We start from the raw sequence: 72,089 nt of genomic DNA, 5'->3' as shown, positions 1-72,089 counted from the left end.
GCTACATTCATGCGGATGATGCTTTCCATTTTCGGGGACAAGAACTTCACCAGCCTCCTGTGCTATCTTGACGATCTCATGGTCTTTGGTCCGACAGAAGAGATTGCGCTTGAGTGATTGGAGATGGTTTTCTCCCGCTTGAAGAACCATAATCTGAGGCTTGCTCCGAAGAAGTGTCACTTTCTTCGGAGATCGGTGAAGTTCTTTGGCCATGTTGTCTCAGAGTCAGGGGTACGGACAGACCCTGAAAAGGTGGAAGCGATAAACAGTGTACAGGTACCAGACCTAATGGACAGTGATGGCCTCACTCCCTCGCAGAAGAAAATTAGATATTTCTTGGGAATGGTGTTGTATTATCAGCACTTCATTGAGGACTGCTCCATCAAGGCCAAGCCCCTTTTCAAGCTCCTTTCAGGCCAGAAAACCCGTGGTAAGGCCAGACGGAGGTCGAAACCCACATCGGATGCATCAAGTCATGTGAAGTTGACACCGGCGGACTGGACCACTGAATGTCAAACTGCCTTCGAGACTCTGAAGCACGATCTGTCAAACAGTGTAACGTTGGCCCACCCTGACTTTGAGAAACCTTTCATCCTTGCAGTCGATGCATCGTTTGACGGCATTGGAGCCGTCCTCTCCCAGCTTCAGCCTGATGACAAGGTTGCGAGACCAGTGGCATTTGCTAGTAAAACGCTGTCACGAGCCCAATTGAACTACCCTGCACATCGGCTCGAATTTCTTGCTTTAAAGTGGGCCGTATGTGACAAGTTTTCCCACTGGCTAAAAGGCAGACATTTTACTGCATGGTCTGACAACAACCCCTTGACATATATCCTGACGAAGCCCAAACTGGATGCCTGCGAGCAGAGGTGGGTGTCGAAGCTGGCAGCATATGACTTTGACTTGAAGTACGTCCCAGGGCCCAAGAACATAGTGGCTGATGCACTGAGTCGAGAACCCTTCGTTCAGTCTTGCGTGAGCCATCGACTGGTGAAAGAACCCTACCAATACCTACTCAATGGAGTCCAAGGGGTCGTGAATGAGACTGTACAGGATGCTTTCCGTTTCACCACCAACTGTCAGGCTGTCCACATGGCTGGTGATCATGATGGAGAAGTTCCCCAGGGAGAAGCTCCTGATCAGTCTTCTGGAAGTGCAATTGATGCGCAGGAGGTGTCTGCAGTTTTAGACGTCCATCAGACTGGCGGGACCTCTCGACTCCCTGGAGCAACCCCATTGTCACTACAGCTACCTGAAGAAGACCCTTCCATTGTCATTCCCCATAGTCAGTTACGTGACCTGCAGCACCAAGATTCAACAGTCAGCCGAGTCATGTTCTGTGTGCAGCGACATATGAGACCTACCAAACATGAAAGAGCAGCTGAGACGAGCTGTGTTCTTTTGTTGCTGAGGCACTGGAAGAAGCTGAAAGTTCGTGACGGGACTCTTTACAGAGTAAGGAAAGATCGCCACATGAACAGAAGAGTCTTTCAGTTCGTCATACCTGGGTCTCTGAAACACCAAATCCTACATGGTGTGCATGACGCGGCTGGTCATCAGGGCTGTTCTCGGACACTCTCCTTGGCTAGTGAACGGTTCTTTTGGACAGGGATGGAGAAAGACATTACGAAACATGTAAGGCAGTGCCGGAGGTGCATCTTGGGTAAGACCCCCGAGCCAGACGCCCGGGCACCCCTGGAGTACATCCGCACTTCGGCTCCAATGGAACTGGTATGCATTGATTTTTGGACAGCAGAGTCCGGCGACAAGAAAACCACCGATGTCCTCGTCGTCACCGACCACTTCTCAAAGTTGGCTCTCGCCTTCCCCTGCAGGAACCAATCAGCAAAGGAAGTTTCCCGCTGCCTGTGGGACAGGTTCTTCTGTATTTATGGGTTCCCCAAAAGGATCCATTCGGATCAGGGTGCCAACTTTGAGAGTAGACTCATCAAGGATCTTCTTGAGATGGCAGGGGTGCATAAGTCCCACACAACACCGTATCATCCCATGGGTAATGGCATCGCAGAAAGATTCAACCGGACCCTAGGAGGGATGATCAGAACACTTCCCCCAAAGTCTAGGTCCAAATGGCCACAAATGTTGAATATGTTGACTTTCTGCTATAACTGCACAGTACATGAGACGACGGGCTTTGCGCCATTCTATTTGATGTTTGGACGTGTCCCTCGCTTGCCCATTGACATCATGTTCCATCATGTCTTTGAGAACGGCAATGTTGTCAGTCACAATGAGTTTGTGAGCACCTTGAAGAGAGACCTTTCTGAAGCCGTGCAAATTGCTCAACAGCATGCAGCCAAGGAACAGACCCGCCACGCCCAGATCTACAACCGCAAAGTCAAGGGGTCGCCATTGGCTGTTGGTGACAAGGTGCTACTAGCCAATCGAGGCGAGAAGGGCAAGCGGAAGGTTGCGGATCGTTGGGAGTCAACCCCTTATGACGTGGTGTCTGTGAAGCCGTTGATCAATGTGTACAGGATCCGGGATGATGCCACAGGCAGAGAGAAGGTCGTACACAGGAACTTACTGCTCCCGGTTGACTTCTTGACATTCTCGGGGCAGGTAGAACCTGGTTCGTGTTCAGAGGGATCAGAGATGGACGCACATTGTGGGAGTGACAAAAGCTCAGTTCCTGATGATCAGGAGGACACTCAGCTGCGCACTGAGAACTGGGTCATGCAGTCTCCAGCTCAGACAGAGGAACATGAGCACTTCTCTTCAGAGCATGATTCAGCCGATGCATGTCGAGGGGATGTCAGTGAGAGAAGTCAGTCAGCCGGCCATGATATCCACACACAGACTGAACTTTCGACAGACCCGGTGTTTGACATAGCACACTCGACCCCTGACTCACCCCCAGATGAGAATGAACTTGAGGAGGTAATTTGCACACAACCACAAGACACACAGGGCCCCGTCAATTTCACGAGATGTGGTAGGACAGTTAAACCCCCTGACAGGCTGATATGTGAAATGTCCTATCAGAGAGTCGGGATGCCAACATTAATGTGGGTTTAATATGACCATTTGATTCTTTTTTTTTTGGCTTGTGCTGTGTGCCAATTGTCGCCATTATCTTTATGGCTTCTCAGTAACGGGTGTAGTTATGTGCTGTTTTGTGAAATGTAAATGGCATTTCTACTAGTCTGTGATAGGATGGGTTTTGAACCACCCTATTCCTTCACACTTCTGAAAGAAGAATTCCTATGATTGACTTCCTTGTACATCCTTGCCCGATAACCTTGTCTATTTTGCCTGTTGGTCTTTCTGTTGTCTTCCGTGTGTATGTTGCCTCACTTCTGCATAATTTAAGGGGGGTGTATGTAACGGAGTTGTGCACTTAGATTATTAAATTATGAAGGAAGTGAAGCAACGGCGCACAGTGTGGCACTATGTCCCGCCCATAGTTTCCAGAACAATGTCGAGGAGATTCAGGGTGAGTCGCAATTTTCTGTTGGTCTCGATTAATGCGCATTTTCATGACAATATCTTATTTTGTTTCCCCTTTTGTACTGTCTAGTGTTATCTAATTAGTTCCCTTATTCATTTCGAGTCCAGATTACTTTTTGTGTCATTATTTACTTCACGTTTTGTCGAGTGGAACTTTGGAGCACATGTGCTTTTCTATTGCGCAGTTAATCACAAGACGAAACCCATGCGACTTCACCCATCCCTTCTGCCATACTGTGTTGCAGGTAATAATTGTTTCATTTCGTTTTTATTGAACAATATTTAGTTTCTTGTGTCGTGTTTCATTTGTCCGTGAGTGTCCGTGGCGGGTTGAACTGTGCGCCAGCCATTACAAGCGCACCGCGTGTTCTGCCGAGTCTCCGCCCATGATGCGTTCAGGGACATCTTGTAAATAACATTGAACTTGTGTTGTATTCTCTTTTTCTGTAAATAACCACTATACGATCACACGTTGTTAATTCTGTTTTGTTATCTACAATGTTTTGCATTTGAGAACAATCTCGAGGAGATTCAGGTTAATCACAAGACGAAACCCATGCGACTTCACCCATCCCTTCTGCCATACTGTGTTGCAGAAATAAAAGAAATAAAAAGACACATCCACGCGTCTCGTCTTCATTAATATGGCAGCATCGTGGAGATGAAGACAGTCACTGTTGTGACATATATATATATATATATATATATATATATATATATATATATATATATATATATATATATATATATATATATAGAGAGAGAGAGAGAGAGAGAGAGAGAGAGAGAGAGAGAGAGAGAGAGAGAGAGAGAGACATTCATTCTTAAGCACTTTCTGTACCCTCTTTTTTACATAAAGCAGTTCCAGATGATACAGGAGAGGATCAAAGAAGCGTCTCTTCACCAGTGGATCAGGGACATCATGGTGGAATGTGCACGTCGACTACTAGCTAAATGTTGAAAGCAAACACGCAGCTGTAGCATCCATTGCCGAAAAGAGATTGTCTCACATCTCCTGTCCCCCATAAATCAGCTTCAATTCCATCCCGCGACAGTTCCATATACGCATCGGCGCTCTGTGCTGACGCTCTTTCCTTCTTGTCGCGGGCTCCTCAAGCCATGTATCCATCCAGCCGCAGACTGTCCAACAGCACCGACCTTCCACTGAACAAAGCGGGGCTGTGAAGATGTTGCCCATTACAGGCGCAAAAAAGTACAATGGCCCCTTTGGTGTCCAGCGATGACAGTCGAATGGCACCGACATTCCTCCCATTCAACACAGTACTGGCATATCCATGCTGCCGAAAAGGCGCAACCGCTCAGCACAGTCTCCTCCTTGATGAACGTCGTGGTCAAAAATGCTGAAAAACAATCCATATCCGTTCCACACGACGCACAACAACACAAAGTGACAAAAGAAAACACAAAAACAAGACAAAAACGACAAAAAAAGCAAGGCTCATCAGAGCACTTGCTGACGGCTGCCTACTCGGCCGCCATCTTGGACTATATATATATATATATATATATATACAGTAAAGTCTCGTTATATCTATATTCTAGGGAGTCCGAAAAATATCGATATAACCGAGACTATCGATATATCCGACCCTGTGCGCATGTAATTTTCTCCGTGCGTGCATAGAAATAGTATCGTAATAAGCGGGACTATCGATATAACCAATATCGATATAACGAGACTTTACTGTATATATATATATATATATATATATATATATATATATATATATATATATATATATATATATATATATATATATATATATATCCCTACTGTCCAGACATGCCGGTGCCGGACTCTGCTATGATAGGTACTGCTGTCAGGTTGGGGGGAGCAGAGGACTACTCCCTGCTGCTCCACTGATTATTCCTATTGTTCTGATTAACGACTGGCCTGATTGACCCACTTCCACCGATATCACCTCATCAGTATTCCTAATCCCATTTTGCCTAAGTAGGCTGTTGTACGAACTACCCAAATTGAACCTCACCCCACCATACCGGGTTAAAGAAGTATTTAGTTGTTTTATGAAAATATTTTACTCCCCTTTCAAACCATCTATGTTCTTTCGCTAAGATTTTAACCTCATTGTCGTCAAATGAGTGGTTGCTAGCTTTTAGGTGCATATGTACTGCCGATTGAGGCCCACTAGTATTATCCCTGCGATGTTGATAAAGTCTTTTTTTGAGAATTTGTTTAGTCGCCCCAATGTACTGCTCTTTACAATTTTCATTCTTACAATGTATTGAATAAACTACATTACTTTGTTTTTCATTTGGCAGCTTATCTTTTGGAAGCACTAATTTTTGCCTTAAATTGTTTATCAGTTTGAAATAAGTAGGAATTTTGTGTTGCCAAAGGATTCTGTAGTTTTTCAGAAATTCCTGAAATGTAAGGTACTGCTACTCCTCTCTTTTTTTGTATCTTCAGAATTAAATAATACATTTAATTTCTAAGTGCCTTTCAAAACTCTCAAGGACATTCGGGTATCCGAAAAAAGTTTGCAATGAATTCGCATAATATCATAAATTGTAAACACCAATGAAAGTCTTGCAAATCAATGTTCTAAATTTGGATTTTTTTTCCAGAATTAAACTTTTTGTGAGCCTAAATATCATTGTTGTTGTCACTGAGAAAATAATAAGAAGCTCCTTTACGAGTGGATTTTTCTCCTTTTTTTTCAGTGACTTAATCAAAAAAGCAAATGAGAAGATGCTTACTTTTATAGGCTCCTCTTCTTTATTTGTGTAGTCAGTTTCAGGAAAATACTGCATGAAATATAGCGAGTTACTGTATCCGCCATTTTTAGCAACACGACACAATTCAGTAATATGCACGACTACAAATTACAAGTCACTCAAAGCTGAGCACTGGGATCACATTTAACACAGCTATGCACTGTGGGATTTACGGTGGTGGAATGTTTCACTCGCAATGTAAAATATGCCCGTGGGGATGATGCATTGTGGCCACAGCTATGAATTGGAAAAGAAAAAGAACTCTGCAAGTTTACCCAAAACATTGCCCAAACCATCCTGAACCTTGTCTTGAAATGCCAGTGTGTGGGGCAAGCATCGTAGGTTCTTGTTGGGTCACTGCACATGGCATAGACTGAAGTTAGGACACACATACATCTAAATACAAATAAAACCCTAAGTATCAGTGTGCCTACTCTTTGTAATTTCCATTGCAGATTCACTCAGTCTTACCATATGACAATGTGTGGCATTATCTCTACAAAGCAAGATTTGACTTTAAGGTATTTCATGCCTGAAATCTATACACATAAAGTATATGTACAGATGAGGCCTGTTGGGCTTGGTGTTTTGTACCGCTGCTGTAGACCTATCTCTACACAGTACAAAAGAAATGTAGGATTGGTCAAAGAACCTAATTTTTATTTCACTGCCCCGCACCCCTAGACTCTGTGCATGGGTGTGTTTCCTGCAGATACTCCGATTTCCTACCACATTCCAAAGATATGCTTGGCAGGTTTATTGAACACTCTAAATTGTTCCTCCGTGTGATATTGCGTGCAAATTGTTGTTCGCCAGTTCAGGGTGTCTCCCACCTCCAGCCCAAAAGCAGCTGGGATAGGCTCCGGTATGACCGCGACCCATGTGAGGATAAACGGATCAGTAATTGGTAGGATGGGTAGATACATTAAATGATTTGTATTGGTGTTTGCCTTTCTCATGACAAAACCTACCGGTACTTGATTTTCATTGTCACTCCCAGGTGGCATGATTAACATATTCAAAGTACATCTATACATCATAGATTCAGTACCTATATATCACATACACACACACACACACACACACACACACACACACACACACACACACACACACACACACACACACACACACACACACACACACACACACACACACACACACACACACACACACACACACACACACACACACACACACACACACACACACACACACACACACACACACACACACGCACACACACACACAGACAGATTTTTTTAATAATTGATCAATTTACTCTGGGGCCAACGTGATCAATGCGATACATTATTAAACGAAGGGTATTGACCAGGATGGAGGCAAGCCGAGTAAAATGTTTACCACAGCAGAGAGGCTGGGATCAATTGTGTGGTCAATGCAGTTGAATAGAGCCCCGCATGGATCAATGTGTGATGGAGCAACAGGGCTTATAGATCTGTCGACCTCCCGCTGTCCCTTTGTAACATACAGAGAATAAAAAACTGTTCCCCATACAGCAAAAGAAGTATAGTCTGTACTCTGCCATTTTTGTCACAGTATCAGTGTTTAGATACATTACACATCCAAGATGTGAAAATGGAAGTCAATTGATCATCATTTGCAGCTGGAACAGCTTTCACACACATTGGGGAAGACTTTCAAGGTCTTTTCAAAATGCAAGCAAGAACATTTCTAAGGTTAACCAAAGTCGTTAGGCGCAATTTCCGTTCGTGTTGAAGGTTTATGATGGGCTCGAAGCCCAAGCGCTCAAAATCTTTCTAATTTAACTCACCCAACCTTACCTTTACGGTTCCTACTTTGTGCACCACTACACAGTCAAGCTGGAACTAAAATGCTTCATTAGATTGTAGATTATTTCAAATATGAAGGGAAAGTTATCCTCAGTGTATTTTGCTGTACCCCTTTTCCCTTTAATTGTGAAAGGAATAAATAGTAATGCACATCAACAGCAGCATACTGTACTTATTACATAACCAATGGTTTGTATTTTCTGGCAGTTTTTCAAAACTGAGATAAGGTGGTTATTGATTATAGATCAAATTAAATGAAGAACCACTATTAAGAGGAAAAAATACCATGCCAAATACCTGCATTTCTAACTAATTTTAAACAAATATACTTGCTTTCTGTGTAAATTGTAATGTGGCATTATATTCAGTTACTTCTCCGGTGCAGCAAAAATGTGTCTTTGCGGAAGGGACTACTACCCCAAAGCGGCATCGTCGATACACTAAAATTCATATACAGTCAATGTAAATATAGCAGATACATACTCTGTTGGATCAGATGCATGCCAGTTGATCAGCCGTCATCGGACTACTATCTTTTTAGCAGGTCCATCATTGCTAAAGTCAATTCATGGTTTACTTGCCTGATTGTGACTTGTGTGCAATGTTGAGGGACACAGTGAGCATGTCAAAGATGAGGGAACTAATTTCCTTCCACATCACGTATCCATCTGGAAGTGTTTATCGGGATAGTATGCACCATATAATTTTATTGAAAGAGTTGTCCTGAGTCAACTGGTGATTTATTTGAATGAACTGAAGCCATACTTTGGTTTGTCCAGCGCATGCATGTACACGTTTCCTTTTCATTAGTTTTTTCGGCATCTTCTCCACATGTCTATCACGATACATATTGATGTTGAATTATTGCCATGCTCCATGACGGAGCTTTGAGATGAAACGCTAATTCAATGGGGAAAATATAATCAATGCTGTAATTGTGGGGGCTCAGACTCAGTCGGCATGATTAATAAATGTTTAAACAACATCAGAAAAACTCTGTTTTATTTGCGACCTCACTCCATTAAGTTATATTAAGCCATTATTTACTATGTAAATAATAAAGACATCTGTTGTAGATAAGAATAATTAAAGTGATATTGGTGAACTGAACCCTTCCTGTTCAAAGACAACTTTTTGTGAGCCATCATTTCATTGAGCTTGTTTCCATGTAAAAGAAAGTTTGAAAGAATGAACAAAGCATAAAAATGAAAACACACATTTTAAAAATATGTTAAGGAAAGTAGACTCAAGACTCTTCTCTTGGTTGTCTTATTTTCTGGCATTTTTCCATACACGATGAACGCAACGATTGTGGGGTGTGATCGGCAGAGAAGTGTGGGAAGGGGGGGTTACTGAATAGACCTCAACACTTTTGCAGCCTTTCTCTCCCCACCACGGAGGACATCTGACCTTTGAGGGAGGAATATGATGGAGAAAGGAGCAAGAGATAAAGAGGGAGTAATCATTGGGAAAGAGAGCAGGGAAATCATGACAGGTGGTGATTTCTTATGAGAAAGGGGGGAGGGGGAGGGAGAGAGAGAGAGAGAGAGAGAGAGAGAGAGAGAGAGAGAGAGAGAGAGAGAGAGAGAGAGAGAGAGAGAGAAACAGAGAGAGACAGACATTGAGATCTAAGCCCCAGTAATGATATTGTCTGACATGTTGGTTGCATAGCAACCACAGCAATTGTACTAGACACTACATCCTATGAATAGTGTAATTATTGTGTACTATCCACTAATCAACTTTAAAAGGCTTGGATGTTGATCAGTCAGGCTTAAAAGGAACACCTAAAAGTGCATTTCTTGAGACTGTGTCATCTGTTTCATTTGAAGAGTGCAAAGGTATACTATAAATTCTACTTAATAGATGCATAGGGAACAATTTCAAAACATATTTTTTGTTTGATTGCATTTTTGTGGGTGACCTGGTTGTCGACTAATTTGATATGAAGTTGATATGTTTTCTCCGAGCCTGCGTGGGGTTTCTGTGGTGGCTTTTCTCATAAACTTTTAACCATGGGCATAACGTTTTAAGTTCTATTATAGTTGATGGTGGGTTTTTTCAAAGTTTGCAACTATTCCATCATAGTCTTTTATTTACATGCATTTGCATTTTTTTTTGTTTTTCAGCATTTTTGACCACGGCATTCATCAAGGAGGAGACTGCTGAGCGGTTGCGCCTTTGTGGCAGCATGAATATGCCAGTACTGTTTTTGAATGGGAGGAATGTCGGAGCCATTCGACTGCCATCGCTGGACACCAAAGGGGCCATTGTGCTTTTTTTGCGCCTGTAATGGGCAGCATCTTCACAGCCCCGCTTTGTTCAGTGGAAGGTCGGTGCTGTTGGCAGTCTGCGGCTGGATGGATGCATGGCTTGAGGAACCCGCGATAAGAAGAAAGGAGCGTCAGCGCAGAGCGCCGATGCGGATGTGGAACTGTTGCGGCTTGGAATTGAAGCAGATTTATGTGGAACAGGAGATGTGAGACAATCTCTTTTCGTCAATGGATGCTACAGCTGCGTGTTTGCTTTCAACATTTAGCTTGTAGTCGACGTGCACATTCCACGATGATGTCCCTGATCCACTGGTGGAAAGACGCTTTGATCCTCTCCTCTTTCATCTAGAACTGCTTCATGTCATCACAAAGAGGGTACAGCAAGTCCTGAAGAATGAATGTCTCTCTGTGTCTTTGTTTTGTCATATTGTCTCTATGCTGTCATATTATTTGTTATTTAGTTTTTTTTGTTCTTTTGACTTCAAGACGGCGCCGCGAGAGTGGCTGCCTTTCCAGCAGCTCATGTATTTTGTTTTTCTACTTTCATTCCTTTCATCACTTTGCTGCTGTGAAATGTAAATTTATCCACTGTGAGACTAATAAAGGCATATCCAATCCAATCCAATCCATTTATGTCACAACTGTCTTAAGAAAACAGAGGTCATTTTGCTCAAAAGCCTGACCTAATTGAGAAAAACGGAGACCGGTTTTTGATTCTGCACCCAAGAATTAGTTTCATCAACCGGACAACTGGTTCTTAACAGGGGTTCGATCGAACCCTTGGGGTTCGTTGAGACGATCTCAGGGGTTCGGCGGAGCCTCCGGTCGTTTTGTCCGTTGTTATGCCCGTTTAGCAAACGGTAGAGCTCCGGGCAAAACGGAGAAATGCCACAGGAAATCGTGAGGGCAGTATAGAGTCAGAAGCGTACCAAAACGGAAAAATGAATACAGAGAGAGAAGAAGAGAGGCCAGGTAGACTGCTGCTGCTTTCCCCATTCACAACGAATGAACAGGCTATCCCAGCAAACTACGGCCCGCGGGCCACATACGGCCCGTTCGGCTTTTTAATCCGGCCCGCCGAACTTGGCCAAATTATAGTAAAAACAGTGTCTGATAGTGTGAAAATGTGAGTGGACAAGTCAGACAACTCTGAAAAGTTGCCTGCCCAGCAAATCGACAGTTACACTGGCGAGCCGCTAGCCAGTGTGACTGTCGTCGTAGTACATCGTTTTTATATTTTATCCATACTATGTCGGGCAAAAGAAGAAAGAGGTCAGATGAATATGAACAACATTCTCATGTTTCACGGAAGTGATGGGAGTGAGCGTCCTATTTGCATGATTTGCAACGCCAAGTTGAGCAGCTCGAGTCTAGCACCAGCAAAACTAAAGGAACCAGTGACGTGCGGTGAGGTTCATGGCTCATGGTCAGATTTACAAACATGAACTCTACAGAGTAGTTTATTCACCATTTGATTGGCAACAGTTAACATGTTTTGTTTGAAATGTCATGTCCGAATTCTTTATACTGTAGCATAGAAAAAAAAGAATAAAAAATGTGATTATCGTGTTACTTTTACTTATAAATGAAGTCCATGTGCCGCTCCTTCTGAAGAAAGGCATCGATAACTTCTTTGTAGAAGCCTTCCGTATCTTTCTTCAGTTTTAAAAGTCTCTCTATTTCTTTCAATTTAGATATGTAATCTTCCATTCTGAAAATAAGGCCAAGTAACACAAAAAAATGACTGGATGGTTGCACTTCACTTGCTAACTGTTTACTGTAGCTTGCTCTCACTAATTATATTATTCTGCAGCCGAGGAGACGCAAGAAGAATCTGTAATCACCAGCGCCCCCTGTCATGAGGCAGGAGAACTGTGTGCCTCACCTATGCACACTGTTTTGATAAAATACAATAAAATAAACACTGTAGTACAATGTTTATAATGTAAATAATGACTCTACATTATATACTGTAGCTGAACTGTAGAAATTTAGTTAATATACTAAAAGTGTTTGAACACTTTAATAGCGATATGCAGAGAGACAGCAATGCGGTCTCACTGCAAAGCAAGCCAGCACAGTTAGCATAGTGATTACGCAATCCATGGTGAGGCTCAGCCGGCTGCTACCTCACTGCTCGTCTCTACTTAGTATTTGAACGGTAAATGTGAAAATTCAGCGATTTTGAAAGAAAAATCCAAAAATGGTGAAGTTAAATGGAAAAGAACTTTAAAGTACAAATCACGAAATAAAGATAACTGTTTAATTTATTTTTTCATTTGATATTTCCATGATGACAGGTGAGGCAGGGCTTCCCCTGACTGCACGTCACTGAAAGGAACATTTCATCAAGCTGCATGGAGACGGGGAATACAAGAACACAACACTTCCTGAACTCAGGGTGAAGAGAGCTACATTCGATGAAAGGGCCACTCTGCCTGTTCTTGGATTTGTACCTGTTAGCAAACCCATCCTCACAGCATCGTACGAAGTTGCCTACCTTATCGCAAAGCAGGGCGAGCCACACACCATTGGTGAAACACTGGTGAAACCAGCTGCATTAAAGATGGCGAATCTGATACTCGGAACAGCGGCCGAAGCTAAATTATCCCAAATTCCCCTTTCAAATGACACCGTCAATGACAGAATAGAAGACAGGAGTAAAGTCATCTTGGCTCAAGTAGTCGCGGAACTGATTTTAAGCCCGGCAAAATTCAGTCTTCAACTCGACGAAACCACAGACGTTGCTAATCTAAGCCAGTTTGCTGTTTTTGTGCACTACGTGAAAGACGACATGATAAAAGAAGAGATTTTATTTTGTAAGCCTCTTACGACAACAACGAAGGCAGCAGATTTAAAGAAGAATAATTGAAATTCAGCATAGCCAGGTTCAACAGCAACTCTTCAAAACAACAACGCTCTCAACGTTTTGGTGTCAAGAAATGAACGAGTAGCCAGTTGTTGCCAAGAAAGCCCTGGATTTTTTTATACCATTTGTTACAACATATCTCTGTGAGCAATCCTTTTCGAGGATGCTGGACATAAAATTGAAGAAAAGGAACAGACTTTGATGTGAAAATGACATGAGAGTGACACTTGCCAAGGTGAAGCCACGCATATCTGAACTGGTCTCTCAAAGGCAACAGCAGAAGTCACACTGATTTACAACTGTGAAATTTGTTGTGATTTTATGCATTGTGTTGGTTTTGCTCTTGAAACAAGGTGACGTTCATGCATAGATCATTTTGTGTAGCAATAAAAACATATGTATGTCTTGAATTTGAAAAAAAAAACACCTTTGATTTTTCACTCTGGAGGGCTTCGGCGAATGCACATATGAAACTTGTGGGGTTCGGTACCTCCAACAAGGTTAAGAACCACTGAACTGGACTCAACCAGAATTGTGTCCCCCCTTAATTGGCCCGTCAATTAATTATCTCCCTGGGGGTGGGGGTGACAGTTGGTCCTGTAAAGTTTTTTTTTATACTCATCTAGTTCCTCATTGAGCCTCTTTACCAAATCCACTTCCAGCACCCACCCTCACTTGACACTGGAGCCTCTGATAAACTATCATCAGTGCATATTGAGATAAATGATCTCCCTGGTAGGAGCACCACTCAACTGCTGTGCATGTGTTGGTGTGCATGACGGAGAGAGAGAATGTACAGGGAGATGGATTGAGGAGCTATCAGGAGGTGAGGTGCCTGCCAAAGTGGATTACTTTTTGCGGGATGCTGTGGGGCTTCTTCATTTGGATTCCTTGGTGAGAGTTCAATGACATTCAGACAGAGTGGGCAAAAGTCCCAAACTTGCCCTTTTTGGTCTCGACAGGCTTGTCGTGTGACAGCGGCCTGTGGGTAATGAGCATTTCCTTCCTTGGAGGAAACCCTGGTTCATGTGAGCCCCGGAGACAGGAGGCAGTGTGGGTCAGTGATAATCACTTTGAATGGACAATGCAGCAGATAGGTGTGGGTGAGCTTGCATGCATGCGTTTGACCGGGAGGGTCTGCAGGAACTGCCCATGAATATAAACACATGCAATGAGGTCAACAACAAAACAAAACAGGCTGATAACAAGCACTGATAATTCACTTCACTGTTTTCACTTGTGAGTACGGAGACGTCCTTTGAAGAAACAACACTCACAATTTCTCAAAGTTTAAGTTCATCTATATGAAAATAGAGGTTGCATTAAGGCACATCAGCATCACATTGCACTGATGCTGTCGGTGGTTTGGTTGAGGTTCAAAATTAGAAGATGTCTATAATTTTGTCTCTCTACCATAAACACACTAGGCTATCTTTAAAACACTTAGGAGAGTCATACTCTCTCAGCATATGTCTGCCTATACATCCATTCATTTTCCATTTTCCTACCGACTGCTGTCTGGCTGCTTAATAATTATGTGAAAAAAGGACTATTGCACTGTAAATAGCAAAGCCACCTTATGTTGATGCTGTACAGCTAGATATATCAATATGCCTTTTCTTTGATACTTGCACTATGTACAGTTTTTTATGAAACATTTTTGCAAAGTTACAGTATACCTCAGTCTTCGGACATTTTTTATTATGCTTAGCCCCACCAGCATCCCCTTTCAAATTGCTGCTGTGGACTGCAAATTTCCCCATTGTGGGACGATTAAAGACTTTCTCATTCTGATTCTGAATGCGCTTAATTCTCACAAGGGTCGAGAGTTGTGTTGGAGACAATCCCAGCAGTCTTCGGGCAGTAGGCGGGAGACACCCTGAACCGGTTGACATCCAATCGCAGGGCACACAGAGGAGAACATCCATCAGAGAGTTTTGAAAGGCGCTTATAAATAAAATGTATTATTATTATTATTATTATTATTATTATTATTATTATTATTATTATTATTATTATTATTATTATCTGCACACACAGGTATGGACACTTTAGAGTTTTCAATCAGACTGCCACACATGTTTTTGGAATGTGGGATGAAACCGTACTACCCGAAGAAAACCCTCACAGGCCCTGGAGAAACACGCAAGGCCGGGGATAGAATCCACGACCTCTGCACTGTAAGGTCGACACACAATGGTCCACCGTGCAGAAAATGGTCTTATGTCCATTTAATATTGTGGTGAATGAGTTAACATGACATTAGAACTATTTAACAAGTTGTTCTGTTTTCCCCCTTTCCATCAATTTACAGTACTAAAAATAGTATCACTAAATGTCATTTATGGCTAAAACTTCAGACTGTATATTGCTAATACTGTAAATGACAGAAGCATGGAAAAAGATATATATGAAAAACACTGTACGACTTACTCAAGGTCTAAACGAAAGACATGGCATGTAACATTTAAAATGATATACTTGCAAAATCCTCAGCAAACAAAACATTGATGTTTACCAATCAAAACAAATATTAAAATATTCAATAATTCACCCATCTTTTCCTTTTCGATTCCACGTATCCTCATCTCGCACTTCAGTTGAAACCAATCCGACTTTAGGTGACAAGCGAGGGACACTACTGATTGACAATGGATGTAATATTCTTAATAATATGATGCCAGCTCTGCTGGAAAAAATGAAATAGACATTTATTCTGGTTACCTCCTTATAATGTTACTTTTTAAGAGTGATACATTTCACACAGCGTCAGAGCCACATTTTTTCTTCTCCACTTCCACTGCACACTTCTCAATAGGAAAAGCAGCCGGGTTGAAGAAATTTAAAAGAAAAAATATGAATATGAAAGAGTACAATTCGTGTTGGTTTTCACTTCTGCCGGCAGGATGGACAGATGGCATTTGTTTTCCAATCAATTGTAAGTGTTTGCTTGCAAAAGTCCAAGAAAACGACAAGATAAATTTGGAGATATTTGGCCAAATGACCTAACGCTGGCACTTATGCCGAAATGAAATCAGTATCCAAGGCAACATCAGGATGTTTTGTTTTTCCAAAAAGTCAAAAATGCCATTTCTATCTACGCTCTTATCAGGTTTAGACCGGAGGACACAGGCTGCCCTTCCCTGTGACTGCAGACTCTTTTTGGAATCTGGGGCCAGAGCTTACTATTGTGCTGTCCTACAGGAAGTATGGTTTACCGCTCACTCCCAGCATTCACTGGGTTTCCTGTGTCAGGCATGCCATGTCCTGTGTTTATTTTCTTTGCTTTTTGTCTGCATCCACCCTCCAGCGTTCTTTTTTCTTTTCTCACATCCATCCAAACACACAAAGAGGATGGCACTCGTGTTGGAAAGAGTTTTAAACAGTGACAAATGCAGCTTTATCTCTTGGCCGGCAAACTCCTTTCGCACCATCGAGGGTGACCTGTCTCTTAAATTCAAGAAAATACTTTGCCCCCACGTAAACCAAAGGGGTAAGTCTCAATCAATTTCAAATTAAGCGGTTCTTTCAATGAACATTGTCTATGACGAATAAGTCTGCTCTACTCCGAGAAAAGGCTAAAGGAAAGACGATAAAACAATCTCTTCAAAGTAATTATTGCTCTGCTAAGACTGCTCCTCCAAAGCAAACTTCTTTGGAAAACGTTGCAAGGTGCGATTGATAGAGATCATGAATGATGTATTACGGAAAGTCTATTTTCCCCAAATCAATACTGAATTCATTAAGGCACACCATGCTTGTGCACATGTGCAACCTTTTCTGAGCGGTGTTTTCAAGCAGGAATCTAATAGTAGGTGAAAATCAGGACAAGTAGGCCCCTGTTTTCATTCTGTATCAGCACCTAGAAACAAGGTGCCCTGTCTAATGCTTACTCTTACACTTCCCTTCAAGTTGTCTTGATATGGTTTAGTGTGCAACAAAGAGATCACTTGCATGCAAAACAATGACCTCAAAGTGCTGCGGCCCCTCTCCATTTTAGCCCGATTATATCCTCTGAGGGATAGATCACCTCCATTGTCCTTTGTCCCACTCCTCCGTATGTCTGCAGAGGTGACCATCCTGCCCCCACATTGAAATCCAGCTTTCATCCTGATGACTACTATCCACCTTGACAGGGAGAGTGGCAACTCAGACTTTTATTGATATGTCTTTGTTCCCTCACTTAAATGTATAGAAAAATTGAGATGTTTGTGGGGATGGCAGTGGGGTGAGTGACTAAACAATTAGGACAGAGAAGAAAATGTCTGCAAGTCAATCTCTCCATGGCACTACATGGATTTCAGACACAGCAAGGCACAGTTTCTTATACACTGGCTTGGCACACCACACAATAACTAGAAAGAAATATACATTTTTAGATAATGTATGCGTTTATATATTTCATGGCTTTGTTATCATACAATGACTAGTTATGAGTGCAATAGCTTTATCACTGTTAAGACTACCAATGAAGCTGTAGTAGGAAGAAATAAACATTCACTTAAAAAATAGTCTTTGTAATTTTCCATGTTTATTCTATATAAAATGATAAGAAGGATGTTAGCAACCTTGTAGCTGTTTCAAGGACTCTTGTTTGTTGGTTCCTCTTTAAGTGTGTACAGAGCAACTGTGGTGTGTCAACAGTCAGTCTTGTAAAAGCTGCACATGAGTGTAGCAGATTTGTTTGTACCTAAAATGTCACAGCTGACTGCTCTTGCATGAGGGCTTATTTTAGATTTATTTTTTATTTTTTATTTATTGATTGATTGATCCCCTCCATGAGTCGTCACCTTACCGTGGTGGAGGGGTTTGTGTGTCCCAATGATCCTAGGAGCTAGGTTGTCTGGGGCTTCATGCCCCTGGTAGGGTCACCCGTGGCAAACAGGTACTGGGTGAGGGACCAAACAAAGTACGACTCAGAAGACCCCATATGATGAAAAAGAGAAATGGATTTGGTTTTCCCTTGCCCGGACGCGGGTCACCGGGGCCTCTCTCTGGAGCCAGGCCTGGAGATGGGGCTCGTTGGCGAGCGTCTGGTGCCCGGGCCTACACCCATGGGGCCCGGTCGGGCTCAGCCCGAAGAGGAAACGTGGGTCCCCCTTCTCAAGGGCTCACCACCCATGGGAGGGGCCAGAGGGGTCGGGTGCAATGTGAGCTCGGCAGCAGCCAAAGGCGGGGACCCTGGCGGTCCGACCCTCGACTGCAGAAGCTAGCTCTGGGGACGTGGAATGTCACCTCTCTTACAGGGAAGGAGCCTGAGCTGGTGCACGAGGTTGAAAAGTTCCGACTATACATAGTTGGGCTTGCCTCCACACACAGCCTGGGTTCCGGTACCAGCCCTCTCGAGAGGGGTTGGACTCTCTTCCACTCTGGAGTTGCCCACGGTGAGAGGCGTAGAACAGGTGTCGGCATACTTATTGCCCCCCGACTCGCCGCCTGTACATTGGGATTCACCCCAGTAGACGAAAGGGTTGCTTCCCTCCGCCTTCAGGTGGGGGGACGGGTTCTGACTGTTGTCTGTGCATATGCACCAAACAGCAGTTCAGTGTACCCATCCTTTTTGGAGACCTTAGGGGGTGTGCTGGAGAGCGCTCCCCCTGGGGACTCCCTTGTTCTGCTGGGCGATTTCAATGCTCATGTGGGCAATGACAGTGGGACCTGGAAGGGCGTGATTGGGAGGAATGGCCTCCCTGATCAGAACAGGAGTGGTGTCTTGTTATTAGACTTCTGTGCTCAACACGGATTGTCTATAACAAACACTTTATTCAAACATAAGGGTATCCATATGTGCACGTGGCACCAGGACACCCTTGGTCGCAGTTCGATGATTGACTTTATAGTTGTATCATCAGATTTTCGGCCTCATGTTTTGGACACTCGAGTGAAGAGAGGGGCGGAGCTGTCAACTGATCACCACCTGGTGGTGAGTAGGCTCCGTTGGTGGGGGAAGATGCCAGTCCGACCTGGAAGACCCAAACGTGTTGTGAGGGTTTGTTGGGAACGTCTGGCAGAATCCCCTGTCAGAAGGAGTTTCAACTCCCACCTCCGGCAGAACTATACACATATCCCGAGGGAGGTGGGGGACATTGAGTCTGAATGGACCATGTTCCGTACCTCCCTTGCTGAGGCGGCAAATCAGAGTTGCGGCCGTAAGGTGGTTGGTGCCTGTCGTGGCGGCAATCCCCGTACTCGCTGGTGGACACCAGTAGTAAGGGATGCCGTAAAGCTGAAGAAGGAGTCCTACCAGGCTTATATAGCCTGTGGGACTCCTGAGACAACTGACACATATCGACTAGCCAAGCGGAATGTAGCCTCGGTGGTCGCCGAGGCAAAAACACGGGCATGGGAAGAGTTCGGTGAGGCCATGGAAGCCGACTTCCGGACCGCTTCAAGAAAATTCTGGTCCACCATACGGCGTCTCAGGAGGGGAAAGCAGTGCACCACTAACACTGTGTACAGTGAGAGTGGGGCGCTGCTGAACCGGTGGGCAGAGTACTTCGAAGACCTCCTCAACTCCACCAACACGCCTTCCTTGGAGGAAGCAGTGCCCTCCGATCCTTGTGACTGAAGTCACAGAGGTGGTTAAAAAGCTCCTCGGTGGCAAGGCCCCGGGGGTGGATGAGATCCGACCGGAGTTCCTAAAGGCTCTGGATGTTGTGGGGCTGTCCTGGCTGACACGCCTCTGCAACATTGCGTGGTCATCGGGGAGAGTGCCTCTGGATTGGCAGACCGGGGTGGTGGTCCCCCTTTTTAAAAAGGGGGACCGGAGGGTGTGTTCCAACTACAGAGGGATCACACTCCTCAGCCTCCCTGGAAAGGTCTATTCAGGGGTCCTAGAGGGGCGGGTCCGTCGGAAAGTCGAGCCTCAGATTGAGGAGGAACAGTGTGGTTTTCGTCCCGGCCGCGGAACAGTGGACCAGCTCAACACCCTTAGCAGGGTCCTCGAGGCCGCATGGGAATTCGCCCAACCACTCTACATGTGTTTTGTGGACTTGGAGAAAGCGTTTGACCGTGTCCCTCGTGGAGTTCTGTGGAGGGTACTTCAGGAGTATGGGGTACAGGAGCGGCTGATACGGGCCGTTCGGTCCCTAAATGACCGATGTCAGAGTCTGGTTCGCATTGCCGGCAGTAAGTCGGAATCGTTTCCAGTGAGGGTTGGGCTCCGCCAAGGCTGCCCTTTGTCACCGATTCTGTTCATAACCTTTATGGACAGAATTTCTAGGCGCAGCCGAAGCATTGAAGGTTTCCGTTTTGGTGGCCTCAGTATAGCATCTCTGCTTTTTGCAGATGATGTTGCACTGTTGGGGCCTTCAAGTCGAGCTCTCCAACTCTCGCTTGAGCGTTTCGCAGCCGAATGTGAAGCGGCTGGGATGAGAATCAGCACCTCCAAATCTGAGACAATGGTTCTCAGTCGGAAAAGGGTGGAGTGCCCTCTCCGGGTCGGGGAGGAGATTTTGCCTCAAGTGGAGGAGTTTAAGTATCTGGGTGTCTTGTTCACGAGTGAGGGTGAAAGGGATCGAGAGGTCGACAGGCGGATCGGTGCGGCGTCTGCCGTGATGCGGACTTTGTACCGATCTGTCGTGGTGAAGAAGGAGCTGAGCCAAAAAGCAAAGCTCTCAATCTACCGGTCGATCTACATCCCAACCCTCATCTATGGTCACGAGCTATGGGTTGTGTCCGAAAGAACGAGAAGGTGAGAAGCTCGGTCATCCGGGAGGTGCTCAAAGTCGAGCCGCTTCTCCTCCACATCGAGAGGAGCCAGATGAGGTGGTTCGGGCATCTGATTAGGATGCCCCCGGGACGTCTCCCTCGTGAGGTGTTCCGGGCATGCCCCACTGGCAGGAGACCCCGGGGACGACCCAGAACACGCTGAAGAGACTATGTCTCCCAGCTGGCATGGGAACGCCTCGGGATCCGCCAGGACGAGCTAGAAGAAGTGGCTGGGGAGAGGGAAGTCTGGGCTTCCCTACTGAAGCTGCTGCCCCCGCGACCCGACCCCGGATAAGCGGCAGAAGATGGATGGATGGATGGATGATTGATTGATTATCCATTTCATACTCCGGAAAAGCAAAAATAAATACATTTTGCATTGAAAGAAACAACAAAGGAGAAGAAAGCAAGGTCTGTTGTGTTCATTTCCTTGTAGAAATATAAATGGATTGGATTGGATTATTTCATGTAATGACGCAAATTTCAGTGAGAGCAGACAGCAAAGTGTTAACTGTGTAGAATAATACTGGCACACGCGTAAATGAGGCACAGCAACAGAGAAAGCTAATGTTGGCATTGCACGTGGGTAGTGGAATTTAAATGTGCTTCATTACAAACATTGAAGTTAATTTTGGGATTAATTGTCAGTGTTTTAGAACAACATACTCTAGTTCTGATTGAAATTGAGGAAGAGGGCAATCGGTGACATGTGGTGAGGCCACCACTGTGGAGTCATATATAACACCCTGAAGCCAAAATGAAACATTAGTCTGCATTTATTTGTTTTTTCCAAATAAGGTCAACGTTGAATTTCGGAATAATTTTCACAAATGTACATTATTTTTCAATTGATACAACACTGTTTAATAATGTGGAAACAATAAAAAGGGATATATAATCCAAGTCAATTTCATTGTAGTTTTATTTTTCTTTGTTGTTTGTTTTTTGAAGATCACTTTAAGAAAAAAAATGTATATTTCCTAAATATTTCACGTTATGAATGTTCCAATTATAAAATCACTCACGCGTGGTTTTCTGGTATCAACACTGCATGTCTGATGTTTTTAATAACCCAATTCATGTTAAAATCCTAAAAGAATTTGATGAGTTAGTAATTGATGGGAGCCAAATAGTTAGCTCAGCACAGGTGAATGCAAAAGATGATCAGGGACTTCAAGATCGACACAAAGTCTGCTCTCGTCCTCAATCAGTCAATGTTTGTTCTTGAGCGTTCAATATCCATTGGCCTCTTTTTCCCATTGTGCCAATAGAGCACAACACGGCACCATGCTGGCTGTTTCACTGTGCACTTGAAATCACTTTTCTGGTTACTCGCTCATTAAAAATATCCCAGAGACAGTTGAATTCCATTAAGTGCATTCCATATGTGAGAAAACTATTGATCACAGAAAGAGTAACAGCAACATTGCTAATGTTAGTGCATCCTGAGACTACCTCAGGCATAAATGGTAAACTGAGACTCCAAGCCTGTAGTGCTTCGCTTCCCTTCCTGCTCATTTTCCATAGGAAATATTCGGGACGGGATTTTCGTAGGCTATGATAAAATATAGTCCAGCCTATAATGTGTACTACCCCGAGACAAGGAATGTCCTGAAACATATAATTTTTAAATGAAAAACAACACAGATGGTCAAACTCAAACGGGTTGTGACTTGTGGGACGATATTCAGAGCTACAGTAAAATACCCCTAAAGGAAATCAAACTGAGTCAAGATCAGCTTGAGAAAAGCAAAGAACCGAGTGCTGAAGAGACAGTAGAAACAGGCAATATTCAGACTGAACAGGGAAGGAGGTTTCCTAAAAGACAAAAGAGGGCTCCAGAATATTTAAAAGAGTACATATGTAAAACTAAGTGTGATGATGACAAAGCCGAAAATATTGACTATTTCTACAAAGTAACTTATGGTGTACCTAGAACTTTTAAAGAGTCGATGCAATCTGAAAAGTCAAAAATGTGGGCGACTGCAATGGAAGAGGAGATGGAATCCGTGAAAGAAAATAAGACTTTCACTCTGACCCCACTACCAAACAAGCAAACAAGCAGTGGGAGATCGCTGGGTATATACGGTGAAAGAAAACCCAGATGGATCTGAGACTTGTAAAGCCAGATTTGTGGCAAAATGATTTGGTCAAGTGGAAGGAATAGACTACAGATAGACATTTTCACCAACAGCTAACAAGACTTCCATTCGAGCACTGATGCAGGTGGCTGTGCAAGAAGATCCCACCCTACACCAAATGGACGTGAAGACTCCATATCTCCATGCCCCAATGGACTGTGAATTATATGTGGAGCAATCTGAAGGTCTTGAGATCACGTCACAAACAGGAGAACGTTTGGTATGTAAGCTCAACAAATCACTGTATGGCTTAAAGCAGTCAGGGCATAACTGGAACATGTTACTAAACAATCACCTCATAAAGAATGGTTTTATACAAAATGATGCTGCTCACTGTGTTTACTGCAAATAATCCGAAAATGAAGTGTGAGTGGATGTTAGTGTGGGTGAATTACTTAATCATCGCGGCGAGTAACAATACCCTATTCAGTGAAGTAAAATAAATGCTAAAAAGAAGTTTTAAAATGAAAGATATAGGTCCACTTAGACACTTCCTAGGTGTCGATTTTAAACAAAGTAAAGGAGAGATCAAAATAACTCAAACGAAACACATTGAGAGAGTGTTGAGAAAATTTGGAATGGCTGAGTGCAAAGTAAGAAGCACTGTTGCGTCACACGTGTGTATGATTTTGAAGTGTGCTTTTCAACCCTTTCATGTCTTTCAATTCCTTGATCTCCTTGATGTGCGTCTCACCCAGACGCATAGCACACACTTGAAAATTGTATAAAAGGAGCTGTCGCGGGACAGAGAGATGGGGCAGAATCATCTCAGACTCATCTCGGACTCACGCCTGGCTCACGCCAGGCGTCGGACGGACATCACGACACGACTTGCTCGACTCCACGCCATGATCAAGCTCTGCGCGTCACCTGCCTGGGAGATCTGACAACGAACCTACTTACAAATAAAGAGAACCATCCTCAGCCCAATCAACTCTCCAAATGGAAAGTTCCAGATTTCCCAGGCGCCCATGAACCCGGCATCTTCACAGCAAGACCCCTTAAGCCGAGCTCCCGATGGGCCGCCACCACCTGTGGGCGCCCCGACCCCACCGTGAAACCTGCCGCACCCTGATGGCCGACATCGTCCAATTCGCCTGGCGACTCTGCAACTAGCTGCATCGTATATGTCCACGATCGCACATCGTCGGACATCGCTTATGTCCACGATCGGACATCATATATGTCCACGATCGGACATCGTCGGACATCGCTTATGTCCACGATCGGACTTCGGGAAGACGCTTCATGGCCGACACGGGCGCCGACGTCAGCGTTCTTCCTCAGCGTCCTGCAGAGCGCCATGGCAGCGCGATCATCGACACCGTCGCCGATGACCGGCCTGTCCGTGCCCGGCAGCATGGCCAACCCCACGCACCTTCGTCCTCACAGTCCCTCATCGATCAACTCAAACTGGCAGTCGTAGAGCACTCTTTGCCGTGCTCCCGTACAACGACTTCAGGCACCACGAGGCTTCCCCGGCAACCACCCCACCGACGCCTGCCATGCCCGGTGACCGTCATCTTGCCTGGCCTCACCATGTCGCAGAATGACTTTTGTTTTTATTTATTTTTCCTTCATCGCTTTCACCGACTTCGGATCCAGGAGGGGAGCCCTGTTGCGTCACACGTGTGTATGATTTTGAAGTGTGCTTTTCAACCCTTTCATGTCTTTCAATTCCTTGATCTCCTTGATGTGCGTCTCACCCTGACGCATAGCACACGCTTGAAAATTGTATAAAAGGAGCTGTCGCGGGACAGAGAGATTGGGCGAACCACGGGGCAGAATCATCTCAGACTCATCTCGGACTCACGCCTGGCTCACGCCGGGCGTCGGACGGACATCACGACACGACTTGCTCGACTCCACGCCATGATCAAGCTCTGCGCGTGACCTGCCTGGGAGATCTGACAACGAACCTACTTACAAATCATCAACATGATGAACGATAATGTGATGCCTCAGCTTCGTAAAACCTTACAAGTCATAAAGCAACAGGTGTCAATTAAGAGGTTTTTAATCAGCAAAAATGATGAGTCTCCAAAGAAGCAAAGAAGAGAAGCCACACCAGAGGTTACCAACAGTACTTATGGAAGGTGACTCTCCTTCCGTAAGCCATCAATGACCATCAAAAATGTAAATAAAACTTTATTTCACAGCACAGTTCATTTCTTTAATTACAGTCCTCATGTAATGTGCCTCTCTTTAATGTATCCACAAGGGGGCACAAGCCAGTGTCTTATTGTGCCGGTCCCAAGCCCGGATAAATACAGGGGGTTGTGTCAGGAAGGTTATCCGACGTAAAAAGATTTTGCCAAAACAAATATGCGAATCAAACCTCTGAATCCCATACTGGATCGGTCGAGGCCCGGGTTAACAACGGCCGCCATTGGTACTGTTCACCTTCAGGATGCCAGTGGAAAATGGACTACTGTTGGTCGAAGAAGGAGAGGAGGGAGGTGTGCCCGGAGGAAAAGAGAGAAATGGAACGCCAAGAGTATAGAACTAAGAGTAGGAACTTTGAATGTAGGAACAATGACAGGTAAAGGTAGAGAGCTGGTTACATGATGCAGAGAAGGAAGGTAGACATACTGTGTGTCCAGGAGACCAGGTGGAAAGGGAGCAAGGCTAGAAGCTTAGAGTCAGGGTTTAAGTTGTTCTATCATGGTGAAGACAGTAAGAGAAATGGAGTTGGGGTTATCTTAAAAGAGGAGTTTATTAGGAATGTCTTAGAAGTAAAACGAGTATCAGATAAAATGATGAGTCTGAAGCTAGAAATTGAACGTGTGATGTTCAATGTTGTTTGTGGGTATGCCCCACAAGTAGGATGTGAGCTGGCGGAGAAGGAACATTTTGGTTGGACTTTGATGAAGTCATACAGAACATCCCGAAAAGTGAGAGGGTTGTAATTGGTGGAGACTTCAATGGACATGTTGGCGCAGGAAACAAAGATGATTAGGAGGTGATGGGCAGGTTTGGACTCCAGATGAGGAACGATGGTGGTTGACTTTGCTAAGAGAATGGAAATGGCTATTGTGAATACTTTCTTTCAGAAGAGACAGAAACATAGGGTCACCTATAACGGTGGAGACAGAAGTACACAGGTAGACTACATTTTGTGTCAACGGCGCCATCTAAAGGAAATCAGTGACTGCAAAGTAGTGGTTGGTGAGAGTGTAGCCAGACAGCATAGGTTGGTGGTGTGTAGGATGACGCTGGCAGTGAGTGTCTTGGCAAACTACAAATATGGCCGAAGCTGTAGTCCAAAGATGAGTGTCTTGGGAAACTACAAATATGGCCGAAGCTGTAGTCCAAAGATGAGTTTGGCACCATTTTGCCCCCAGAGGAGAGAACTGGAATAAAAACAAATGTGCCAGCAGCTGAAAGCCATTCAATAATCAGGAAGGCTCTCACCAGAAGAAACCACTCCTTAAAATAGTTGCTACGATGCTCAGCGTACGGTTCGGTTCAAGTCCTCTGGGAGTTTGCCTGGTGCAGTGGAGTTCAACTGTGTAAAGACCAGGCTGGCTGACGGTGAGAGAACCTGTTATTGTGACCGTTTATTTGATGATTTGATTTGGTGGTTTAATGTCAAAACCAGCCTGTTAAGAGACTGCCTTCAAATGTAAACCTAATTGCCGTTTGTGTTTTTACATTCTTCAAAGGTTTTTCACCTTGCAATCAGCAATTGTCTTTTCAATGAGAAAAGAGACGATTAAGTCCAAATTAAAAGAGGAAGAAGAAAGGAGAAATCTGTCTCATCATTGAAGTTAAAGAGTGAAGTCCCAGTGTAATCCCGGTCAACACAATCAAAACCCTTTTCAAGTTAGGGGGAGAGCTCAAAAAACCAACATAACTTGAGTGAGGAAGATGAAGAAACCAAAGGCTGAAGTGAGGACAAAATGGTGGAAGTTGAAAAAGGAAGAGTGTTGCATGACATTTAGGAAGGAGGTAAGACAAGCACTGGGTGGGCAAGAGGTCCTTCCAGGACTGGCAAACTACAGCGAACATAATCAGAGACACAGGTCGGAAAGTACTTGGTGTATCGAGTGGAAGATAGGTAGATAAGGAGACTTGGTGGTGGAATGGGGAGGTGCAGGAGTGTATACAGAGAAAGAGGGTAGCAAAGAAGAAGTGGGACAGTGAGAGGACGGACGAGAGTAGACAGCAGTACAAGGAGATGCAGCGCACGGTTAAAGTAAAGGTGGCAAAGGCCAAACAAGAGGCCTATGATGACTTGTTTGATAGGCTGGACAGCAAGGAAGGTCAGACTGATCTTTACAGGCTGGTGAGACCGAGAGACAAAGATGGTAAGGACCTGCAGCAGATTCGGGTGACTAAGGATAGAGATGGCAATGTATTAACGGGTGCCAGTAGTGTGATGGCAAGATGGAAAGAGTACTTTGAAGAATTGATGAATGAGGAAAATGAGAAGGAACAAAGAGTAGAAGACGTGACTGTTGTGGACCAAGACATAGCAAGCATTAGCAAGGATGAAGTGAGGAGGGCGCTGAAGAGGATGAAGGGGGGAAAGGCACTCTGGCCTGATGATTTACCAATCGAGGTATGGAAGTGTCTTGGAGAGTTGGCGGTGGTCTTCCTGACTGGGTTATTCAACAAGATCTTAGATGGTGAACAGATGCCTGAAGAATGGAGACGAAGTGTACTCGTGCCCATTTGTCGGTATGACTGAGGAATTCAAGGTGGAGGTAGGACTCCACCAGGGATCAGCTCTGAGCCCCTCCTTGTTTGCTATGGTGATGGACAGGTTGACAGACGATGTTAGACAAGAATCTCCTTTGGACCATGATGTTTGCAGATGACATTGTGATCTGTAGCGAGAACAGGGAACAGGTGGTGAAGAAACTACAGATGTGGAGATATGCCCTGGAAAGGAGAGGAATGAAGATCAGTCGCAGCAAGAGGGAATATATGTGTGTGAATGAGAGGGATCCAAGTGCAAGAGTGATGCTACAGGGAGAAGAGATAAAGAAGGTGGAGGAGTTTAAGTAGTTGGGGTCAACTGTCCAGAGCAATGGAGAGTGTGGAAAAGAGGTGAAGAAGCGTGTCCAGGCAGGCTGGAGTGGCTGGAGAAAAATGTCAGGTGTGATGTGCGATAGGAGGGTTTCCGCTAGGATGAAAGTAAAAGTGTATAAAACAGTGGTGAGACCAGCCATGATGTTTGGACTGGAGACAGTGCCACTGAAGAAAAGACAGGAAGCAGAGCTGGAGGTAGCAGAGCTGAAGATGTTGAGGTTTTCTTTGGGAGTGACCAGGTTGGATAAGATCAGGAATGAGTACATTCGAGGGACAACTCATATTAGAGGCTTTGGAGAGAAAATCAGAGAGGCCAGCCTGAGATGGTTTGGACATGTCCAGAAGAGAGACAGTGACTATACCGGGAGAAGAATGCTGAGCCTTGAACTGCCAGGCAGGAGACCGAGAGGAAGACCGAAGAGGAAGACCGAAGAGGAGGTTTATGGATGTGGTCAGAGAGGACATGAAGGTAGCTGGTGTGAGAGAAGAGGATGCACAAAACCGGGATAGATGGAGGACACTGATTCGCTGTGGCGACCCCTGAGGGGAAAAGCCGAAAGCAAAAGAAGACCAAACTTCCAAACAGCAATTCCCTCTGACCTTCGACCTCCAACACCATTCCATCAAGCCATCAGTGACCATCATAAAGGTAAATAAAACAACTTCATTTTATAGCACAGTTTTTTTCTTTAATTACAGTCCTTATGGAATGTGAGTCTCTTTCCAAACAGCAATTGCCTTTGACCTCGGACCTCCAACGCCATTCCATCAAGCCATCAATGACCATCACAAATGTAAATAAAGTGACTTTATTTACAGTGCAGGGTATTTCTTTCATTACAATACAATAGCACATGTATTATACATAGAATAAGGTATGTTGTGTGTAGTTTTAAGTCTTATTTAGTGGAAAAGTATATTTTATGGCAGACCGGGAACGGATTATTCCCATTTTAATGGTTTCCTATGGGATTTTTTTTGTGATACACACTTTTTGGCTTACACACTCTGTCTGGGAACCAATTAAATTCGTAAGATGAGGTCTCACAACACGTTAAGGCAAAAATTAGTGCATCCAAAAGATAGGCTACCAAATGAAAAACAAAGTAATGTAGTTTATTCCATACATTGTAAGAATGAAAATTGTAAAGAGCAGTACATTGGGGAGACTCAACAAATTCTCAAAAAAAGACTTTACCAACATCGCAGGGATAATATAAGTGGACCTCAATCGGCAGTACATTTGCACCTAAAAGCTAGCAACCACTCATTTGACGACAATGAGGTTAAAATCTTAGCGAAAGAACATAGATGGTTTGAAAGGGGGGTAAAAGAAGCGATTCTTATAAAACAACAAAATCCTTCATTAAACCGGTCTGGTGGGGTGAGGTTCATTTTGGATCGTTCATACAATATCCTGCTTAGGCAAAACAGGTTAGGCAACTTTCGTAATGCTGATGAGGGTCGTTATGCTGATGAGGTGATACCGGTGGGAGTGGGAGTAATAGGCCAGTCGTTAGTCAGGAATGTAGGAACAATCAGTGGGGCCACAGGGAGGGGTCCTCTGCCCCCCAACCTGAGAGTAGGGACCTATCATAGCTGTGTCCGGCGCCACCATGCCTGGACATTAGGGATATATAAATAGGGCCGATACGACCAGTCAGACTTTAGTTCGCTGACGAAGCCTCTTGGATAGGAGGCGAAACGTCCGAAACCTTCACTTTTGTACAGATGACGGCTGAAGAAACCTTCTCATCGATGGACCACTCCTGTACGACTGAGAGCTTACACAGACGTACTGAGGTCTCACTGTATACATAATGACATGTACCAGACCTGCTTTAAGCTGGGTTGTTAGCAATCTCTCACAACACCTAGCTGAACCAAAACAGCAGCATTGGACTGGAGTTAAACACTTAGTTAAATATTTAAAAGGCACTACAGATCAAGAGCTAAATTTCCAAAAAAATTAAGGGAAGTTAAGACTAGAAGGATATAGTGATGCTGATTGGGCTGCCGATATACATGACAGGAGGAGCACAACCGGATATTGCTTTAGCCTAACTAAGGAAGGCCCAGCTATATCATAGAAAAGTAGAAAACAGCCAACTGTGGCCACAGCCAACTGCGGCCACAACTCAAGAAAGCATGTACCTTGTCCAATTATTAAAAGGGATAGACAGCAGTAACCGCCACGTACCAGTAAAATTATATGAGGACAATAAGGGGGCAATAGCTTTGTCCAAAAATCCAATGTGTAGGCAAAGAAGTATACACGTAGATATTAAATATCACTTTGTACGGTCTGCGCACACTGAGGGGAAAATATAAAATTTTGTCCAACAGAAAACATGGTTGCGGATGTTTTCACTAAGGCGGTGACAAAAGTTAAACTTGAAAGATTCAAGAGATATTTGTTTGGAGATATGTAAATATTTTGAAGCTTGCAGAGTGTTGCAAATATGTAAGATGTTTTTATTTTTTACAACAATGTATTTCTTGTTTCAATGTTTTCGTGTTGTTCTTCTTTGTTTGTTGCATGAAATTGTAAACATGTCTTTGAGTGGGAGTGTTGAGTGTGTGTGTGTCAATGTGTGTGTGAGGCAAAGACACGATTGAGGAAATTTCATGATTGATATCACCTGCGAAATGAGCTGATCATGTGATATCCAGAAATTGTGAAGCCTTTTTAAGCGCATGCGGAGAATAAAATGTTTGTTGATTTCCCAGACCAATGATTAACACTGCCGTGCATCATTTTTCTCGTGAGTACTTTCAATCGCTATGAAAAGTTACCATTATGGTTACTGTTAAAATGCTAGGACTGCTGCCAGAATGACTAGCGCAACAAGTATGTAGAGTACGTACAGTACATACATACATACATACATACATACATACATACATACATACATACATACATACATACATACATACATACATAAATTAATAAAACAATAACAAAAACATAATAATAATCATTATATGTCTTTATTTGGACCAGTTGCAATACTGTGAGAGTTGCATACAGCAAAAGTCTGAATGGTTGCATCTTTGATTTCTGGTTTGTTTTATATGAATTCACTTAACTGGTACCCATCATTTCAGTATTTGTTCTTAGATTATTAGTTTGTGTGTTGTGGAATCAGGAATGGATGGCATGCCCCTAACTAGCCTTAAGCTTCCTGATTAGGTCCTAGATCACGGGTGGGCAAACTTTTGGACTCGCTGGCCACAATGGGAGTGTTCGGGCCGGATATATTAAAGCATTAAAGGACAACCGACGTCTCCGGACAAGTTATGTCCATAATTTGTAAAATGGCTTCAAATGACTTCTACTGAGCGTATTTTACAAAGATTTCACCGCATATAGCTATATTTTACATTTTAAGACTCGCGCTGAATATTCCGGAAGTCTTGTTTTTGAGTTGGTGACGAGTCCTCACCCTACGTCACTGAAGGAACGCCCCTGACGGAAAAAAGGACACATTGTAGCAGTCATTCCATCACGTCAATGCATTTTGCTGTACTTGTTTGGTATGAAAACGTTGTGTTGCACCAAAAAGAGGCAGAAGAGGGCTTTAAGGAATTTATCAGCCTGTGGAAACGGGCTGATTAATTCCTCACGCGGAACTTGGTTGCCATTTTCTGACTCTTTTTTGGTGATACATATCCCCCCAATGTTGCCTCAAAATGGCACGGAATAAATTATTTAATCGATTGCAAACATGTGTATGCTTTACTCTTCAGAACTATTTGAATCATATTCATAACTTCATGTGTAACAAGAGAGCATATTCTCAGAATCTGAAGCCATTGTTTTGATTCTCAAGCAATGCAAGATGTCTTGGCGTGACGTCACGAACTGGGGGTGGGACTTTCTGAAAATGCCCAATTCGCAGCTCAATTTTTTTGCAGATTTTGGACACTTTAAGTCATTTTTATTGGTGTTTTGCATTTGATTAAAAATATCATACTGCATGTTTTGGGTATTTTAGATGCTATAAAACGTTTTTCTGATGTCAGTTAGGAAACAAAAAAGAGATGTCGGTTGTCCTTTAAATGTAGTGTGTGCAAACCTTATAGAATATAGACAGTAAGAACACTACAACCCATATTATTAGCTGTCTTTCAAATGTGAAAAACAGCCCTTATCAGTTAATACATTTGTCTCAAGGAATATGCAAGAGAAGGCATTTACATACTATTTCACAGATACTGGAAGAGGAAATGTAAATAGATTAAAATAACATACGCACTGTGATTTATCAAGATTGCGTCTGTTTTTAATACGTTTCAATCGAAGGTGCAAAGTTAAAGAAATTAACATTTATAAAATGGAATCACTTTCAACATTCAAAACATATTATTACACACCAAAATACTCAAGCTCACTAATATCTACTTGTGTTAAACTCCACAAAATCATGGATGGATGGTCCTGACCGCGCGCTCTACAAACTCGCCACAGACGCCCTCGCCTTCACGCGCAAACAGTAGACGTTTATTGTTGACAAGCACACAGACATAGGCTACCCGCAGTGGAAATTTGCATACTCTGCACGGCAGCCAATCAGAAGCCTGCTTCGTGCTTCGGACTTTCCGGAGTGTTATAAGGTCGTGCATTCGCATATCATTTTCCAAAGTAGGTTACAGAACCTCAACCCCAGAAGAAAAATTCTAAAGAAGCTAACAAAATTTAGGACGCTAAAAAAAGTAAACGTACCGTATTTTTTGGATTATACGTCGCTCCGGATAATAGGTCACACCAGCCAAAAAATGCATAATTAAGAAGAAAAAAACATATATAGGTCGCACTGGAGGATAAGTCGCATTTTTGGGGAACATTTATTTGTGATAGAGATTTCTGATAGAGAGGCGTTTGCGTTGCATGAAGCGGTAACACCAAGAAGGTCCTCCTGCAAAGCCGTTTATATTCATCTCCTTGGCAACGACCTGGGCGTGGAGACGCAACTGCACCGTTGACAAACCTCTCCCAGCAGCACGTTGTTCAAGCACACATGCGTGAACTCGTTCCTCCAACTGCGGCCACCTAGCTTTTCGCCCGTGATTAGCTTTTTTTTTTGTTTTCTTCATTTCAGTAAGCGTAACCTCTGCTTTTCGCCAGTCCCTTACAAGTTTTTCGCTTACTCCAAACTTTCTTTCTGCTGCTCGATTGCCGTTTTCGGCTGCATATTTCACTATTTGCAGCTTGTAAGCTGCAGAATATGACTTTCTTTTCGGTGCCATTTTTATTCAGCCCTTCTCAGTTGTGTTTATAAATAACAGGTGTTACAGAAAAATCTGACCCTCCAGAAACTGCGACCGCAGGGACGACAGATTCTGACAGGTCACAGATTTCCCTGTAACACCTGTTATGGAAATGTGTAGGCTACTGTCTCTGCGCTCACAGATTTTGACGGCTCTCAGATGTTTCAACACCACAATACAGCACAGGCCTAGAGCGCGCTCTTGCAGTTTAATGTGAAAATATCATGTGAAATGATATACAGTAATAAAAAAAAAGCATATATAAGTCGCTCCGATTTATAAGTCGCACCCCCGACCAAACTATGAAAAAAACTGTGATTTATAATCCGAAAAATACGGTACATTCTACCGTGACTGTAACTTGTGTACTTGAGAGTTTTAAAAGGCGCTTAGTGGCATTTGGGAGACAATGCAACGCTAAGATTGCAATGTGAACCAATGAATAGACAAATGTAAACTGGATCATGATCTTCAGCAAGGGATATTTCCCGTAAATTAAGCAAGGGACCATACCTAATTACAAAAATCCTTTATACTTTGCAAAAATGTTTTTTTTTTTTTGTGTGATTAGTCGTCTTGTTGTGTTTCAAGTTGTGAAAAATGGGGCAGACAACTTTTCAGAGTTGTCTGCCCTGGTTTGTCAGCCCTGATGTCCGCTAATTTTTTGTCATGAGTTTAAAACACACTTTTTGAGATAATTTGGACAAGTTCGGCGGGCCGAATTAAAAAGCATAACGGGCCGTATGTGGCCCGCGGGCCGTAGTTTGCCCATGTCTGTCCTAGATCATCAGTAGCTCACTCTGTGAAGCCTTATGCCTCTCAGGCATTTCCTATTGTACGAGACTCCAGCCTATTAAACTGCGATCAATGTTCTACACCTGACTCCACCTGTGGTAGCTTTTCCTATTGAATTAATACCATTGTTTATTTGATTTGTACGTCGCCCTCTGTCATCTTGGTCATTCTGTAAGTTTATTGGAGGACATTGCCCTTTCTCAGACGTCAGTAATTTGTTGTAGGTTTCCCGTCACCCTTTCAATTGATGGTGGAGTTGTCTTCTACATTATTGTGTACTACACTTAGGTAAAACTTTGATTAATGTGTGAGTGAAGTTATTTTTAAAGTGACATAATAAATAAAAGTACCTTGCCTGGCTTTAAGCTGAGCACCATTAAACCACAGATCCTGGAATGCAAATATGCTTATGGTTTTAATTTATAGCTGCATATCCTCAAATGAGCCACAGGCAGTGGTTTATGTCACCAACCTGCCTTGGTAGATGGGGTGAGGGGTTCTTGATTACCAGGTGTCAATGATTAAAATGTGTTCAACTAACACATAATTTGTTTACATTTGAGGATAACATGGGAAACTGTTTGAATTGATTCAATCCACAGATTTTTTTTTCACTGTCGTATTGGCTTTGCCAGGGGTACACAGTGTACTTGGTACCTTGACACAATTTCCATCCATTCTCCATTATCTGATTGTCTCATCCTCACAAGGACATGCTGGAGCCTATCCCAGCTGTCTTTGGGAAGCAGGCGGGGAACACCTTGATATGGTTGCCAGCCAATCGCAATGGACATATAGACAAACAACCATTCTTCCACATAATGACAGAGATGGACAATTTGGAGCATTAAATCAAGCTCCTGTGCATGTTGTTTGGAATGAGGTAGGAATGTGGACAGGCACAGGGAAAATATGTCTATTTACATTGGAAGGCGGTGGCTTAATTGAAACCCATAACCTATTTACTATCAGGTGAATGTGCTTACTTGTCAACCACTGTGCCACCCGCATGAACACAATTTCAATTCAACATTTTTGGAAAACAACACGTAAGTATAGTTCAATGCCTATGACATTGCTTAGGTCAGAGAAGGCCTTGCTTGCTCAAGCAGCCACAACTGGGCTTTTTGCAGCTTGGAATTCAAGGCTGTGATATAGTACCCTATAATAGTATTCAGTTTTCCATAACCATTTTACTTGTGGGTTGAGTTGTGAGTACGGTTGCAAAGGATAAACCATTATCAAATACATTCAGGAACTATGATGTTATAACACAAAATTGCACATGGCTACATAATGCATAATTTGCAGCTGTGTGCATCATTATATGACAGAAGTCAATTTATGAGCCCTTTTTGCAAATTTCCCCATTGTGGGACGAATAAAGGTATTCTGATTCTTATTCTGATTCTGATTATTGACCTGGCAGGCAATGCCATGATGTTCTATCATCAAATTTCTATGAGGATTGTCAAAAGAGCTTTTTGTTCGTGTGGCGGTGTTCTCTTAGATAGTGGGACCCAGGTGGGTATGATTGATGTTGATAATAAAATTAAATTTTTACTTAGGACCTCTCAAATTTGGGAGAAATATGTTGAAAATGTACAACCATCAATGCTGAAGACAATAAGAAATGATTCAAGTTCTATTTTTAGCTTGTGTCAAGCTCCATATTTCACTATTTTCTCTGAGTGACATACTCTGCAGTTAAAGTAAAAAGCAATCACTACTCCAGGGATGTGTAGCTAGATTCTGGGTTTCAGTCAATCAGACTCTTTGAAAAGTACCCAAATCCGGTTGTGTGAGTTGAGAAATAATTTAGAGAGGGACACTTAAGTGGTTTGATAAATCAAATGTTTTTCCCAAATCAGCTTCAAAATCCATATTTTGCTTTGTTTTATTATGTGTAGAAGCCATAGTAATAATTCCAAACCAGAGAAGGCATTCGACTCCCACTAAACCTGGGAGGTAAATTCAACATGTAAAATATGCAGTGCAAATGCCTCTGCTCCCCCCCAAAGAAAACGTGACAGTTACCATGGCGAATAACCAAAGTGTGCAACAATTTTCTGATGGACACACACTTGGGGAGGCCAGTGCAAGTGCATTTTTCTTAAAAATGCAATACAATATGGGAATCATTGAAAATATCAACCATCATTTGGAGGAGGACCACTAATATGTTTTGAACCTCAATTGATAAATACAGCATAAAATTGAATGTAATATAGATTTTGTGTGGACTTGTGATTTTCAAACGATCATCCACTTGGATTATTCCCCAAATAACTGCATTGAGTGCAGGGGATTTTTTTCCAGTCCCATGAAACACGTTGATGTCACATGTCTTACTCTTTCATAAAAGCACACATGATTGCTATTGGTACATTAATTTCTTCACAGTGATCTCTGCATGTTGAAGAAAACACATTGGTTTATCACACACTACATGTAGGGGGAAACAGAAATCACTGGCTTGGAAGACAACATTGTGTATAGTAGTAGTCGAACCCACTTAACTAGTGTTTCATGAGTCCATTTCACATGTTTGCATCTATGCTTAGAGGAGACCAATCTCTCATCACATTTTATGCATCTTGCCTTCCAACTGACTATTTTTTCCTATTTGTATGCCATGCTACCCTCGTTAGTGAATGATATACCACCAGATTATAATGCTTTTTGGAGAAGGAAAATGTAAACTCTGCAAAGTGATTCTCCTTCGATACCAAAACGGTATGTCCTGTAATAGTACAGAGCATTTATGACTTTTGACTTCAATTTCAATCAATTTCAATTGATGCATAATTTCCCCTTCGAACCTTATATATGACCTTAAGGTCATATATAAATGAATATAAACTGAGTTCATGTGTACCTAAAATGAACTTTTTAAAAGATGGGCGCCGAGAATACTTTAGTGGCCCGTATCTTTCCTTCTTTTTAATTGCCCATGACAAAAGTGTACATTTTTTGCCATGAAAAATCTAATAAAATTAGTTTCAGGTTAAGAAAACAACATTTCCCTTTCTTCAAAACTAAACAATTGTTTATTATTATTATTATTATTATTATTATTATTATTATTATTATTATTATTATTATTATTATTAATTATTTTTTTATTTTTTTATTTGACAAACTCTTTCGCTTATTCGGTGTGGGTCGTGGGTGCAGCAGCTATAGCTAGGAAGCCCGGACGTTCCTGTCCCCAGTCACTTCCTGGTCTTCTGGGCTGATCCCAAGGCATTCCTTGGCAAACCAGGAGACAGTGTTTCCAGTGTGTCTTGGGTGGTCCCCGTAGCCTCCTCCCAGTAGAATATGTCTGAAAACTTCAATCTTAACCAGACTGCTGAGCCAGCTCAAATATACACAATATGGAAGAACAGCAACTGCACTCAGATTCCCTCCTATATGCCGAAGGTTGTCATCCTATCTGTAAGCAAGAGCCCAGACACCCTGCAGGGGAAATTGATTAAGGCCACTTAAATCACTGATTTTGTTCTTTCAGACATAACCCTCAGGTCATGACAATAGGTCATGGGAGAACCGTAGATCGACTACCAATTTGCTAGATTTATCGTTCGGCTCAGCACTTTCTTCACCACGACAGTCCAACACATTGTCCGCAGCATCGATCTTCCTATTCATCCCTCACTTCATTCTTCACACATTATTCCAAGAAACGTGTGCTCCCTCACTTCTGGAAAGGTCTTCACCCAAACTTGGAGACAAAAGGCTTTGGTGGAGTCCAAATTTGACATAAAACAAATCTGATTAGGCAACATGGACCAAACTTTCTCCACAGGAGCCCACGGGGAACATGGTAAAACACATTCTTTAAAATTTACATAGCACATGTGGACTGGTTCAGCAAACTCCCATACACCACAAGGACCTTTTCTGAGGGTGTAGAGCTGGTCCACTGTTCCAGACATAGGATGAAAAAAAACACTGCTCCTTCAAACTCTGTAAAATGATTTACCCATAGATCATCCCCGTTAGACCACCTGATGAGAAATGACCCGAGTCTGAGGAGTGTTCATCCACTGTAATAGGCATGTATCTTTGAGTCTAAGCGAGTCGAGCGATAGACTTCCACACAAATTTACAGAGGAATGTCAACCAGGACATCCCACCAACACCCAGCATCTTTTGAAACTCCAGGGAGATTTCATCCATCAATTGGGCCCTCCCACTGAGGATCTTTTTTAATTACCTTGTTGACTTCAACCCCAGAGATGAGCGCCTGCATCAGAGTCTCCAGCCTCCTGTTTAGATGTAGCTCATGAACAAGAAACATATAAAGGGCTACCAATAATCACAACAAACGCAATGAATGTAATATCACAGGTCCATGACGAAAAAAAGATTGGGGACCTTGCACTGTACAGTAATAAAAAAATCCTGACATCAATGACTAATACTTAAAAAATTCAGACTTAAATAAATAAATATATAATGGATAAATTGTGACTTACCGCCAACAAATACATTCTTGTGGATTTTTTTTTTCCAACTGTCATTTGCGGACCAAAATAATGTTTACCCCAAAAGAAGGGGGATTAGTGTTCAGAAATACCTCGAAACAACTGGACATTGCCTTGCTCTGAAAATATTACCCTCACTGAGTCCCTCGCACAGAGAATCCGGAGTACGAAATTGAGTCATCTCTGGCAAACTATGAAGTGAAAACCAGTTTTGGAAGGCTAGCACACATATGAATCAAACTTATGTATGTGGAATGACTGCCAGGACCTAATGTGTTGCATATTGCTGGAGCATGCAGATACAGCATTTTCGCCCACACACACGCATCGAGACACTGCACATTCAAACTGCTACACATATTTTTCTCTGAAATATACACGGCAGTGTTGCTACAACAGAAGGACGCAACTACTAAACAACCAAGAGTATCATTTTACAAATGTACAACTTTAATTTTCTATTGCATGGCAAACTGGAAAATACATATTAGCTTTTTTCCTCCTGGGGGATCCCAATTTTTGGTGGATCGTCTCAAGTTTCCCCCCAAAAAGAATAAATTGAAAACTTCAAGGTGGGGTTCGTGATTGTCAAATTCAGCACATATATTCTAATCAGTTGGATGTCTGAGTTGGCAATGGACAATTCACCAGGGAATGGAAACTAATTGATATGTATTTTACATTTTGCTTTTCTTCGATTAAAAAATAGATATACAGACATGGGGGAAATTGTGGAATCTTTGTGATACTGTTGATGTATTAATGATGTCTGTGGTTGCATACTCACCCATCATTAACACCGAAATACAACCTAACTATGGTGGAATTGAAGTTTGAAACTTGGGTTTTCCTAATTATTTTCCATGTGATTCTTTCAGTATGACTATCCATTCAGCCAAAGGTCAGCATAGAGAAAGATGGTGAGAAAAAAAATCTTAAATCTATGACTTTCACAACTTTTTTTTATGTTGATTCTACAGCAATTTAAGTCTTCAGATTTATTATCTACAAAAGTCAGAGAGAAATGATGCAAACCAATGAGTTCGAGATAACCACCCATGTGAAAAAGGTACTGCACAATAAACAATCATATTTGTGCGTCCTTCTGAGAATATGTTTCGTTTTCTTACTCAAAAGCATCCCCTCTGAGCTGTTTCATTGCTTGAAATTATTTGGAATCTGTACATCCTTGTGACAGTGGCGCTCTGTCCCCATATGAGCCATTCAAAAATTTGGAGATATTTTATTTAATTATTCATTGGACAAGTGAAATATTTTTTTACCGGACAAAAATGAAAGTAAATGTCACATAATTTCATTCATGGAGTTCAAAGTTATTTGCCATATCATGTATTTCAAAGATGTTGCTCTATAAATCCTTTACAATATAGCAAAGAAGCTAAAATGCTCTGGCACATGTTTTAATGTTAGTATTCTAATGGAAGTCACTGGATACATCTCATGCGTACATGCTATCTGTGTTAACTTTTCAGTGTTGAACACTTTGGATGTCACTTTACTCAACCTGTCCAGTCAAAGCTGGGTTCTCTCACAATGCAACAGTGAGGAGACAGCGGAAGACGAGTAGGTAATGGGATTGCCGCATCGTGTTTGGTTTGATTGCCATGACAGCTCTCAACTGTGACAGCACATTGAGATGTGTCTGGAGAACATCACCGGATGCTGTAACTGCTCAACCTGTTAGAACTCATGTAAAGAAGAACAAAAATACAAATACAAATGCCCGCAGTAGTGACACCTGCTATGGTATCAATCTGCACTGTGGTGGGTAAAAAAAACGGTTAAGAGAGCTGTTATGCACTAAAGTTAAGATGGCACCAACAGACACCCTCATAAACAATGTTGATGTGTGAAGTCAGAGGTCACATGTGTTTTATGGCACCTTCCTGAAAAAAAATATATTTTCATCTCATTGTTTTTTAAATGGGATTTACAACATTCCTCCCAATTCTTGCAATCATTTCATCTTGACCATTGCTATTTTCCCCCCGAAATTCCCAGCAAACCGTTTTGGTGTTGCTGCACATGCCAGAAAATTAACTTATCTATGATGGCTCTCAGCACTGGACTCATTCACTGAGATTCCCAATTTTTTTCAGGAATTGAAAATATGATGCAGAGTGCCATTCCCGTATTTGTTCGGGTTTTGGTTTTTCTTCTGGGGAGCGGGTGCCGATAAAGCGCTGCTCAGACTTTCCCCCTTCCACAAGGGGGCAGCATTTCCCTTTTTTCCATGTTAGCGCTTTGTTAAAGCCGCCGCTGTTGTTAAAATGCTACATAAATCAATAAGTATGTATTGCATTGTATTTTGGACAGCCACCCTCATTTCAAGCCCATTTAACTCCAGAACGTTTAGGAAGAGGTATGGCTATGCCCATCATTTTTTAAAACTTGAGTAAATAAGTGTCTCCTGCGAGACATGATGATCGGTATGGAATAGTCACATACCTATTGTGCAAGTTTCACAATTGTATTTGAATGATGATTTTAGAGTCTTGAAACGATGTTAGTCTCTCCCTGATATCAAAGTTTGTCGAAGGTGATAAATTAAGCAGCTCCTCTATTTTAACTTTCTGGGGCGTGTCATGCGACGGGGAACAATCATTTTTCCAAATCCCTTTGTGATCCATGGCCTACGGGTTATCTCACTCTACTCGATACATAATGCCAGACCATCCAGCTGACAAAAACCGACAGATAGACAGACAGACAGTCAGATGAAAATGTGTGTAGAGAAAAGAGCAGAGTGTGGACCAGGACAGTCAGACAGACTTGGAGCAAAAGAGAAACAGCAAGGTGGCAGCTCAAGGAGGAAGCAATACTGTTAAGTCAATGCAGTAACAAGAAAAGGTAAACACTTCATCCAACGGACTTCAGAGGGGAGGGTGCAGACCTGTCAACGATTGTTAACACATGTGTCCAGGCTTCCTCTAGGTCGTTTACTTGGAGACCGAAGGAGGCTCAGGACCAAAAATTTACGGCTCCTGGGGAAGAGGTAGAAGTGTGTTATTGATAAGTTACTGAGAGAAGGCAAGGGGCACCCATTGCACTAATTAGAGGATGAACTTGCAGCCAATTGATTTAATGGAGTCCTGGACAGACACACGGTCATCTGACACACTATCATGGTCAAAGTCTGACCTCCATATAGACAAGCAACCCTACTGAGAGTAGTACGGAGTCAGGTGTGATGTATCTACTGAGCGTAATCAACAGCCGTTCTCCAGTCACTGTTTGTGTGTCCGTGTGTAGCAGGGTGTCACTGTAGGAGGAGGAAGAAAATTTGCTACTTGTGTTAACCAAAGTTTCCAGTGACCGCAGTTCTGGAAACCAGCCCAGTCATTCTAGACTATTCTTAGCAATGGAACTCATCATTGTTTGATTTGGCTGCACATTTCTGTTTCTGTCTTTTCATTATTCCATATAAGTGGTGGGGTGGGGTGAAACATTTCCGAAAGAAAAAAAACTAAAACCTTCTTTCTTTTTCTTCTGCCCATCTGTCATCGATTTTTTTTAGGGGAGAAATGCAGATTCACAAATACTGTATTTTGAGATATTTTCTCTATTAAGTAAGCAATAGTACTTATTATACTTACTTATTATTATTACTCATTATTATACTTATTATACTTACTTATTATAACTGCATACTTACTTATTATAACTGCCATCCGATATCTGTGCTGCATAACGTATCCTCATCAGGGTCACAGGTATGCTAGACTGTAGCACCCTCTGAACTGATTGATGATTATGCCCTTTATATTCTTTTTTCTTTATCTTTCATGGTATACAGTGAAAAAAAGTACTTGGTTTTTAGTTGCAGATGGTTAAAATGTTCCCTTCTTAAACATTAATTTTGAAATTCTTTTGGCGCTGTTGATTCTTAAATCATTCAGCTAAGATAATTACTTGTGGTGCCTTCAAAAAATATTTCTCTCACATTTCATGATATACAATGATGAAATGTCCCACTGTCAGGACATAATTTAATTTAATATAAATAGGTAATAGAAAAAACATTAAAACCACTACAGAACACCAGGAAACAAACACATGAGAACTCTGTCTAAACATTGCATAACTCCAAAATATATGAATAGTTGATGCCAGCGTCTGAAACTCATGGCAAAAAGTTGAAACGTTTTTGGAAAGTGTGTCGAAAGCAGGCAACTCTGAAAAGTTGCCTGCCCGGCCATGAAGTAAGTTCCCTGCCCCATTTTTCACAACTTGAAACACAATAAGAGGACTAATCACAAAAAAAAAAACATTATTGCAAAGTATTAAGGATTGTTTTTATTAAGGATGTACCGACCTCAAATTGCTTGCTTAGTTTATCATAAATATCTCTTGCTGATGATGTTACTCCAGTTGGTTGTTTTTCCATACACTGTTCGTCATTTTGCACACATTGCAACATCTGCTACAAGGCACGTGGACTCCTGTTTCCACCATGCTTTTAATGCACGTTCAATTTCTAAGCGCCTTTCAAAACTCTCAAGTGCACTTTATAGTCACGGGATAATGTACATTTACGTTTTGTAGCGTCATAAAGTGTGTTAGCTTCTTTTGAATCTTTCTTCTGGGGCTGAGGTTCTGTGCATCTACTTTGGAAAATGATATGGAAATGCACGACCTTATAACGCTCAGGAAAAACGGAAGCACGAAGCAGGCTTCTGATTGGCTGCCGTGCCGAGTATGCAAATTGCCAAATGAACCGAAATTCAGAAATTTCCAAACCGAATGAAGATTTCTAAATGGCAATAATTTATTCAGATTCAGAAATCTTTGTTCAAGAATGTTTGCTTTATTAAATAAAGCAAACATTTGATTTGAAAAAAAAATAAAAAAATTTGGAAGATGTCGGCCACCCGGGCGGAGACGTTTTGTAAGTTGTACGCCCGGCGCAAAAGTTGCCCGGCCTGGGCATCCGGGCAGACACTATTTCAGACACTGTCGATGCCCTCTATCCAGGTTTGCAGATAACAGAATAATTATCTTGTGGGCTTTCACCCAATGAGGCACTGGTTCTGCCTTTCTGGCTCCTTGGTGCATCAACATGTGGAGATTTTCACTTACAGAGGGAAATTCAGACTCAAGGGCAACTTTCGTCTTCCTCCAAACTCAATCTGTTCCTGTACAGACATCTTAACGTGGGGCAAACCTGGATGAATTCGATGGATTTCATTCACATCCATCAGTCGAAATTACCCTACACACCCCATGCTCCACAGCCCCCTCCCGGATCTGCTTTTCCCTCCTCCCGTGCCCAGGTGAGTGTTGACGGCACTGCAATAGCGATGGAATTACGCAGGCAAGGCGAAGAAAGCGTACAATTATCTTCAATATCTGTCAGACACATGACAGCAACACCTCCCGCCCCTGCACCCCCTCCAGCACACTGATACACACACACACACACACACACACACACACACACACACACACACACACACGCACACGCACGCATGCACGCACACACACACACACACACACACACACACACACACACACACACACACACACACACACACACACACACACACACACACACACACACACACAGATACAAACAAACCAAAGAAAAGTACAAAGAATGAGGGAGTGTTGCTATTTTGATTGTTCAGAGCATAGAAATAATTTCTCTCCCTCTGCCCCCACTTCCTCAATGGCTTTTTCTGCTCATTAACCACCACGACCACGTTTGCATGCAGGCTGCCAAAGAGCAGGCAGGAATTGGAGAGAAATAAAATAAAATGGTAATTTTGTATGTGTGTGTGTGTGTGCGCGTGTGTGTGTGCGCGTGTGTGCCTGTGCGTGTGTGCGTGTGTGCGTGTGTGTGTGTGTGTGTGTGTGTGCATGTGTGTGTGTGTGTGTGCATGTGTGTGTGTGTGTGTGTGTGTGTGTGTGTGTGTGTGTGTGTGTGTGTGTGTGTGTGTGTGTGTGTGTGTGTGTGTGTGTGTGTGTGTGTGTGCGTGCTTGTACGTCCAGGCACAGATGTGGGTACATCTTCTGTAGTGACAGAAAGTGGAGAGAAAGACTTCATGTCCTAATGATTGATAGTAAGATGAAGATGAAGAAAAAAGTAATTATTTCATGCAAACAAACCATGTTTTTAGCAGTAGTTTTCAGAGAAAAAAATATTTATTGTATGGGAGCTGTTTCTCAACTTGCATATGAATATATGAAATTCAAATTCAATGCCTAAATCAATTGAAAAATTGATGTGTTGATTTTACTCAATTTGATTAATGGAGTGAAGTGAATCCTAATGCATATTCTCTTCTACTCTTAGTAGTATAGTAGATGAATATCGAATCTCCGTCCGGATGATTTCATCTCATGCAGCCACTTGAATACATCACCCAAACTTTTCATTGCCATGTGCCTTCTCTTTCCAGTGAAGTAACTTTGACCTTGGGATTGTGCCCTCTAGGAATGACAGCCAAGCCCTCTAGTCTGATGTCCATAACTATATCCAGACAGGACCTAAGATCTAATGGAGCGCAACTATATCAGAAGGCTAGAGGGTTGTTGAGGATGGGCTATATCACAGGACTGGGACAGACCATCGGAAAGACTGTTTCCAAATGGGGAAGGTCGATGAAAGACCCCCATGGGCCACAGAATGGATTATGTCTCCTCTGCACTCAGCACACTGATAACCACATCAGCTTCAAGGACCCCCTCAGGGCCATTACAGGTGAGGCTAGCTATCTCTCTCAGTTACAGTCATGAATCCTTGATGCATTAAATGTGCCTCGAATGCATGTGTGTAGACTGCTCTGCGCTTAAATGAACAGATGGGAATAAGGAAAGTAATGCGTAGGAAGTCGAACCAAGTTGAGACCAATCAGCAAAGCAAAGCTGGCCAATGCTAACCTTTGAGGAACTAGCAGTTAGAAAGGGGTGGGTGAGTCGGGATTTGTGATAATAGCATATACTTGATCATGCCATTACCTCGAATTAGGGTTAATTAGCCTTGGTAAACTGGGCTCAAGACACGCCTGTGATATTGAGCCCAGAAGGCATGCTGTGGTACCTTTTACAGCCCGTTTTGGGCTCACCGCTGCCCACAACACGGCAAGCAGGCAATAGAGAGAGCTCGCCCGGCTGGCGGCGAGCAAACTGGGAGTAATTATTAAAGAGAGTTTATAATCAAACAATCCGAATCGCAAACACTGACTATAAAACCCTCTTGGCTTCCATCCAGGAGTCGTTTCATCCAATTAGGTAAATGCCTGTAATGGTGGGGATGGAACAGAGTTGTGGGGAGTATGAAAGCCAATGTGACAAATGATGGAGCTCTACTAACATGTGTCACCCAGAGTATTTGCCAGTTTTTTGGGCTGCTAATGACGAGCCAAAACACGCTGCGACAAAGTGAATGGAAAACCGTTTGAAAGGATCATGTCACTCCAATCCTGTTCGAAAGCAGCAGTAGCTTTTGATTGAATATGTGTCCTTTCCAATTAGTGACTGTAATTACCTAATGTTAATAGGTTGGATAGCTTGGTTTGTTTTCGAGAAATCTTGGCATTGTACAGAATTGGATTCAGCTACGTCTCATCAAAACTGCTGGGTGCTCGATGATCGAAGTAGCCTCACAATCACCTACCAACCAGCATCTAATTAAATGCTAGCTAAATGTCCACCTACCATGAGAGCTGCTGCGAGATAAACCAGTGACTTCAGCTCTCATTATATACAAGTCCTGGAGGTTTTAATGTAGCATGAGCCTTTGTCATACCTTCTGCATTTAAACAGTGATTGCGACAGCTCTCATTTTAAAGGGCACTTGTCTCACTTAGCTTTCTCTCAACAAGTTAATTGGAAGCAGAATAGTTCTGTGGTGATGAAATCCAGATACAACCCAATGTGTGTTTGTTCCGCTGACGACCTCTGCCATAATCTACAGAAATGGACCAGACCTGGTAAAAAAAGAAGCAATTCTAAATGCGTGCCCTCACTGCTCTTTAAACCTGAGTAAAATTCCACATTGTCCCGAGACTTCAGTGGGCCACGATGGAATCTGTCATTCATTTGTTTTGTGACTGACAGGCTATGTGACTGTGGGCTATTGCCATGCACTTGTGAACCAAAGTTCTCTTCCCATCTGCCATTCAAGCAGTGCCTGACACTGCACTAAGACTATGTTGAGAGCTATGCAAATATCAATGTCACACACCATAAGCAAGAGCGGGGTATTTAAGGATAAGGTTCCACGTCACCTGAAAAAATATATTCAACTGCATGATATCATTACCGCTACTTTGATAAATCTGCTTGACGTTAAAGGCCTAAATAAAAATGTACTGTTAGAGTACCCTTGATGTGGTGTCGCATTTTCCCCAATCCATCCATTCTTTTTCTGTTCAAACAGCCTGCCATGCATGTTTTTGGATTGTGGGAGTCAGAGAGTACCCATGCAGGTCCGGGTAGAACATGCTAACTCCACACAGGGAGGCCAGAGCTGGAATTGAGCCTGGTACCTCTGCAATGTGAGGTAAACTCGCTGGACCACCACTGGACCACTGCTATAACCGCTTGACTCCAAACACAAATGGCTGATGAATATTCAATACAAAGGGAGAGTCGGAACGGTTTCATTGGTCCACTGTGACATTTTCAGTTATTTCATTGGTCAGAAGTGACTATGAGTGTATTTATTGGTGGATTTAAGCTAGTCAATAAATATTCATATATAAACTGTATCACATTAAAAGCTGAAAGGTTTAAAGCAGGGTAAAATCATTGTGGTATATAAACCTGGAAAACATGGTTCTGAAAAAAAACATGCAACAAAATTGATAGAATTCAACCCATAAGAACAAGCCAGTGCCAAATGTTGGACATCACAAGAAGTATGTTTTGCATGACACTATGGTGGTGGGTGATATGTTAAAATAGAGATGTTTTAATGAGCAATGATAACAATGGCAAGTATTTGTTTTCGGTGTTGTTCTTTCTTTCATATATGTGTTCTTTTGCAGCGATTCCTGTGACAATTCCAGTGATGAAATTGATTGGATTGGATTTCCCTTTATTAGTCTCGCAGTGGAGAAATTTACATTTCACAGCAGCAAAAATATGAAATAAATGAAAGTAGAAAAGCAAAATACAGGAGCTGCTGGAAAGGCAGCCACTCTCGCGGCGCCGTCTTGAAGTCAAAAGAACAAAAAAATGAAATAACAAATAACATGTCACACCCCATTTAATTTTTTAAGAGCTCAGCTGGCCAATGTGTCGAAAGAGCCGCTTGACTCTTTCACTTATAAAGTCAAATACCTGTTCAACCCTCTTACCACCAAATGGGTGACTTTAAAACCATTTCCTGCCTGATTTACAGGCAGCAGCCAGTAACCTTCCCAGTGTAAGGCCCACCAACAAGATCAGTCAGGCATGAGACAGTGGCTGCTGGCTGTGCGTGCATGTACAAGGGCATGTTGTACATGAGCAGACACATATAGAGCTTCTCGATTGTGTGGTAGCCTAAATCCCTATGGGGCTTGAAGAGACAAACACAATGCTAGCCAGGGTGATATTTTCAACAAACATCTTATTGTTGGAGTGCATGGCGCACGGAAGACATCATATTTTGTTTTTCTACTTTCATTCCTTTCATAACTTTGCTGCTGTGAAATGTAAATTTCTCCACTGCGAGACTAATGAAGGCAAATCCAATGCAATCCAATGCAATCCAATGCAATCCAATATTGTAATAATATGCTGAACATTTGTCAGTATACAAAGCAAGTTGACATAAATACACCATCGCTGAAGCGCTTTGTGATTGTCAATACAGATGTTTTTGGTAGTGGTTGCTCGTCTGTAAAATAGCATTCAATTTGTTCATGGTTATCCAAATACATTTGGATCTTTTTAATGATACATATATTATTTGTTCAGAAGTGGGTGTACCCTGAATAATGGCTACTGTTAATTTTAGCATGACATCAGAATACATAATTCTAATCACTTCCTTTACCAAGAGCGAAAAATACTGTAAAAGTAAAAATTTCAATATATGGCTGGGTTAAACTCCCAAAGCAATTTTTGGGACTAATGATGCATCGTATTTGTGTTTACTCTTACTTTCTAGAGTTAGCCTGTGCAGTCACATTAAATTACGTAGTATGTTGAACGTTTCTAGAGGGAGTGCAGGGGGGATTGTCGCCTACATTCAAGAATGCAAACTATGCATTAGGTTAGATTCCATTAGCGCTAATTAAATAAAAAGCAATGTGAATGAATGAGTGAGGGAGTGAAGCACTGAAAGCTGTCCCCCCACCCCTCCGTCCGTGCTACAGGTTGTCACAAATTCTGCTGGGTTGAAGTGAGACATTATATATGTTTTAAGCAGTAAAGGAATATTAAAAATTTTATCTGCATTTATCAAGGATTGATTTTTGATTGAATTTTCATTTACACCCACCAGCCTAGTTCCGTGACCTAAAATTGTGACACGGTGCACGATAGCATCCCTCCTGTCAAAAACACATGATTCTCTCGAAGCAATGTAATGTACTTAGAAGTAGCCATAGTCGGTCTATGCCAGAGCCTCTCAGCAGCCACACCAATACAGCTGCAAAATGAAAACTGGTATCCAATGAGAACTATACTTGAACTAGGTCATTTTGGGGGTGTGTGGGTCCCAGTTCAGTTAAAATTGACTTTGCAAACACCTACAAGTCACTGTTACTTTAAGACAAGTCTGATTCAAAGTATGTTCTGAGTAGAATACAGCTCAACAAAGTTGTAAGCACAGGTTGCACTAACCTTTGAATAGCAGGTGGGTACGACAATATCACATGCATGAGTCACATTGTGTGTTTGTCCTGCCCTTCACATACAGCATCTGAGTGATATTGGAAAATAATTAAGAGGGAGCTCAAGGCTGGCTATGGGCATGCCACTGATAAAATGGCTGATTTAATCTGAATGGGGTCAGACATTGCATGTCCTGCTTCTTTTAGGCACGTGTTTGAATGCATTTTTTCCTAAATTTTGAACATGCATGTTAAGCACTTCAGAATTCAATGTGTCTATGTGTCTTATCAGTGGATGGACACTTGTCAATTCAACCAGCTCATCCTTTAGGCAGGTTGGCAATGAAAGATGCGCCCGCCTCTGCTTCAGTACAGAAAGTCACGTTATGATTCTGTTTTCGCTCCTTCTGAGGTGTCAACCAATCCATGGTTGGCCGGCGTGAGAGAATCAGGATTGTTGCCACTCCCACACATTGACACCAAAAACATGTCATTGGATTTGAAGGTGTTGGGTGGCGTATTGAGGGCAAACAATGTTTGTGATACGCCCTTACCATGAATGTTTACACAGACCTTACCATGAATATAACACATTTTGAGGAAATGGGAGCAGATTACCGCACATTTTATCGAATAACAACAACAGTTTCGGTATATGACACATCCAACTCTGTATTGTGCTTTGTCTGCACCAACGATTCTGCTGCAATATTATTCACGAATATGTACTTTATTAATCAATACGTCTGTATATATATATATATATATATATATATATATACGGTGCGGGATGTACCACCGAACCATAGCAGAAGTGGCTGATCTCAAGAAGTCCTATCAGTGGCTAGAGAGGGCTGGCCTAAAGGACAGCACAGAGGCACTCATCCTGGCTGCCCAAGAGCAGGCCCTGAACACCAGAGCCATAGAGGCAGGGATATACCACACCAGACAAGACCCAAGGTGTAGGTTGTGCAAAGAGGCACCTGAGACAATCCAACACGTAACTGCAGGGTGTAAGATGCTGGCAGGGAAAGCCTACATGGAGCGCCATAACCAGGTGGCTGGCATAGTCTACCGAAACATCTGTGCGGAGTATGGACTGGAAACCCCAAGGTCAAAATGGGAAACACCTCCCAAGGTGGTGGAGAATGACCGAGCAAAAATCCTGTGGGACTTCCAGATACAGACTGACAAGATGGTAATGGCCAACCAACCAGATATCGTGGTCATAGATAAAGGGGAAAGGAAAGCCGTTGTCGTGGATGTAGCGGTCCCGAGTGATGGGAACATCAGAAAGAAGGAACATGAGAAAATCGAGAAATACCAAGGGCTCAGAGAGGAGCTGGAGAGAGCCTGGAAGGTAAAGGTGACAGTCGTGCCTGTGGTGGTCGGAGCACTTGGGGCAGTGACCCCCAAACTCGACGAGTGGTTGCAACAGATCCCGGGAACAACATCGGATATCTCGGTCCAGAAAAGCGCAGTGCTGGGAACAGCACGGATACTGCGCAGAACCCTCAAGCTTCCTGGCCTCTGGTAGAGGACCCGAGCTGAAATGGGGACAGACACCACCCATGGTGGGTGAGACGAGGATTTTTTTTTTTTTTTTATATATATATATATATATATACGGCCTCCTTGACTTTCTCTCCAAAGCCTTTAATATGAGTTGTACAAAACCATGTCAATGTACAGAAATGTACTCATTTGGAGGACAAATATTTGCGCTTGGAAACGATACATGAGGTGCTGCCTGCTGAAAAAAAACACTGAATTGACACTATTAAACAAGCAAGCCTTACAGTGAGACCTCAACTTACGAACACCTTATCTTACGAACTTTTCGTCTTATGAATGTCAAATTTATGAAAATTAAACCTTATAATAAGCACTATATTCATAATACACACCCACCATGGCTGGTCCATCAAGCACACGACCTTTGGATCTGGCGGCGTGATCTTCGGCGGAAGCACACCACCCTTTGACCTCGGACCTCCAATGCCATTCCATCAAGCCATCAATGACCATCACAAATGTAAATAAAGTGACTTTATGATACAATGCAGTGTCTTTCTTTCATTACAATACAATGGCACATTTATTATACATAGAATAAGGTATTTTGTGTGTAGTTGTAGGTAGCTTATTTAGTTGAAAAATAAATTTTATTGAAACCCAGGAACAGATTATTCCCATTTTAATTGTCTCCTATGGGATTTTTTTTTTAGATACACACTTTTCACCTTACACACTCGGTCTGGGAACCAATTAAGTTCGTAAATCTCATTGTATATGAAAAAAAATGTGACACCTAGTGGACGCAGAATAAACTACAGATTCTCGGAAGAGAAAAACGTTCGCTGAAAAAAGCAAAAAACATGAAATAACTCTTCAAATCAGCTTGACCAAATAAATATACTCAATAAGAAAGGAGAATGTGTTAAAAATGTGTTGCTGCATCCTTGTGAACATTTTTTTGTGTCGTATAGTAAATTGCGTAATTATGTCCCTCTCTGTGTCCATTATTTTACATACAATGTTAAATGATATTAATATAAAATGCTTTATGTCTTTGTCCTAATTTTCTGCAATTTCAAAATATGTATACAGTATGAATTTAGTTACGTATGTAGTATGCTTGGCAGACTGGTGGGCTAGAACTGGCAGATTCCTCCAGAACTCAAGCATTGCCGAAACTTAGCAACAGGAGCCAGGGGCCTCCTTCCCCCGAGAGGTTGGCTGCCAAAACACATTCATTACCAGCCCAGAATCTTGCGCTGGATTAAAAATTCATGCTGTTTACACACACAACCCCCCGCCTACCACCACTATGAATAAGTATGTCTGAAATCTACTGGATGGAAAAGGGCAGCTGTTGTGCATTCTCTATGTACACTTACAGCCTCATAGTGATATAAATAATGACCCTGTTTACTGCAGTGTGGAGTGAAAACAACCTGAGGGCACTCACATAAGGACACTGTTCGCTCAAAGTCCTGTGTTTTGTCATACCATTTACATCCGCAATAAAGGAGCAGCTCGTGTAAATGTGCTGCAAATGTGTTCGTACTTGGCCTAAACTGGAATTTTGTGCAGTCTGACCCTGACTGTGTATGGGTCACTGGCACCTGACTGCGTGCCTTACTGTTGCCTTAGATTATGGCAAATGGATCATGCGCTAAATGTTAATTTGCATATTCTGCAGTGATCATTATATCAGGTTCCTGTGGTTACGTCTGATTGCATTGTCCCTGTTGGGTAGGGGGAGATTTACCAATAGGGGAGAGCGCCACACACAGAGGCTACTCCGTCACAAACACTTCTGTGACAGGCCCACACACTCAAGCACATAAGTAAGTAGACACTGATGTCTTACACATGGATATAAAAACACAGACCACATGGGTGCACTTACGGTATAATTACCACGTCAATAGGCAGTGGTGTGATCAACACGATAATGAAATGGCAAGAATCATAATGTGCACAGGAAAGTACTAACATGCACAAGTCCACCAATCCCACCGTGCGACACCCTATCCTCATCAAACAGGTGCAAGGTCAAACCACAATGCCAATAATAGATGCTCCTCATCATTCTCAGAAATAGTTCTCACAGAGCCACTAAATGTTTCAGCAAGCTTGTGTACTGTTTGTGTTGGTGTGACACGGATGAGGTGAGAGGCCATGTGTGCGGAGGTAAGAAAGACTCCTGTGTGTGCCCAGCAAGTGAACTTTGATTTGTCTTCTCTATCGGAGCGCTGGAAACAACAGAGGGAATTTACAGCACATTGTTGTACTCATTCAACCTGCCGTTTCCTTTGATTTATTCGTGTTAACACATGAGGCCACAGTGGTGCATGCAGTTAGCACATCTGGTGCAAAGATATGGATCGGATGTGTGGCAGGTTTATATGTTTTCACTGTTGTTTATATGCTCAATATATGGCCCGCAGTCCCGAAACACACATGTTAGGTTAACCCTTTCATCCACCAATAATGATAATCTGGAAACTGGTAACATGATAGGCTGTCCACTGTAGTAACTGCTGTTTGAGGTGAAAACCTTGACTGTCAACTATGAATATTTGTGTTTTGTCTCCCTTTGACTCACAAGTGATCAGTCGAATGTTTACCCCATGGAAGCTGACCTTGAACTATTTCATGATACGACTAAGCGGTATGGAGAATAGATGGGTGACATGGACGGGTGACATGCACATAAAATGTTCCTAAAACGTTCCTTGTTAGGACTCTCAAGTAAGATACATTGATCAAACGTTGTGGTTGAAAAATAGGTGTGATTCCTGAGAAGTCATGGCCAAGAGGAAAGACTGGATGTCTCATGTTGCGTTTAAAATGCTTCCAGCCCCCTACCATTGTCACTGGCACCTGTTTTTCTGTATGCGTCCCTAATGCGGGCTTGGTTCAGATTTCAGCATGTCATCAGCATGTCATTTCTAAAGTTCACCAACTGTCATCTCCCAGCTGTGGCATCTAGTTGGATGAAACAGTGACTGACTGACAGGATGCTACGTTCCCCCATTATGTAAAGTTTGAATTGGATATCATGGACTGGACAGGTGTAATCATCTAGTATCAGTTTGGTGTTTTTCCACTTTTCAAAGATACATTTTTCATGCTCCTTAAGAACCCAACATATCACATTTTTATGATTATTATTCACATTCAATTTGTCCCATGGCGTATTGTTGTGACATGAAACAACCTTGAAAGGCCAAGTTGAGAACATGTGAATAGCTTCGAAGGAACAAGCTCACATTAGACACGGGCCTCGGGCAAAGGCAAAAAGACTCAGTGAAATCCACAACATAAAGCAGGACGTAATTGAACCCCTGGGTTGGTGTGACAGTCCGTGAGAGAAAACATTGTTATGTGGTACTAATTTATTTTGCAAAGTAGTATTCATGTTAATCCAATTTAGGATTGAAGAATGGTCTGCAAAAATCATTTACTTAAGCATGTCCGTCTGTTGTCAGTCTTTGACACTTGATCTGGTATTGTGAATTGGGACTGTTTTATGTTGATATGGTAGTCCTCTTACCACAAATAAAATGAAATGTCAACTGTCTTCAACTTTCTTTTTGTTCTCCCACTTCTTGCTTACAGCTTTTTCTCATCCGTGGCTAAATGTGAGAAACAAAGAGAGAAATGACACAATTGTGCCCTGGTTTATGGACAAAAAAAAGTTGGTATTGCTCGGGGTCATGGCTGCATTCACAACAATGGACCTCTCAATAGATCAGCCATGCTATTGAAGCTTATCTGTTTGCTATCACGTGTCACCTATATGATTCCACCAAACACCTTGCCCTTCAACTTAGTTGTCCTCACCTCCAGGTTAATGCAATACTCAACTAGATCGAACTTGAGTGTCCAACACAGGCTGTGTGCTATTAGTTGCAGCTCCAAAAACAAAATCAACACAATGCCAGCACATACCAGTGTTAGATATACATGTATAATAGATAAAGTTATTGGTTATTCCTTACCAGGGGAAAACTATATATCCTTCAATTCCCACTTAAATACCATCAAGAAGAGTCAGGTGTCCACATGTACTATATCTCTGTGTTTGGTATCTGACAAATACTTGGACTTCTATTCATACAGTTGAGCAGTGACTATACCTTTTAGGACCTTCAAAAGAATGGAAATAATTCACTATACCAAACTGTACTGTTATAAACAAAGGTAACATTTCTAACATGATCATTTTTGAGAAACAAAAATTCCTTGACAGAAGAGCCTATAGTTCATCGGTCTGAATACAAATCTTCTATTCCAAATAATGACCATGAGACTGAAGATAGATCTGCACTTTTGGAGCATTGTCCTCAGAAAGATTTTTTTTTTAAGAATGGAGAAGTAGATATTACAGTATATGTCAAAATGTGAAATCCAGGCATTGCTTTTCTTTCAAAAAAGAAAGCTGCAGAATTCTCCCCTGCCGTTTGTTTTTATGCCACCCTCTCTAGAAGTGATTAAATTGCTGATTGATTTTGTATCTCAGCTCAATTCCTTAGTCCTCACCCTTCGTCTCTTGCCATTGATCCTTACAAGTCTGCTGACTTTAAAGTCAGCAGGCCCATCCTCTCTGGCCTCCAAAAATGAACTTGTTGGATGGGTTCTGCGATTTATTGCTCATGTAGCGGAGGGACGTGCAAGATGTGTGCGTACCAAGTGTGTGTGTGTGTGGGGGGGGGTCTCTGTGTTTGTGTGCCCCGTGTTTGTGGGTCTGTGTGTGTGTGTTTTCGCTTCTGTGTGTGTGCGTGTGCGCGTGTGTGTGTGTGTGTGTTTGTGTGCGTGTGTGTGTGGATGTGTGTGTGTGTGTATGTGAGAGAGAGAGAGAGAGAGAGAGAGAGAGAGAGAGAGAGAGAGAGAGAGAGAGAGAGAGAGAGAGAGAGAGAGAGAGAGAGAAATGCTGAGATGGAAATATATTACCGGCCCGTGTCTAAATTTAAATGTACACGTGGCCGTGCGTAAATCCATGTGAACGAACAATACGCTTAATTTACACGTATGTGTGTGCATTGACACACTGTCTGTATTAAACTACAGTGCTAGATTTGTATTTGTCTATTTTTTTTTTTTTTTTTTGCTGTGGATTAAAAAAACAATTATGGAACTTTGTAGGGTCATTAAGGAAAAAAAGTATTGCCCTCTCTTCTTGCCTTCTTTTCTGTCAATGCAGTTAACGAGGAATCAAGAAGTGTGCTGCTTTAAAATGGCCACTTCCTTATACCACCAGGATCTCCTTTCATACATATGCTGGCACTAACTGTCCTTTCCAAGGTCATATTCTCTACATTAAAGGGGAATATTGCAAGTGAAAAGTAACATTAGGAAATGAATAATCTGAATTTTCTGACGTTTAATGCAAACTTTTTCATCCATCTGAGTCACCCCCTGCAGGCCATCAGAAAAAAAAGAAGTCTCCTATTTCACACCTTTTTAAAAATAGTTCCTTCCTTTCCATTCTCTGCCTCACTCAGTGTGTAATATAGCCTACAGATCATCCTTCAGAAGAACCTTAAAACACTAACACTTGCTTAGTATTGTATTTTGCCTGGGAATATATCATTCACAACACCAATTTTTGTTTTGTTTTTGGTTTTTAACTGAGAATATAACGCTTGCTGCTTGTATATGCCAGGGAGCCTGTCACTGATCTGCTCATGTGCAGCGTCACAGCCTGGTCCTCTACCACGGTCTCCCCTGACATATTGATTGGGTTCCATTTAAAAGCCCTGTTCTCTCACCGTTATTTACTTCAATAGTAAATCTTTACAATGTTGTAAAAGACTGTTTTACACACTCAGGTTATACAATCTTCCTACTGCGGCAACCACACGGGCATGTGTCAGGGAACAGAAGGAGAGGAGATCTTAAACAATGTATACTTGTATTTGCAATGGAGAATCAGAAACAAAAAAGTGTGTGAAATGGTAAATGACAGGAGGTGATATGAATTAAATCAACAACAAAATCTATTTTTTTTAATGGAGGAGAAAACCAAATGAAGACCAATTTATTGTCATTTACATTTTAGTCAAGGAGAGGAACAAGAGAAAACACATGCAGGCCTGCTGAGAACATGCAAACTCCACAAAGTAAGGCCTGAGCTAGAATTGAACCTGATAGTTCTGCACTGTGAAGTAGAGAGACAATAAATAGAAATATTACCTTTCTTTTCCTCTTCCGGTCTTCCATTATTACACTGTTTGCCAACATATATGTTATGCAACAGCAGCACTGGGTTCTGTAAGTTTAAATATGACCTGATGTAGACTCACAAGTGTGATACCAGTGTTATACACAAACATATTCCATATTTTCTCCAGCAAGGGGAACCATAATGAAATAATGGTGTATAATGCTATAATAGGTGTATAGATATTGTGATTTAAAAGGACTAACTAGAGATGTTACAAGTATATAGCTAATTGTTTTAAAAATAATCAAAGTGCAAAATTAAAAGTAAATCAAGAAGAAAATGATGCACTGACGTCAAGTCAAACATGTTCTTTTCCATATAGTCCACATACACTTTAAAGTGGAGCATGCTGGGGGCGCACTCTCCTGAAGTCCACAACAATCTCCTTCGTCTTCTCCACATTCAGACGGAGATAGTTGTCCTTGCACCACGTGGCCAGGAGCAAGGTAGAGTATGAGAGGTAGAGTGTGAGTGTGCGTGTGCGTGTGCGTGTGCGCGTGCGAGTGTGTGCGTGTGCGCGTGCGAGTGTGTGTGTGTGTGCGTGTGTGTGTGTGTGTGTGTGTGTGTGTGTGTGTGTGTGTGTGTGTGTGTGCGTGTGCGTACGTGTGTGTGTGCGCGGGTGCATGCGTGTGTGTGTGTGTGTGTGTGTGGGCGGGTGCGTGCATGTGTGTGTGTGGCCACAACGGTTGCTGACTATTATCGCAAGTCCCTCATTAAATACAGTGATACCTCAGCTTACAAACTTAATTGGCTCCCAGAAAGTGTGTGTAAGGCGAAAAGTATGTCTTCCAAACATTAATTTCCCATAGGAAACCATTAAAAATGAGAATAATCCATTTCCAGGTCCCCATAAAACAATGTTCGACTAAATATGCCTTAAAACTTGACAAAATATACCTAATTTTATTTATAATAAATGGGCTATTGTATTGTAATTAAAGAACTAAACTGTAAATGTATAATGAAGTCGTTAACCTTTTATTTACCTTTGTGATGGACGTTGATGTAGTTGCCTCTTTATGATATCCGAGTGAAGTTGTCGTGCTTTCTCGGCGATAATACCCTCATACATTCGAGCGGAGATGCATTCATCCCTGATGCCCCCTCCATAAATGATTCTCACAGTGAAGCAACCTTAAAACTCAAAGCACCCTCAATCACAAAACATATTTGTTTTGATGATACAGCTTTCATGAGTTCCTCTATCTGCGACTCTATAACACCAGGTCTTATGGTAGGGTTTGACAAACTAAGCCATTCATCTCAAGTCCAAGAAGAGGATCCACGTGCAGCAGAAGAATCCCGTCGCAGTGAATCATATAAAGAATGATTTCCCAGTGGAAAATATTATCAATGTTCAATTCAAAGAAAAGACGCCATAGTTGTTTGTCCGAGCAAGAAAGAGAGTGGGAAAAGAGTGTATGACAAGAGACATTTTTGCTTGTATTGTTCTAAGCCTTAAGATGGCAAGGCACTTAGAACATGTACATAGCAATAAATCTGAAGTTGTTCGTGCTGTAAGCTTTCCAAAGGGATCAAATGAGAGAAGAAAACAATTGGATTATATTCGGAACAAGGGAAACTATGCCCACAATGCTTCTGTTATGGAGTCAGGAACGGGAGAATTGGTGCCATTTAAACGTCCTCCTAAACAGGCAGAGGGCAATGACTTCATGCACTGTGCACACTGTCAAGGACTTCATTTGCGTAAAGTTCTCTGGCGACACATGCATAACTGTCTGCTCAAACCTGGATCTGTTGGTCCAAAGCCAGGAAAGAACCGTGTGCAGGCCATGTGTGCATACACAGCACCTGTGGCAAAAAGCACGAGTAAAGAGCTGTGGGGAATACTTAGTGCCATGAATGTTGACCCAATCTCACCGATAAAATATGACTAAGTCATTATTGATTTTGGGCAACACGTATTAAATGAAAGAGGGTCATCGGTCAAGAGTATAGAGCACGTGCGACAGAAGATGCGAGAATTAGGACGGTTGGTTCAAGGTGCCCGGAGAGTCATATCTTTGAAAAATATGAAGGAGCTCCATGTCGTTGTGCCGGGGGGGGGGGGGGGGGAGTTTGAGGGAGACGGCGGAAATCTGGTCTCTTTCCATTTAGAGAGTTGATTGGGCTGAGTAGGAGGAAAAAAAATGCTCCTGGATAGCTCGCCAATAAAGAGTTTGATGTTTCTCTTTATTTGTAAGTAGGTTCGTTGTCAGATCTCCCAGGCAGGTGACGCACAGAGCTTGATCGCGGCGTGGAGTCGAGCAACTCCGTGCGATGCTGAGCAGGTCTCTGCGAGCGGTGTGTCTGTCCGGGTCTGAGTCCGAGATGAGTCTGAGACTCTCTGTCCCACGCCGCTGCTTTTATACCATTTTCAAGCGTATGATATGCGTCAGGGTGAGACGCACATCAAGGAGATCAAGGAATTGAAAGACATTAAAGCGGCGGTGCGCACCGGTGACGCCACAGACTGTCAAAGCTGTCAAGTTTACATGTGGGTATCGGAGTGAATCACAAAGTTTCTTTATCCCATCACTTGCAAGCAAACTTGGGCACTCCCTAGTTAAAATAAGTCGGCTCTTAAAAGCCAAGGGTTTACTTTCAAACGATGAGAACCTTGTTAAGAATACTACCAACTTTGAAGTGCTCCATCATGAGAAGTGGCATGAGTTGATTTCAGCTGCAGCAATGAGGAACATCCGGGAAGCAAAGTGGAATGTACCCAGTATCATGCCCTTAACGAGAGACGTACAAAATGTGCATGGCTATCTCATTAAAAATCAATAAAAGTGGTTTGAAAACCTCTCGAACTATACCTCGGCAAAATCCTGGAAGGAGCTGACAAAGGTGTGTGTTGTCCAGCTCATTCTCTTGAACTGATGGAGGGAGGCAGAGGTGTCAAGCATGCCCCTATCTGCATTTCAAACAAGAGACCCTTCTGATCCACACCAGGATGTGGACTGGGCACTCTCTGAATTGGAGAAAAAAACTCTGCAGGCACTTCACGAGAATTATCATCAGGGGCAAGCGTGGATGCCCATAACCCATTCTTCTCAGGCCCAAAATGCTCAGTGCCATGGAACTTCTCGTTTCAACGAGAGATGCCTGTGGAGTTCTGAAAAACAATATATACTTGTTTGCGCGACCTGGGGCCATGACACACTTCAGAGGGTCTGACTACCTGCGTACGTTTGCAAAGCCCAGTGCACTGACATCGACCAAACTGCGCAAGCATGCCGCAACCTTGTCAACAGTGCTCAATTTGACTAACACAGAAATGGACCAGTTGGCTAACTTTCTTGGACATGACATCAGGGTCCATAGGGAATATTACACACTGCCTGAGAAGACGTTACAACTTGCTAAGGTTAGCAAACTCCTGATGGCTCTTGAGCAAGGAAGAGTGGCTGAGTTTCATGAGAAAACTTTGGATGAAGTCAAGATTGACCACAATCGTTTGTCCTTTTTTTTTTGCACTTGGCATATATTTTTGTTTTCATAAAAAAGAGTTAACAGTTTGTTTTTTTTTTTTTTTTTTCAGAAAAGGTGTGTGTGAGTGACAAAGATGACAAAGATGGTAAAGATGATGAAAACATGCTTCAGAGTAACCCTCGGACTGATGACGGTATGTACTGTATTGTCAGAAGACATTTGTTAGTCGTGAAGTGCTTGTTAAATGGTTGCAATTAGTAATAGTGGACCAAGCCACTCAATTCAGGAAATGAGACACAATTTGTGGAATTGGGTTTGATTGTGCTGATAAGATCAAGATGAGACTATATTTTAAAATGACTAAAAGATCAATTAAATGTCAGTCTGGAACGAACATTTTATTTGACTGGAACATAGAATTGCATTAACAATGGTATTTTAACTGGATGGCCTTTGAAGTAAACACATGCCAAAAAATGATATAAAAATAAGAAAATAGTAAATAAGTGATAAGAAAGCCTCTCAGTTCTTTCAGTGTAAACACAATTTGTAAAAATATTTTTTTCACAGGAACACCCATGGATGAAACGGAGATTGGTGATATACACCTGAGAAGCAAACAAAAGAGATGCAAACCATCATCGTTGGATGATGATGAGCTACCATCAGGAGTCAGATCTAAGAAGCATTCCTGCAAAGGTATTTTTTTTTTTTGGTTTTGTTTTTGTTCTCTTGGCCCCAGAAGATGACCCAGGACAAGCTGAAAAGACTCCCATTTGACTTGGGAACAACTCAGGTTCCCCCGGAGTTGTTAGCGAGGGTGAAGTCTGAACCTTTCTGCTTTAGTTGCTGCCACCACGACCCAATATTGGAGAAACAAAAGAGAATGAATGAATGAATGGAACACAGTCACATTTAGCAATGTATCGTAATTGTTGGAACTATCTAGATATTATGACAAATTTGAAAAATAAAGTCAAAAGTCAAAGTCAAAGTCAGCTTTATTGTCAAATATGCTAATATGCATGACATACAGCACAGATGAAATTACTGTCCTCTCGGACCCAGCATGCAAGGCACTTATGATTACTTTAACAAACATAAACATGAAAACGCCAATTTGCCGGGAGAGGGGAGCCGCTGCGTGTTCACGCGCCGCCATCTTGGGAAAAAAAAATTGAAAAAATAACAAATATGACAACACAAAGACACCGAGTCATTCATTCTTCAGGACTTGCTGTACCCTCTTTGTGAAGACATGAAGCAGTTGTAGTTGAAAGAGGAGAGGATCAAAGCATCCATGTCAGCAGTGAATCAGGGACGTCATGGTGGAATTTGTCAGTTTGAAGTAAAAATTATAAAGCTTTATTCAATATTTTATGATTGTAATTTCAATTTTGAAAAATAATTTTCCACAGGAGAAAGAAGTGAAAATGATCCACTGCGATTAACACCTAAGAGACGGAAACAAAGGACATCATCATCATCGGATGTTGATTCTGATGAAATTCCTTCAGGTAGAAAGAAAGAAATCTTCATTCAAAGGTAAACTGTCGTAAAAATCATGCTGTTATTAAAAATATTTACTGTCAAGATTCTAATTTTCATGTGCAGTTATCTTTGCAACATTTTCAGAACAAATGTACCATTCAAAGATTAAAGTCCTACAGATTTTCCCAGAATTCTGTATTTTTCTATTTTTCTTGAAAATTCCTCTGGAATATTGAGGAAAACATTGCTAAAATTAAATGTGATATCATGACATTGAACAAATGAGTCTGTTGTTTCACTTGTCGCAACACCATTTGAGCGAAGCGCCCCTTGGCACTCGATAATCCTCTACTCTCAGCTGTGCCTGAGTCAGCGCTAACATATTCGCACACAAGCGCCTTTTGGTTTCAGCCCCAACACAACCGACGTCATGGATCGAAGAAGCTTTGAACTATGGCAACAGCTCAGCTAACTGAGACCACCGATGCTCGAGGTCGGACAGACAAATCTTTCTAATAATCTTGTTTCCCTTTTCGTCCATCTTTTGCTTACAAGAGCATCGCTATGTTGAGGCACGAACACTCATAACAGGAACACCCCTTCCTTCGCATTCTCTTGGTCTCGCCATATTTCAGAGATTTTGAAATTCCGGCGAGAACGGAAGCCACTAAGGGCCCACGTATGCACACAAAAGACAAATTAATTATTGAATGTCGAGTATTTCAATTGGGTTTTGTGTAAACTAATTGATATGTGACCGGCCAGGCGTGGCCCCAGTGCAATGTTCAAACTGGTATCATCAGATATATATATATATATATATATATATATATATATATATATATATATATATATATATATATATATATATATATATATAGTGAAAAAAAATGCCAAAACAAATATGCGAATCAAACCTATGAATCCCATACCGAATCAGTCGAGGCCCGGGTTAACAACGGCCGCCATTGGTGCCAGTGGAATATGGACTACTGTTGGCCGAAGAAGGAGAGGAGGGAGGTGTGCCCGGAGGAAAAGAGAGAAATGGAACGCCAAGAGTATAGAACTAAGAGTAGGAACTTTGAATGTAGGAACAATGACAGGTAAAGGTAGAGAGCTGGTTGACATGATGCAGAGAAGGAAGGTAGACATACTATGTGTCCAGGAGACCAGGTGGAAAGGGAGCAAGGCTAGAAGCTTAGGGTCAGGGTTTAAGTTGTTCTATCATGGTGAAGACAGAAAGAGAAATGGAGTTGGGGTTATCTTAAAAGAGAAGTTTGTTAGGAATGTCTTAGAAGTAAAAAGAGTATCGGATAGAATGATGAGTCTGAAGCTAGAAATTTAAAGCGTGATGTTCAATGTTGTTTGTGAGTATGCCCCACAAGTAGGATGTGAGCTGGCGGAGAAGGAGAAATTTTGGTTGGACTTTGATGAAGTCATACAAAACATCCCGAGAAGTGAGAGAGTTGTAGTTGGTGGAGACTTCGATGGACATGTTGGCGCAGGAAACAAAGATGATGAGGAGGTGATGGGCAGGTTTGGACTCCAGATGAGGAACGCTGAAGGACAGATGGTGGTTGACTTTGCTAAGAGAATGGAAATGGCTATTGTGAATACTTTCTTTCAGAAGAGACAGGAACATAGGGTGACCTACAAGAGTGGAGGCAGAAGTACACAGGTAGACTACGTTTTGTGTCAACGGCGCCATCTAAAGGAAATCAGTGACTGCAAAGTAGTGGTTGGTGAGAATGTAGCCAGACAGCATAGGTTGGTGGTGTGTAGGATGACGCTGGCAGTGAGGAAGATGAAGAAACCAAAGGCTGAAGTGAGGACAAAATGGTGGAAGTTGAAAAAGGAAGAGTGTTGCATGACATTTAGGAAGGAGGTAAGACAAGCACTGGGTGGGCAAGAGGTCCTTCCAGATGACTGGCAACCTACAGCGAACATAATCAGAGACACAGGTTGGAAAGTACTTGGTGTATCGAGTGGAAGAAAGGTAGATAAGGAGACTTGGTGGTGGAATGGGGAGGTGCAGGAGTGTATACAGAGAAAGAGGTTAGCAAAGAAGAAGTGGGACACTGAGAGGACGGACGAGAGTAGACAGCAGTACAAGGAGATGCAGCGCACGGTTAAAGTAAAGGTGGCAAAGGCCAAACAAGAGGCCTATGATGACTTGTATGCTCGGCTGGACAGCAAGGAAGGTGAGACTGATCTTTACAGGCTGGCGAGACAGAGAGACAAAGATGGTAAGGACCTGCAGAAAGTTCGGGTAATTAAGGATAGAGATGGCAATGTATTAACGGGTGCCAGTAGTGTGATGGCAAGATGGAAAGAGTACTTTGAAGAATTGATGAATGAGGAAAATGAGAAGGAACAAAGAGTAGAAGACGTGACTGTTGTGGACCAAGACATAGCAAGCATTAGCAAGGATGAAGTGAGGAGGGCGCTGAAGAGGATGAAGGGGGGAAAGGCACTCGGGCCTGATGATTTACCAATCGAGGAATGAAAGTGTCTTGGAGAGGTGGCGGTGGTGTTCCTGACTGGATTATTCAACAAGATCTTAGATGTTGAACAGATGCCTGAAGAATGGAGACGAAGTGTACTCGTGCCCATTTTTAAGAACAAAGGAGATGTGCAGAGTTGTACTAATTACAGAGGAAGAAAGTTGATGAGCCATACAATGAAACTCATGGAAAGAGTAGTTGAAGCTAGACTAAGGTAGAAGTGAACATTTGTGAGCAGCAGTAGGGCTTCATGCCAAAAAAGAGTACGACAGATGCAGTGTTTGCTTTAAGAATGCTGATAGAGAAGTACAGAGAAGGTCAGAAGGAATTGCATTGTGTCTTTGTAGATCTGGAGAAAGCGTATGACAGGGTGCCCAGAGAAGAGCTGTTTAAACTAATCCCAAACCCACCCCGGCCCCACCCCCCCCCGCCTTTCCCAGACCCCGGGCCCCCCCTAAGGACCAAACCCAAGACTTTAAAACTCCCCCAAAACCTACCCCAATTTCCCTTCCAAAGTTTTTCCCTTAAGGCCTGGGCCCACTTTCAAAAAAATTCCGGGCCCCACTTTCAAAAAAGAACGGGAAGTCTCCTGGGCCAAAAAGGCTGGGTCGGAGGGGAAACCTCACCCTTTACATTTTTGTTTTTAAAATTTTTTTTAAAAATAAATTTTTCAACGGCTTTCCCCAATTCTTTTCCCCCCCCCCCGGGGGCCCCGGGAACCAAACCTCAAAACCAAAGGAAATCCCCTGGGGGCCCCCCCTCCCCAGGGGGTTTTAAATTTCCCCCAAATCCCAAACCCCTTCTTCCCCAAATTTTTCCCCCTTTTTTTTACCCAACCCGGAATTGGGAAAACAGGGCAATTTTCCCTTGGAATTTTAAACGGAAAAAACTTTGGGCCCAAAATTAAAAATCGCGGGCTTTTCCATTTTCCCAAAAACCCCTTTGGGAAAAACCCCTTTCACCCTTTTTTCCCCTTTTTGATTTTAACCCTTTAAATAAAATGGTTTTTTTCCCCCGTTTTTTACCCAAACCCGGGCCTTACCCCCTTTTTTGGTTTCACTTGGAAAAAGAAAATATAGGGTGCCCTTTACTGCCCGGGGGAAAACCCCTTGGGCTTTTAAATTCTTTTTAAAATTTTTCAAATTTTTTTTTAAATTTTTGTAACTTGAATTTTAAAACCCCCTTTTTTCCCAACGTTTTTGGGTTTAAACCAGAATTTTTTAAAAAAAGTAGGTTTGGAAAAAATTTTGTTTGGTTTTTGGGAATTCATTGTTTTTTTAATTTTTTTTCGGGCCTTTTTTTTGGGCTTTTCAAACAAAATTTCAAAGGGGGGGTTTGGGGGTTGTGGGCCCCCAGGCCTCCGGTTTCCGGGCCCAAAGAAGCAGGGGCTTTAAAATCTTTTGCAAAAAATTATTGCAAAGGTGGTTTTGGGGCAGAAATTTTTTGGGGGCCCTCCCCCCGCCCCAACCCCCTAAAGGGTTTTAAAAATTTCCCCCGGGGGTTTTTTAGGGGGGGGTTTTTTTTTCTGGGACCGGGTTTATGGGTTTAAAAATAGCGTGATTAAACCCTTTCCCAAAGGTATTAAAGGGCCGGGTTCCTTTTTAGAAAGTGGGAAGGTTTAATATTTTAAACTATCCCGGAAAAAAATTAAAAGGGTTTTGGTTTTTTCATTTTGGGGGAAAAAATTTTATTGTTTGGGTGGTTTTTGGGTTTTGGTTTGGGCGGGTTTTTGTTTTTGGGGTGGGTATGTTTTAAAAGGTTTAAAACCGGTTTTTTGGGGGAAATTCCCCCCACCCCAAAATTTCCCAAAAAAAGGGGGGAAAGGGCCCAATTTTAAGCGACGGGGGGATGTGAATGCATGAGGATGATTTCAAACAAGTGAGCGATCACCTCAATTGCCCGGGAAGTGCCACCAACTGGATGTTGACAGCGAGAGTGGTCGGTCATGAGGGCCCTGGGTCTTCAAGTCTCGCTATGCCCCCGGCATGCTGGCGTGGTGGTGGTGGAGGTGTGTCTTGTTGGAAATTGAGGTGGTTGTGTTGTTCTTTGGTGTGGGTTAGTCCCGGTGCAGGGTTCTGGGCATTTGGGTTGCCTGTTCTTTGTTTGGGCCATGCATCCAAATTCCCATTTCTTGCACCATAAATTAGCCAATCTGTCTCTGTAATTATGATGTGGCTTGAGACGTTTCCAAGGGTAACCCATGGTTGTCGGTTGGTTGAGAGTTGTGAATGGCTTTCGTTTTTTAGTTGGTTCTGGGATGTTCATTGTACCGGGAAAACCTTCCCATTGTTGTCTTTTCTAATTAGTCCTTACTCCTCTTACGTCCGCAACACTTGGACCTACCATTTAACCAACCCTCCGTGCCTGCAGAACCCTTTAAATATGAAAACCATTTTGCATGTTGAAGCCAACAGATGCTTTCCCTGAAAATTGCTTGGCTTAACATGGTTTGGAAACTTCACCGGTGCCAGCTTCCCATAGTCCTGTTCAAAGGGAATTGTTCTTGGAACAGTTTCACGGCCCTTCTTACTTTTCACCCCCCTTCCATCCCCTACTTAAAAATCTTCCTTACCCCTCTAACGGCTCCCAAACCCTTAAGAACACTTTCCACCTGAGACCCGATGCTGGAGCCAACCTAACGAGGTTCCCCTTCAGTGCCGCTCCCAGTGTTGCTGGTTGGTAAGAGCCCCATGGATGGCTTTTACGAACAAAATTTCCCCTTCATCTACTAACCTCCCTTCTTTCCCCCATAAAACCTTCCCCAAACCGGTTGAGTCTTAAGTAGAACCAATGTGTGCTCAGATGTGGGATTGGAAGAGGCCTAATTCATTGATAATGGCAATGAGCCTGTAAATGCATGTTGGTCTTATGTGGTTTGTTCTTTATAATTGCAACTTTGCCCCTGTTTGATGAAGAAATTTTTAAGGCGCAATTTAGTGCATCAACTTACCAATTTTTCATTGTACAGGAATTTGAAAGGGAAGAATTTTGAAAGTATAATCTTTAAGCAATCAATCATAATTGTTAGTGTTTAATGTATTTTCTGTTGCGTTTTCTTTTTAAAATTTGAATCTTGCTCGAAACATGCTAACTGAAAATGTAATGAAATTTTAAACAATTATTTTTTCACTTAAGTCATTAATTTTTGCAATTTTGTCGACTGAAGTGGGATTTTAATTGTTATTAATTGTGATCAACAAATTTTAATTTTGTTCCAAAAGATGTAATTTTTATTAAATAATAATTTGCAAACACCTTTATTGGAAAAATAATTTTGACTAATTTCGATTTTTTTTTAATTCTCTCTAAAATCTTTGTTTAATTGATTATTAAAATATCTTGATCAAAGAACCTCATTAATATGGATTGTGAAAGTTGATTGTCCAAATAAATAAAGGGGGCCATGTTGCAGCAGTGTGCATAATTGTTTTCCCACTTTAGACAAAATGTATCACAATTCGTTTCATGTGTGATTTAGGTCTGGGTACTTTTCACATCTGAGTAATATTCTTCCAGTGAGACACACTTTGTTTACTGTGTCGCTTATCTTACCCGTGTCTCTGCATTAGTGCTGGGCACATTTATTGTAACTAAAATTGGATAATTGAATGTTTATGACTAACTCACAGCAACTTCTGCAGTCCAAAAGCATGTGTTTATCGGGATCACTAAATTGACCGTAGGTGTGAATGAGCATGCAAAGAATTAAGCCATCATCATCCCGCCAAGACTTCTCAGCAGAAACTGCACCAGATTTGGGTGCAGTCCAAACAGCACAGTGACAAGCTAAATTGGGAATAACTTAAACTATAGACCCCCAAAATATTGTTAGAACCGCTTCTGGTTCTATTGCATTGTAAAAAAAAACTAAATACAAATCTCACATTACAGTCATTTGTCATCTCCATATAGGGCTGTGCCAAATGGAGTACAGTTGTCTGTGGTAAAATGTAGTGCAACAACCGACCCATAGAACCCCTCACTCATCCACCCTTGCAAATCGTCTTGTCCTTGCCATACAGAAACCATCGCTGACCCGACAACTGTGTGTCTGCCAACTGGAATGCAAGTCAGGGTGAGTGGTGGGGGCCTCATGGCCTCCTAGTGACTATTCTGAGAGCAGAGGCTCATCTCTTTTCTAACCTTATACTCGCGTCTTGTGATTGTGGTTAAAAATGGCCCGATGTGTGCTTATGCCTGTAAAATACAATCACTCTCCCACATATGTGTGTGCGTGCACATACTCACTGTACAAGCCAATCGTGCGAAGTTGTAAATCAAAGCATCTGTACCCTCACGATTAACAACAAATATTCAGCAGTGAACTTATTTAGCAATTGTGCAACATTCGTCACATTCCAACGTGCATCATGGTCAATGAGTAAAGCAGCAATTAGGAATAAAGTTGCAGGTAAGACATGTTTGTACAAACATGCGCACATTTGAAATGTGCTGTTAACCCAGCTATGCAAACGATACATGTGGATACACCAGTGCACAAACACACTATTGCAGTCCTAAAAAGAAATCATTCTCATTATGTCGTATGCTTCAGAACAAACTCCAGCAAATCATCGCAATGCTGTTCCAAGTTCCAACCGACTGACCATAGACTGTAATCACTGTGTATTTAGCGTTATCTTTAGAGAGCTGGTCTGCATGGGTCCATTTTACGAGCCTGTAAACTTTTATTTCTTGGATCTTAGTGTTCAAACTCCAGTCCAGCCACCCGAGGGAACCCAGGAGCTTCCTGAGAGTTTAAAGGATTGAATTGAAGAGGGCCACTGTTGTCCATCTCAGCAGTAGCAGCAGCAGCAGCAATACAACAATCCACAGATGGCTGTTGTGAAATTGCTACGAAGCCATGAGAATCAGTAACTTGGCAACAGGCCTTAATCGATGATATTCAACAAGTTTGTGTATCTTTGTGTTGTCATATTATTTGTTATTTAGTTGGTTTTTTTTTTTTGTTGTTCTTTTGACTTCAAGATGGCTCCGCGACAATGGCTGCCTTTCCAGCAACACCTGTATTTAGTTTTTCTACTTAATTCTTCCTTTTCCTTTCATACCTTTGCGGCTGTGAAATGTAATTTTCTCCACTGTGAGACTAATAAAGATAAATCCAATCCCAGCCAAGTTTCGTAAGGTCCATTCGATAGGGGTACAGTACATTGCATTTTGTTTTGCCAACACTGGAGCTGCCAAGGCAATACCAATGCACAGACTCGAAAATTAAAAAAGGCACATGTTTTATGCTATTTTGAAGCTGAGCATATAGTAGAATTACTAAAAACACATTGAAAATGCACTTGTATTTAAACCATTACTTTTAGATTTTTTTAAATGAAGTTCCCCAGACATTTCAGAAAGAATAATTCACAACAACACAGTTTTATATATTGGTCACTACTCTAAGGACACTCCATTCTTATGAAAGAAAATAATTTAAAAAAATAATTAATTTAATTTAAACACCTTTTGTGACATTCTGCCATTGACTCAAGATTGTCTGCAAAGTCTGAGCGTCTGGATCACTGCTCCACTTTGTGGTTCCAGCTCACATTATTCATGTGGACTGTAATGCAGGAAGACCTTACTGACAAGGCTTCTTTGTGAATAGTAACAATACCAACACTTTTTGATGTAGAGTTCGAGCTCATGAATGAAGTTGCATTTGATGAAAAGTTATAATATACAAACATTGGTATTCCGAATATTGCATTTATAATGTTTGAAATTGTGCATTAGTCATATATTTAACAACTGTATGAGTTTCAACACATTGCTTAATTATTTTCCAAAGCTATGAGTCACTGACCCTGCACGCTGAAGAATCATTATGGACTCATAAAGGGCCCTGAGCCAGCCCTCTACTCAATAAGGCTGGATATACATGAAGCCAATGCAGCTGATTAATTAGTCAAGCAATCAATGGGCTTTGCCTTCAATGCACTGATTTCCTTTAGTAGTTTCCCCAGGTACTGTAGCAATTACAACAAATGTTCACAAACCAAGCGCATTTACATTGTCCCTTTGCATTTTTGGAAGGGCATTAAGATACATCAACAAAGGACAATGTTTTGATTTGGTGATGAGGTTGGAAAACTGTGTGAACAAGTACAAAAGTTCACACCTTGAAATACTGTGAGTGCAGACTAGCTGTCAGTCAGTAAAGAGCAATGCCATTTGAAGGATCAGTCATCCTTGACAGTGCTGTCATGGAGAGCCATAATTAGCCAGGATTACTTCCTCACTTAATGAAGCATGCATTTTTTCGTCTCGGCCCGTATACCACTCTCTCCAGTCCCTGTTTTCCCTCCCTCAGTTTTATTTTCCATCCTCATATCATCTCCCTCATTCTCACTGGCCCTTTTGTGATTGTTTGTTTTTCTCTCCAGACAGGTCGCTAAAATCGCACTTGATATTGGAGACTTTTCACATCCACTATCATAGATCTTTTGTCACTTGCATTATCCAAGCTGGAGTGTGCTCTCTCCTCACCCACTGATTCCTTGTTTTCTCTTTTGGCATGTGTTAGTGTGGCCCCTCTCATTGCAATTTTGACAAGGTGTAAAGTCATGAACTGTCAATAGAAGCGACGACAGTTGAGAATTGGTATTTTATAAAATAATGGATTCTCCCCCTTATTGTCTTATAGCCTCTTCTAATGAAGTATAAACACTCAAAATGAGACACAATGTTTTCACATCATGTAAAAAAAGGCTTTTTGAAATACCAGAGCAGAGGATAGATGGAAAGAAGGAGCCAATGGTGATGTGGTAGAAAGGTGTTGGGTTGTGTTGGGAGGTGGGGGGGCGTGATAAAGAGAAGCGACTAATAAAGTGGTGAGAATATATAGGCACTAGTATGACGACAATAAGGAGAGAGGAGAAGTGAAGGAGAGGTATAGACTCACAGAGGCAAAGAGACCAATTTGCCGCCACAGCGCACACAATGTCCCCTCCATGCCTACGGGCCATATGAAGACTTCTCCTTCAATTACACTTCACACAGGGCAAAGAAAAAGGAGAGATACAGAGGAGGTGGAAATGCAAGAAAAGACAGACAGAAATATAGCCGACCAGATCACATTGGTGTAAATACAAAATAAAGGCTTTGCATGCTAATTTCAAATAGGATGAATCTATTTTGTGTTTTATTTTATTTTTTTTATTTTTTTTGTAACAATTTGCACATATTACACCAAGGTGCTATCAAAGGATTACACCCATATAGTAACAGTTGTTAAGCCATCACTGTCCTTTGAGCTACTTTTTAGAATGTTATACTAAAGTTGTGAGCATGGTAAAAAAGTGGTACAATTCTGAGATTGCTGGTGGGAATTTCAAGGCTCAATCTTTCAGAGTTGATTCAACATGTTTTCTCCAGTTACCCAAGCTTCCTTTTACATTCCACAAACACCTGACAGTTCTTGAACACTTTAAACTGCTATCGTCAAACAACACTGCTGTAGGAGGAGCACTGTCATATGGTGCTCAACAT

At 42.2% G+C, this 72,089-nt stretch overlaps 1 protein-coding gene across 1 annotated transcript; it reads left to right on the top strand.

Annotated features, from left to right (window-relative positions):
• Positions 1-16,545: 16,545 nt before the first annotated feature.
• Positions 16,546-62,822, top strand: LOC148899466 (uncharacterized). The gene is made up of 5 exons (XM_088995542.1): positions 16,546-16,677; positions 45,086-45,352; positions 60,701-60,784; positions 61,162-61,290; positions 62,010-62,822. Exons 2-5 carry the CDS (start codon positions 45,088-45,090, stop codon positions 62,138-62,140), a joined length of 609 nt encoding a protein of 202 aa, XP_088851668.1. The 5' UTR covers positions 16,546-16,677; positions 45,086-45,087; the 3' UTR covers positions 62,141-62,822.
• Positions 62,823-72,089: the final 9,267 nt, after the last annotated feature.

Source organism: Hippocampus bargibanti, linkage group LG04 (genome assembly GCF_051943395.1).
Source record: "Hippocampus bargibanti isolate YZ-2025 linkage group LG04, ASM5194339v1, whole genome shotgun sequence".
Lineage (NCBI taxonomy): Eukaryota > Metazoa > Chordata > Actinopteri > Syngnathiformes > Syngnathidae > Hippocampus > Hippocampus bargibanti.
Note: the sequence above shows the minus strand (reverse complement) of the source record. Positions and strands in the feature narration are given on the sequence as shown.

Bases quoted from the DNA above. Each gene is read 5' to 3' on its own strand.
- LOC148899466 (XM_088995542.1), top strand. From the start codon at position 45,088: ATGACAGCCAAGCCCTCTAGTCTGATGTCCATAACTATATCCAGACAG. The intron at 45,353-60,700 runs GTGAGGCTAGCT...TTTTTTTTTCAG, and splicing joins CCCCCTCAGGGCCATTACAG to AAAAGGTGTGTGTGAGTGAC. The intron at 60,785-61,161 runs GTATGTACTGTA...TTTTTTTCACAG, and splicing joins TAACCCTCGGACTGATGACG to GAACACCCATGGATGAAACG.